The sequence below is a fragment of the Terrapene carolina genome, unplaced genomic scaffold (genome assembly GCF_002925995.2).
Source record: "Terrapene carolina triunguis isolate 2854851 unplaced genomic scaffold, T_m_triunguis-2.0 Scaffold49, whole genome shotgun sequence".
Taxonomy (NCBI): Eukaryota; Metazoa; Chordata; order Testudines; family Emydidae; genus Terrapene; species Terrapene triunguis.
In genome coordinates this window covers 2698698-2762757 of record NW_020664400.1, presented here as the reverse complement: position 1 = coordinate 2762757, position 64060 = coordinate 2698698, and the positions used below count along the sequence as shown (strand labels likewise).

The 64060-nt window shown below is 54.7% G+C and overlaps 2 protein-coding genes across 2 annotated transcripts; both read left to right on the top strand.

The window, feature by feature from the left end:
* Positions 1 to 3562: 3562 nt before the first annotated feature.
* LOC113407605 (28S ribosomal protein S24-A, mitochondrial-like) lies at positions 3563 to 7396 on the top strand. The gene is made up of 4 exons (XM_026656473.1): positions 3563 to 3621; positions 5216 to 5296; positions 6314 to 6425; positions 6876 to 7396. The coding sequence occupies exons 1-4, from the start codon at positions 3589 to 3591 to the stop codon at positions 7157 to 7159; spliced, it is 510 nt and encodes a 169-aa protein (XP_026512258.1). The 5' UTR covers positions 3563 to 3588; the 3' UTR covers positions 7160 to 7396.
* Positions 7397 to 26866: 19470 nt separating this feature from the next.
* LOC112104841 (sodium-dependent phosphate transporter 1) lies at positions 26867 to 50619 on the top strand. The gene is made up of 11 exons (XM_024197403.3): positions 26867 to 26946; positions 31069 to 31683; positions 31819 to 31959; positions 32709 to 32794; positions 36287 to 36383; positions 38612 to 38731; positions 41373 to 41627; positions 41869 to 42430; positions 42718 to 42903; positions 43927 to 44011; positions 49657 to 50619. The coding sequence occupies exons 2-11, from the start codon at positions 31323 to 31325 to the stop codon at positions 49816 to 49818; spliced, it is 2055 nt and encodes a 684-aa protein (XP_024053171.1). The 5' UTR covers positions 26867 to 26946; positions 31069 to 31322; the 3' UTR covers positions 49819 to 50619.
* The last annotated feature ends 13441 nt before the right edge of the window (positions 50620 to 64060 follow it).

Below are 64060 nucleotides of genomic sequence, written 5' to 3'. Positions count from 1 at the left end.
ACCCCAGTAAAAGAAAAAAGGTTCTCGTGATCCCAAAGGACCAAGCCCCAGACCCAGGTCAATATACAAGTCAGATCTTACCCACCAATCACGCTGTTGCCAATCCTTTAGAACAGGGGTGGGCAAACTTTTTGGGCCGAGGGCCACATCTGGGTGGGGAAATTGTATGCAGCGCTGGGGCAGGGGATTGGGGTGAGGGAGGGAGTGTGGGGTGTAGGAGGGGGTGCGGTATGCAGGAAGGGGCTCAGGGCAAGAGATTGGGGCAGAGGAGGGGTGCAGGGTGTATGAGAGGGCTCAGGGCAGGGGGTTGGGGTGCAGGAGGGGTGTGGGGTCTACGAGGGGGCTCAGGGCAGGGGGTTGGGGTGCAGGGGGCATGAGGGGGCTCAGGGTAGGGGGTTGGGGTGCAGGAGGGGTGTGGGGTGTAGGAGGGGGCTCAGGGCAGGGGTTTGGGGGTGGGGTACAGGAGGGGTTTGAGCTCCGGCCTGGCGCTGCTTACCTAAAGCGGCTCCGGTAGGGTGAGCAGACAGCAAGTGTGAAAAATCGGGACAAGGGTGGGGGGTAATAGGAGCCTATATAAGAAAAAGACCCAAAACCAGGACTGTCCCTATTAAAATCGGGACATCTGGTCACCCTAGGCTCCGGGGTGGTGGGCCCCTCGGGGAGGTAGGGCAGAGGGCTCCGTGTGTGCTGCCCTTGCCACGCCTCCAGGTACCTCCCCCGAAGCTCCCATTGGGCGCGGTTCCCTGTTCCCGGCCAATGGGAGCTGTGGGGGGCAATGACTGGAGGTAAGGGCAATGCATGGAGCCCTCTACCTCCCCCTACCCCGGGGCCACAGGGACGTGGGCCAGATCCCTCAGGGCTTTGGGTCTGGTCCGTGGGCTGTAGTTTGCCCACCCCTGCTTTAGAATCTAAAATCTAAAGGTTTATTCATAAAAGAAGAAATATAGATGAGAGCTAGAATTGGTGAAATGGAATCAATTCCATACAGTAATGGCCAAGTTCTTGGTTCAGGCTTGTAGCAGTGATAGAATAAACTGCAGGTTCAAATCAAGTCTCTGGAACATCCCCAGCTGGGATGGGTCATTCAGTCCTTTGTTCAGAGCTTCCGTTTGTAGCAAGGTTCCTCCAGAGGTATGAAGCAGCACTGAAGACAAGATGGAGGAGATGCAGCCGCCTTTTATAGTCTCTTGCCATGTGGTCTCTGCTTTCTTTGTCCCAAACACAAGCTATCCAGCACGTGGCATAGAAAAACCTTAGAGTTCTGTCCATAGGCTTGCCCCTTGCTGAGTCACGTGGTGTATCTGTCCTCTCAATGGGTCAGTTGTATAGCTGATGGTCCTTAATGGGCCATCAAGCAGGCTAGACAGAGCTGACACCAACTTGTTGGGGGTGTCACCCAAGAAGCATAGCACAAGTTTGAAATAGACAGGATAGAGCCAATACTTATAACTTTAAATACAAAAATGATACATGCATACAGACAGCATAATCATAACCAAAGTATAACCTTGTCTTAGACACCTTATTTGACCCCCTTTATACAAGATTTGGTGCCACTACAGGACCTTGGTTGCAACAATGATGTATACGGTCCCAGTTCATATTAATAACGTCACAGGGGCACCCATGCCCGAGGCCCCTGAGAGGGCAGGGACTTAACCATGTGCAACATGCCCAGATGATGCTGCCCCCCCTGCTCTAACCCCTAGACCCCACTCCCATCCCAGAGCTGGGGATAGAACCCAGGAGTCCTGACTCCTAACCCTACCCCTCCACACACATAGGCAGAGCTGGCTCACTTGTAAATCAGAGACGGCAGGATTCCCCTCCCCCTCCCCCTGCAGAGGTATCGGCTCTACAGTGCCCTATGCCCTGCCCCCCTTTCTACCTCTGCCCGGCCTGCTCCTGCCATTAAGCTGGACCCTCCAGCCCCAGGTTTCGCAGGTGTGCCTCTGTGCTCCAGGGCAGGCCACCTGGGTGGGCACAGGGCCCTGGGCCATTCACACGCTGATCACACAGAGGCAGCACTACCTGCCCATGGGCTCCTCTGCCCTGCTCTCGGGGGTCCTGCCATGTGGGGGGCAGGGTAGGGGTCAGGCCCCATGGCCCAGCCAGCCCTCTCTGCTGCAGGGGGTGGCATAGCAGGAGATGGGCCCTGTGCCCTGACCATGGGGGTTGCCCTGTTTGCAGAGGCAGTGGGGAAATCCTGCCTCTGACTCTGGATCTAGCTGCCCCCCACAGCAACCCCTCTCCCTGCCCTGCTCTCACTGCAGGCCACTCTTACCCATGGTGAGCTGGGGCCCCAGGGTGTGGGTGGGGCGTCCCCATCCCTAGCCAAAGTGGGACTCACACAAAGCATAGAGCCTGGCTCCAACCCCTTGCAGAACCAACCAGCCACACACCGTGGCCCTGACCCACAGTCCCCACGGAAATCTCGGGGCCCCACAAGGGCACGGTCCTTAACGAGTTTGGCAAAGCCTGGAGCCTGTTTCTCAGCCCTGTGAGTGGGTCGGACCTGTAACAGTGCTCCCTGGTGCAGGGCCCAGCAGTGACCCACTCCGACCCCACTGCAAATGGAGCGGAGGCTGGTCCAGCCCCTGCATGGGGCTATAGAGGGCACCTGCCCTCAGCTGGTTATGTTCGCCCACCCAGGCTGACAGACACGCCCACTCCCATCTGCGACCAAGACAGGCTTTCTGCACCCATCACCCTGGTATCAGGGCCTGGGTACAGAGCTGAACATAGCAATCCATGCACTGATCACCTCCAGGCTCAACAACTGCTCTCAGGAACCAGCCCCGAGAAATCCCTGGTGCCACCCCACTGGGCACGCTCTGCCCTGCTAGTCCCGGGGCCCGTGGGACAGGTCCTGCGTACCCGAGACGAGTCTCCCTGTGAACTCCTGCTGCAGCCACATGGCACTGGGACGACGACATTGGGCTGGACTCCGGAACTCACTCCCAGAGGAGATCAGAGCCCCTGGGTCTGAGCACATGCCCTGCTAACCGCAGCCTGCATGGCCCTGCTTTGGGGATCTGCTCCCAGCTCTTCCCTGGCAGGCGGGCAAGGGGCAGAGCGAGGGGGCAAGATGGTGTAAAACAGCCCCCAAAGCTGTGAACCTGCAGGCAAGGGATGCTGGGACACATACCCCCAACGTGCCACGACGGGGTCCAGATCTCGGTCGGGGTCTGGGCAGCACCGGGCACAAGGGGCCCTGATCTCGGTGGGGGCGACTGGGTGCTCCTGTAACACACAAAATACCCACTTGTGTGTGTAAACTCTTGGGAGCCCCACGTGCCAGCACCGGGGGAGGGTTGAGCAGGTCACAGGGGACCCCCCGGGGCTGACGCTCCAGCGCCCCCAGAGCCTGCTGCTGAGGAGCCCCCGCCCAGGGGAGCAATGCGGGGGGCAGAGACCAGCCGGCCCCACCCTGCACCCCACGCCCCTCCCCCGCCCGGCAGCAGGCGGCCTTGGGGGCGGGGTTACCCCTTCGGCTCCGTCCCCGGCCCCGCCCCCTTCCCGGTGCAGTTTGGTTCGGTTTGGCTCCCCCCTCCCCCTCTCAGTGGGCGGAGCTTGGCACGTTCCAAGATGGCGGCGCCCTTGTGGGGAAGGGGCCTGACGGTGAGGTGCCGCCGCGGCCTGAGCCCCCCTGGGGGCGGGGCCTAGTGCGGGAACTTGTCCCCCCCGGCGCACGTGGGGCCGGGGGTCGCTGGGCCAGGCAGACGTACCGCGACGGGCCGGAGCCGAGGCTAGTGGCTGATTCAGCTGGGCAGCGCCCAGCGCGTGGGGATGTGCACGGCGCTGTACGTTGTACCAAGGGCTGTGCAAGCACAGAGAGGGCAGGGTGTGTGTGAAACAACGGGGCGGGGGGGTGCCCCGGCTGGGTGGGACCAAGAGAGGGGGACGCAGCTGCCCCCCCCCCCCGGTGTCGCTCCCCTCCCCTGCCCACAGGCATTAAACCCCTTTCCCCGGAGAGCTGGCAATCCAAGTACCCGCCGAGGAGCCAGCTCCGGCTCCTGTCAGAGCCCTGCGGACGTGCCGACAGCTGCAGCTTGCCCAGTATGCCGACCCTGGCAACTCAACTCCGGGACATTTAATCAATATCCACTGGCCCAGCACCGAAATGGCCCGCTGGGTGTCCCTGGAGCCGGGCTTGCAGGAGGAATGCGCAGGATCCAGAGGTGCCCGCAGCTTTGGAGCCGGCCAGCGGGGCGTTACAGTAATAGCCTGACTCTGGGCGCGTCTCCCTCCAGTGGTTCTAGCACAGGGGTGTGTGAACTTTTTGGCCTGAGGGCTACATCTGGATATGGAAATTGTATGGCTGGCCATGAATGCTCACAAAATTGGGGGTTGGAGTGTGGGAGGGGATGAGGGCTCCGGCTGGGGGTGCAGACTCTGGGATGGGGCCAGAAATGAGGAGCCCAGGGTGCGGGAGGGGACTCCGGCCTGGGCAGGGGGTTAGGGTGCGGAAGGGGTGTGTGGCTCCGGTTAAGGGTGCAGGGTCTGGGGTGGGGCTGAGGATGAGGGGTTGGAGGTGCAGGAGGGTGCTCCAGGCTGGGACTGAGGGGTTCAGAGGGTGGGAGGGGGTTGGGGCGCGGGAAGGGCTTCAGGGGTGCAGGCTCCAGGTGGCGCTTACCTCAAGCAGCTCCCGGAAGCAGCGGCATGTCCCCCCTCCGGCTCCTACGCAGAGCCGTAGCCAGGTGGGTCTGCGCACTGCCCCATCCGCAGGTGTCACCCCTGCAGCTCCCGTTGGCTGTGGTTCCTGGCCAATGGGAGCTCTGGAGGCGGCGCTTGGGGCAGGGGCAGCGTGTGGAGCCCCCTGGCTGCCCCTACGTGTGGGAGTTGAAGTGGGGACATGCCGCTGCTTCCAGGAGCCGCGCGGAGCCACAGCATGCACAGAGCGGGGCAAGCCCCTGACCCCACTACCCGGCTGGAGCGCCGGAGCGGGGCAAGCCCTGGACCCTGCTCCCTGGCGGGAGCTTGGGGGCCAAATTAAAATGTCTGAAGGGCCGGATGCAGCCCCCGGGCCGTAATTTGACCACCCCTGTTCTAGCAGCTGGCTCCCGGCTCCCACGAATGTGACTCCTGCAGCTCAGTCCAGGGGTTTGTGTCTCTGGTGCTGCAGCTCCTTCGTTCAATCCCCAGCATGCAACCAGGGGTCTGTTATACTCGCCGCCTCCCCTGCTCCCTGACGCCCTGTGCTTTGCTTTGCTAGGCCGCTCCATGGACCCGGGGCGCTTTCTCGTGGCTCCTTTCCTGCAGCCGGGCTATTCAGACCACAGCTGTGTGTCACAAGGTAAGTGCACAGCGGGCTGCTGCTGCGAGGGTCTGTCCGTGTGGATCCCAGCACTGGCATACATGGCTCGTGCACTTGTGAGATGCAGGTGCCAGCAGTGGGATCCCATGGACAGCCCCTCAAAGAATCCCAGGAGCTGTAAGGTAAGTAACAGCCGTCCCTCCCTCTGAACCTGCAAAATCAAAGCTGGAGAGGGGCCTGTGAAACAGGGCCTCACCCACCCAGCAAAGCCATTCCCCAGCAGGGTCAGAGGCATAGAGTTCTGGGCGAGGCCTTGGAAACCCCCCATGTACCCCAGCAGCCTATGCCAGGAGCCTTTGCTCTCTCCTGTGGAGTCCACCCCAGCTCTGTGTCCCCCGAACAGTCCTGTGTGGCAGGTGTGGTTAGGGCAGGGAGGCAGGACTCCTGGGTTCTACAGGCAGGTTTGCCACTGACTCACTGGATGACCAGGGGTGGGTCCTTTCTCCTCCATGCCTCAGTTTCCCCTAGGACATGAGGTGATTCTGCCCTGTCCAGAGGTGGCAGGGGACTGGAGGCTCAGCGAGTCGATGTCGAAGAGCGGCTCCTGGGCTTAGTTCTGTAGTCTGCACCTCGCAGCGCCTGTTCTTCGCTGCGTCTGCACCTTCAGCGCCCCTGAGGTACCTGCTGAGAGTGTGAGTCACTCTGAGGCATCAGACTGGGCAGGACCCAGAGGCGCCCCTAGCAGGGAAATGAACACTCAGGCTAAAGCTTCCTGCAGGCTGCCTCTCACACAGGCTGCATGCCGTTCTGCTGCCACACGTAGCCAGTCCCGAGGAAGGGGGCATGTGGATAGTGGGATCAGCCTGCTAGCACCAGGGGGTCAGTGCTCTGGGCCCTAGGTACTGCCAAACGCTCTGAAATACCTGCTGCCCCGGCCCTTCTGGGCCATTAACGCCTATAGAGCAGGGGAAGATGTGTGCCCCGCTCCTGGCCCTGCCGAGCGGGGGTAGCCCCCATGTTGTTTTTCACCCCCCACCCATGGGTGTTATCTTACAGAACCGGGCGGCCCGAGTGCGAGTCGGGAAAGGAGACAAGCCGGTGACGTACGAACAGGCCCACCCGCCCCACTACATCGCCCATCGCAAGGGTTGGCTCTCCCTGCACACCAGTGAGTGACCCGCCAGCCGCTGCCCTGGGAGTACCTGGGCTTCCCCGTCTCTCAGCACCTGCCCCGTCCCCCACAGCGCCTCCTGCTGGGAGAGGCCGGGGAGGGAGTAGCTGGGAGTGCCTCCTCCCAGCCAGTGCCCTGCCCTACCCCCCACAGCGCCCCCTGTTGTGTGGTCCCTCTGACTTAACAAAAGAGGGTGGGGGGTCTTCAACCTGGGCATGGGCCGTTCTCCCCGCCGCCCCCCTGAGCTCTTCTCCAGGTGTGGGGGAGGGGAGTGGAGCGGAGGGAGATGTGTGTTCCCTGGCTGGATCCTGATGCGGTGCCCTGGCTGGACACCCACGCAGCTCCCTGCTCTGTCTGGTGCTGCTCATACTGTCTCTTAAAGGTGCCCTGTGGGCATGCGTGCCTGGCGCCATCCCCTCACCCCCTGCTGCCCTGTCTGCCCTGCAGGTAACCTGGACGGGGAGAGTGGGGCAGCTGAGCGCACCGTGGAGGACGTCTTCATCCGCAAGTTCATCTACGGCACCTTCCACGGCTGCCTGGCCAATGAGATCGTGCTGAAGCGCCGCGCCAACGTGCTGGTCATCTGCGCCGTCTTCCTGCAGCGCCTGCCACCCTACAAGTTCTACTTCCTGGTGGGCTACACCGAGACGCTGCTCTCCTTCTTCTACAAGTGTCCCGTCCGGCTGGAAGTGCAGACCGTGCCCGAGAGGGTCATCTACAAGTACCTGTAGCCCTGCAGCGGGGCACCCCGCCTCTCCCCTGGGCCAGCCCAAGCAGTGGGGCTCCCGTGCCCGAGTCAGGCCACCTGCTGGCCCATTGTGGGGCAGGAGAGTGGCTCCGCATGGGCCCGAGGAGGCCATGGACCCGCGGGTGGTGGCTGTGGGGCGCTCTGGGGCGGGTGTTACCGTGGCTCTGGACGTAGCAGTGGCCCGGCCCGGCAATGGGGAATAAAAGGACTCTGGCCCCTGCGTCCATCTCTGGAGTCACCGTAGCCCAGTTTCCTCCCAGCTTGGTCCTGGGGCGGTCAGAGTGTGGGCCTGGGAGCATGGGCAGCGGGTCGCATAGGTTTAGGCTGTGCCTCTCCAAACAGCCAGGCATGGCCCCACCCCATGCCGTGACCTCTCCCTGCACGTGACTCCAGTCCTCCAGCTCCAGCCCCGCAGCGCTCCAGCTGGGAGGCTGGGGCCGCCCGCCTTCCCAGCACTCCGGGGCTGGGGCCGCGCACCGCCCGCCTTCCCATGCTCCGGGGCTGGGGCCGCGCGCCGCCCTCCCTCATGGCGCTCCTTTAGGGCTGGGGGGCTAGCTATGGGACTGGGCCGGTGGCCACGGTGGGGGGCCCTCTGGGCTCTGGCAGGTAGCAGAAGGGGTGTGACCTCGGGTGGAAGGGACGGGGCTGGGGGCTAGCCTCCCCCAGCCGCGGTTCATGCGCCGCCCGTGCCTGGGAGCCAGCAGCTTCGCATCCCCCCGTGTCTCCCCCCCCGGGACATGGCAACGTCCATGAGGGCTCTCTCCTGCCCCCTTCCCACCCGAGGACCCCCCCATCCCTGTGGGACCTACACACAGACACAGATCTGGGAAAGCCAGCGTGGCGGGATTGGGGCCTGTGTCACGGAGTCGCCGGGGCGATGCTCTGGAACTGCTCCCTACGAAGCCAGGCAGGACTCTGGGGGAGCCTCCTCTCTCTGAGCAGACTGTGCCCGGGGCAAGTAGCTTCCACCTTCCTGGGTCTGACCCCGGAGCATTCAGCATCCCTGCCCCTCCGTGTGCTTCCTGCAGCCAGTCTGCCCGGGCGGGGTCCTGGGGCAGCCAGAGGGCCCTGCACCCCAACTCCGCAGTCAGACGTGACTCTCAGCCAGCGTAAAACAGAAGGTTTATTAGTCGACAGGAACACAGCGTAGAACAGAACTTGTTAGCACAGAAATCAGTGATTTTCGGCCAAGTCCATCGGGCGGGGGGGGGCGCAAAGCCAGGGCTCCCCCTGTGCCCCAAGCCAGCCGAGACTGACTCCTTCCAGCTGCTCCTCCTCCGGCCTTTGTCTCACTTCCCAGGCCAAGAGTCACCTGGTCACATCCCCCTCCTGGGTCTCAGGTTGCGAAGAGGTGGCCATAGCATCCATGCAGGCAGTTAGAGCAACCCCCACAGAAGTCACACACGCTTATTCCCATCACCTAGACCGGGGTGGCCAACCTGAGCCTGAGAAGGAGACAGTATTTACCAATGTACATTGCCAAAGAGCCACAATAATACATCAGCAGCCCCCAGCAGCTTCCCCTCCCCCACTCCCAGTGCCTCCCGATCAGCGCCTCCCCCTCCCTCCCCGCACCTCCCGCTCAGCTGTTTCATGGCTTGCAGGAGGCTCTGGGGGGGAGGGAGAGGAGTGAGGGCACAGCAGGCTCAGGGAGGGGGCAGGGAGGGGTGGAGTGGGGACAGGGCCTGTGGCAGAGCCAGGGATTGAGCAGGGAGCACCCCCCGACACATTGGAAAGTTGGCGCCTGTAGCTCCAGCCCCAGAGTCGGTGCCTATACAAGGAGCCGCATATTAACTTCTGACACAGGTTGGCCACCTCTGACCTAAACATTGGTGCAATACAAAGGGAAACTGAGGCACACACAGCATTCATGCAAAACTGTAAGATTCACATACAACATAACAAGGGAAAATCTCCACTTTGTCACACCCTGCATTGGCGTCTGCTCTGTAAAACGGGGTAGGGGGTGGGAACCCCTTCTGGTGATAGCGGCGCCTGGCCCCAAGCGCTGGTGTCCCTGGCTGGGGCACTGGGCAGCCAGGCCTGGTAGTGGGGCTGAGGGAAGGGGTACAGACCCCTAGTTGGGCAGGGGTAAGGGAGAGAAACCAGCAGGAATGAGGGGTCCATCTGGAGCATGGCGGGGGCAAGGTCTGACCTGCCCAAAGGGTGCCAGGGGGCTCGGGGAGGTGGGTAAGTCAATGGGAGGGGAACCTGGTGCCGATCAATGCCCAGCGGAGGGAGGAATGGGCCCTGCTCAGATCTCAGTGGGCTGAAAAGGGGCAGGGCTGTGGCAGTGCCATGGAGATCTTGGTGTGGGGTGCTGCTGGACCCAGGGCATGAGGCACTGGACAGGACCTCAGCACTGAAGAGACATGGCTGCCAGGGTGAGTGGGCAATGAGCACATGGATTGGCCACTGCCCCCAGCTCTGGCAGGCTCCACAGATGTTGCTGCAGCATTTCCTGGTGCCCACACCAAAGGGCGCAGTCACACGGGGCTCTGGCCCAGAGGCGTGTTCTGCAGGAGTCTCTCGGGGCTGTACCGCGCCATCCACCTGCCCATCCTCTAGGGGCCAGCAGCTCAGCAATGGAGAAGAAAATATCCAGGGTTCCCTTGGCACCTGGGAGATGCAGCCTGCTCTGGGGTGGAGCTGGCAGCTGGCCCCCAGCCACAGGGAGGCAGGCTGCACCATGATCAGCCTTGAGCGGTGGAGGAATGGTGTTCACACGCCAGCTCTTGTGTGACGGTCCCAGTGGGGGCGTCCCACTGCCGAGCGGGCACCACAAACCACAATGGTGCCAATTCACAGCCCATGCACAGGGCCCAGGGGCCCAATCCTGGGAGGGGCCGAGCCCCTGCGATCCCATGGTCCTGCTGCTCTCAGGATTGGGCCCTTTGGCATCTTGGGGCGTGAGACCAACTCAACTGGGAGTTAGCCAATGGCCAGTGCAGGAGAACCCCCCCGCCAACCTGCCTCCCCCGGAACCCACCACGCGATGCCACACGGCTCCCCCTGCCAGGCCAGTGAGCGCCACAGCTCCAAGAGCTCCCAGTGGAGGAAGCCTAGAGATGGGTGGGGGGATCCCCTGGGTCTCTCCGCCCTGAGCCTGTCCCAGCCTGGAGCTGGGCCCTGCCAAGGCACTGAGTGCTGTCAGGGGCCTCAGCCTGGGAGGAGAGTGGACAGCTCACTAGGAGCCAGGACTCGGGTTCTATCCCAGCCCTGCAAAGGGAGTGGTGGCTAGTGGTTAGAGCAGGGGTGGAGCTGGCAGCCAGGACTCCTGGGTTCTAGTTGGCTCATCCACTGACTTCCACAGAACCCTTCCCTTCTTTCCCAAGACGGGGCGAGGCCCGTGTCTCATGAAGAGGATGTGGAGGCAGCGTGGCCTGCGCATGATGGATCACGGGGCATGCATGGCACGCGCTGGGCTGGGTTGCAGGGCTCTCCGGGCCTGCTGGTGTGGGATGGACTCTGAACCATTGAAAATAACAAGAATGCTGTTTCCTGCTGCTCCAGCCAGCTGAACGCTGGGGCACTGGCCCCACTGCGCAGGGGGAGACCAAGTCACGGGGGGGCAGGCTCACATGGCAAGTCAGTGGATGAGCCAGTGAGAATCCAGGAGTCCTGACTCCCAGCCCAGGGATTAGGAACCAGGATTGCCAGGTTCTTTGCCTAGCTCTGGGTGGGGAGTGGGCTCTGGTGGTTGGGGGGGGTCGGGGTTTGGCGGTCAGGATTCCTGGGTTCTAAACTCCGGTTTGCCCAGGGTCTCCCTGCCCCCGCTCCCATCCCTGGCATGGGCCAGAGCTGTGTAGCTGCATCCCGGGTGGCAGGTGCATGCCCTGACCCCGCTCTGGGCTCCTGCCAGCTCCGAGCATGTGAGGCAAACCGGAGTGAGGCAGAATCACCCATCCTGGCTGAGCTATTTACTGCACCGTTCCCATGGGCGCCCGAAGGGGGGCAGAGGGCGAAGGATGAGCTGTGGGAAACTGACTTTCCTGGCAGGGCAGGGCTGGGTTGTTCCCAGGCTTGTGCCCTCATGCCAAGCCAGCTTGGGCCTGCCAGTGTGCGGCTGAGAAACCTGAACAGAGGGTGCGGCAGCCGGCTGGGTGGGGAAGTAGGGGCTGTTCTCCCCCCGAGTTAGCGCTGACCCCTGGCAGCAGGGAGCAGTCTCAGGACACAGCAGGGCTCCTCCCTGCCCCTCTGACACCAACCCCAACTGTGCCCCATAGACTGTAATTTGCTCAGCATCATTCTCACTGCTGGGGAACCTGAGGTAGGGAGAGGGGATGTGATCTCACTGCTGGAGAAACTGGTGGGGAGTAACATGACCTTGCTTCTGGGGAAACTGAGGCAGGGAGTGAGGCTGTAACCTTGCTGCTGGGGAAACTGAGGCAAGGAGCAGCAAACTGACTTGCCCAGGGCAAAGAACCCAGGAGTCCTGCTTCCCAGCTAATCACTGGAGCCCCTTTCCCCTTCCAAAGCCAGGACTCCCGGTTCCCGGTACAGTGCTCGGGTGGCAGGCGGGTGTATGCAGTGTGGGAGAAGGCAGGTGCCCCAGGGCAGGGTACGGCACTGGCTCGGGCCTGCTCTGTGGCAAGATCCTGTGGCAGGTGCCAGGGCTGGTCCCCGTGTGTCGGGGCTGGGCTGTGAATCTCCAAGTGCACGTGAAACGGCAAAGCCTCCCCCAGGCCTGAGCACTGTGTGGGGCCAGGTGCCAGCTGGGTGCTGCCAAGCAGGAAAGCGTCCAGGGCTCTGTGCTCCGCCGGGCACGCATTCCTGCCCCATTGCCTGGGCCTCTGTGCTCCACAGCTGGGCACCCTGGGCAGTGCCGGGAGGGGCATCTGGGCACCCCGCACACAGCGCCGCTAGTGCCCCTCAATCCCGACCTGCAGTATTCTAGTCCGGTCGATGGCCCGAGAGAGGGGAGCAGAGAGAGTCGTGGCCTCAGTGGTACCCACTGCCCTACTGCTGCCCCCAGCATGTCCTCTGCCCTAGCGCTGCCCCTGCAGTAGCCCCCTGCACCCTTGGGACCTCACCCTTGTCGTGTTGGCTGTTCACATGCAGCAGCTCATGCCCACGTTCCCTGGCTGCCCCTCTCTGGTGCCGGGGGGACGGAGGGGGAGCAATGGACCTTGCCCCTCCGCTGGCATCAGGGAGCAGCCCGGCCATCTGGCTCCGTGGAGCTCAGTCCCTGACCCCTAGCCCAGCCTGGGGCAGGAGGAAGTGGAGCTGTGGCCAGGACACCAGGGTCCCTGGAGAGCATCTGTGTGGGGGAGGCACCAGGGCCCTGGCACCCTGAGCTGCTCGGCTGGGTGGGACTGTCCCTGATGGGGGGGGGGCTCCCCAGTCTAGCTCTGCCTCCTCCCTCAGTTGAGAGCCCTGGTTGCCTGCGAGGACAGTGCCAGGGTCCCAGTCCTAGGAGGCAGAGCTGTGCCCCCAGCCTTGCGGCAGTCAGGGGGAGCCAGGTGCCAGCCCCCAGGCCATGGGCAGAGGCAGCTCTGGGCCTTGCCATCAGCCCCGAGTCCCCCTGTGCCAGAGCCAAGGAACACCCAGCCCTCAAGCCTGCCCCTCTCAGCTAGTCCCTTCTCCCTCTGTACCTTGACAGGCCCCGCCCAACCCCAAGTCCCTCCGAAGCCCATGTCTCCTGTGAGGCTTATTCGCTCCAAGATCAACATCTAGCCCTGGGCATCGCTCCCACCTCTGGGCTCCCTTGGTCCGTGCGCTGGGGGCTGCCTGGGGCAGGGACTCTCCTCACTGAGCCGGCTGCCATCATCTCAGCAGACCCTGATCTCGGTCGGGGTCTGGGCAGCGCCCGGCACAGATATCATGTAACTAATAACCTTCCAGGCCCGGTACTTCCTGCTGAGAGAAAACCGGACATGGCTTTGCCTGGTATCAGCCCGGGGACACCATCCAGAAAGGCGCGCTGCTCCTCCACCCCACCACTAGTGTGCCCTTGGAGACCCCGTCAGTGAGGGCCTGCAATGCTGGAGTGTCTGGTATTCTGGGGATGCGTGAGTAGCACCCCAGGGTGCTCTGGGACAGCGAGGGTGATGGGGTGCTAAGCAAACAGGTCGCTGCCCACCCTGGGGAGACCTGGCTCGCCAGCTCCTCCACCCGCTCCTGGCTGGCTCGGTGCCGGGGCTGTGGCCTAGTTCAGAGCTCTGTGACGAGGTCTGGGGCTGGCGTCATGGTGGGCGTTAATGAATTCAGCGTTGCGTGGAGGAGCTGATCGCTGTGTTAAAGAAAAGCACCTCCAGCGGGTTTGAAATTGCAGCGGGGGGGGGGGGGGGGGGGCCTAAACTTCTGCTGCCCTTCCTGACAGCAAGATCAGTCGTGCTGGGACCCCCGCACGCACCCCTCGGTGTGAAACATGCCCTCCCCTCGCTGGGGCAGGCAGGGTTAGCTGTGGCCCCCAGAGCTCCTGGGTCCTGGGCCTCCCCCTCCAGCCATGTCACTCCGCTAGGCAGGGGGCCTTCATGCCCTGGGCAGCTCTGCACCCCGGGGAGGGGACCCACCCTGCCCCCAGCTGCTTCTGGGACTGGGTTCACTGGGCAGGGGCTGTCTGCTCTGCATCGCCAAGAGTTCAGCTCCCAGCATGGTTGGCACACTGAGCATCCAGCCCCTGCTCTGGGCAGTGCCCGGCACGACGGGGCCCTGATCTCAGGTGGGGCGTGGGCAGCGCCTGGCACGACGGGGCCCTGATCTCAGTCGGGGCCTGGGTAGCGCCCACACATCAGGGGATGTCACAGCACAGGAGAATGCCCGCACTATATCCCCACCACCCAGCCCTTCCCCCTCCCCAGGTGCGGATCCGTGGCTCTTTGGGATGTGGATTGGGGAGGGTGACACCTCTTCTTGTGTGCGGGGGACGGGGAGGATCTGTGAGCAGCCTGCTCCTCCGGGGGTTTCTGAGGGGCAGATTCGTGCACCTGCCAGGGTAGACCAGCATGTCCACCAGTGGGTGTCTGGGCAGTCAGACGCAACAGGTGACTCCAGCCTGCTCGGCTCAAGGGAGTTGCCCAGGCTAGTGCCTCACCCCCCCCCAACGTTGGCACCGGTCGCTCTTTGCCTGGTACCTGGGCACGTCCCCATCCCGCCTGGGGCAGGTGTGATCATGCTGCACCCACATGACTCACATGTCTCCTGTGTGATCGGCCCAGCACAGCCGCTTGGGCGCTAACCTGGAGCAAACACGCCCGCCCTGCCAGCCATTGACCTGTGGGGCGGTGCGCGCCAGCTGTTGGGCAGTGCCCAGCTTGGGCCCATTCACCCACTGCCATCAGACAAGACGGCCAGATCCCAGCCCCGTCCGGGTACCATGGAGGGGCCCCCCAGGGAGCTCAGACCGCTTCCTCGAGTAAGTCCCCACAGCCCCATCTGGGAAGCTGGGGGGGAGGGGGCTGTGTTCATTGTCACACATGGTTCAAAACCTCCCCTTCCTGCCCCCCTCCCACACATCTCTTGGCCTTGAGTTTGAATTTGGATTTTGTTCCTGCAAAGGAGCCCAGGGAAGCTGCTGCTGCAAGTCTGACGCCCCGAACCCGCAGGGCCGAGCTAGCGCCAGATTCAAGGAATCCAGCCCCCCGCTGGCACCCGACTGCACTCGGTTCGTTGCGGGACGTGGCCCTAATCCTGGGTACTGAGCCCTTCAAAGATCCCTGCCCGCAGGCTCCATGTCTAGTTGGCAGCTGGTATCAAGCAGAGTGCCCCAAGGGTCGGTCCTGGGGCCGGTTTTGTTCAATATCTTCATTAATGATCTGGAGGATGGCGTGGACTGCACCCTCAGCAAGTTTGCAGATGACACTAAACTGGGAGGCGTGGTAGATACGCTGGAGGGTAGGGATAGGGTCCAAAGGGACCTAGACAAATTAGAGGATTGGGCCAAAAGAAATCTGATGAGGTTCAACAAGGACAAGTGCAGAGTCCTGCACTTAGGACGGAAGAATCCCATGCACTGCTACAGACTAGGGACCGAATGGCTAGGCAGCAGTGCTGCTGAAAAGGACCTAGGGGTTACAGTGGACAAGAGGCTGGATATGAGTCGACAGTGTCCCCTTGCTGCCAAGAAGGCTAATGGCATTTTGGGCTGTATATGTAGGGGCATTGCCAGCAGATTGAGGGACATGATCATTCCCCTTTATTCAACATTGGTGAGGCCTCATCTGGAGTACTGTGTCCAGTTTTGGGCCCCACACTACAAGAAGGATGTGGAAAAATTGGAAAGAGTCCAGCAGAGGGCAACAAAAATGTTTAGGGGTCTGGAGCACATGACTTATGAGGAGAGGCTGAGGGAACTGGGATTGTTTAGTCTGCAGAAGAGAAGAATGAGGGGGGATTTGATAGCTGCTTTCAACTACCTGAAAGGGGGTTCCAAAGAGGATGGATCTAGACTGTTCTCAGTGGTAGCAGATGACAGAACAAGGAGTAATGGTCTCAAGTTGCAGTGGGGAAGGTTTAGGTTGGATATTAGGAAAAGCTTTTTCACTAGGAGGGTGGTGAAGCACTAGGATGGGTTCCCTAGGGACGTGGTGGAATCTCCTTCCTTAGAGATTTTTAAGGCCCGGCTTGACAAAGCCCTGGCTGGGATGATTTAGTTGGGGTTGGTCCTGCTTTGAGCAGGGGGTTGGACTAGATGACCTCCTGAGGTCCCTTCCAACCCTAATCTATGATTCTATGATTCTATGAAAAGCACGCAGGCTGGAGGACCAGGCATGGCAGCCACGCCCCAGTGCCATGGCTTTGCTGGGTGGCTACTCAGAGCTGGGAACACAGCGAGCTTGCTGTGCCCATGCCAGTCTGGGAGCCATGGTTCCCCCCATGCCCAGGACCAGCCATCTCCACCCATCCGCTCAGCTCCGAGCGCTTCAGTAGCATGGTCCTGCTGCTGCCTCAGGGGCTATGGGGGCCTCGGAGCCCAGCGTCTGTAGGGCCCGTTGGTGGGTAAGTGGCCGGGGAGGTTGCCACATGGGGGGTGAATCACAGTGAGTAGTAGGCGCAGGGTTCCCAGCAGGGAAGTGACTCAGGCTCGGGGGGGCAGGAAAGGTCAGTGAGTTGAGCTGTGCTCCTCTGGGATTGGGGGTGCAGCCAGGATGGTGTGGCGGGGAGTGAGGGGGGCAGGAGGCTGCAAGCAACCAGAGGATCTGGCTGGGCTGCAGCTCTGGGCCAGCGTGTGGGAGAGCAGCCGGCCCCACAGCTCTGGCAGGGCCAAGCCGGGTCTCAGTGACTGGATTGGGATCATGGTGCTGTTCCAGGATAGTCTGGATCGGGCCCATCACAGGATCGGGCCCACACTGGGCTCGGGGGCTCAGATGTGTGTTTGACAAGCCCCGTTCTGGGACCCTAGATGGGCCAAGCATCTGTCCCCATCTCTGGAAGGGGAGTGGGGTCTAGTGGTTAGAGCCAGGACTCATGGCTCCTATTCCTGATTTTGCCACTGACCTTGGACAAGCCCCTTCCCTGCTCCATGCCTCAGTTTCCCCAGGTTAACAATGGTGATTGTTACGGGGTTCACTATACCTCTGTCCTGTTCTAGTTTCTCTGAGGCCCCCCCAGCCGGAGTTCTCCCTCTGCCTTCACCTGCTCTGAGGTTGGATCATGTGATTCTCCAACTTTGAGGCCAGACGCAGGTGCAGGGCTCTGGGCAGGGCCGGCTCCAGGCACCAGCCCACCAAGCTTGTGCTTGGGGCGGCACCTGGAGGGGGGCGGCGCAGCGCTCCGGCCGCCGGGGAGAGCGGGGCCACGGCCGGGCTCGCCGCCCTCCCCCCGGCGGGGGGAGGGCAGCCGGAGGCTTTTTTGCCTGGGGCGGCAAAAAAGCCAGAGCCGGCCCTGGCTCTGGGTACCAACCGCCGGTGCCCTGCAAGTCCCACTGGGACCCCGGGACCAGGGAGGCAGTGGCAACCAGCCTCTCCCCCTCCCCCTGGCATTTTGACTGAACAAATGGAACAAAGCAGCAGAGAAAAAGAGTTTTCTAAACACACACATACACGCCGTTCCCCCCCGGGCTGCCTGGACAATCAGACCTCCAGCTGTCAGCTCTGCTGGGCTTAGCCTGGGTCATGCCACGAGGCTGTGTGTGTCCAGAGCCCGGCTGGTGGCTAGCAGGCTGGCTCTTCGTGCCGGAGATCCAGATCCAGGCCCAGGGGTGACACATGGGGCTGTGCTGGGGGGCCATGCAGAGCCCCACCTGGGGCAATAAAACCAAGGTCACTGCCACATGGAAATGGTGCAATCAGCTGGTGGGCTGGGTTCCAGCTCCTTCCTGTCCCCCTCCCACAGCTCACGGGCGTTTCTTGCCTGCTGCTTCGCTCCCCTGTGTTTTGATTGCCCATTGCGTCACTGGTATTGCAGTGTGCGCGGCCCAGGGACTAGCATTGATCAGTTTTACCCTTTGGAAGGCAACTTCCGCTCTTGCGCTGGGGCGGTGTGTGTGGGGTGGGGGTGTGGTGATCCGGGCCCGACCCAGCTGTGCCCACGTGATGCTTTTGCCAAGTGGTGGCAGCAGCTGCCAGGCCGGGTTCAAAGAGGTGGGGAGCCTTCGGAAAATGTAACCACCAGCACCAGCCTGAGCCCTGGGGACGATCTACATGCCCCTTGGTGCCCTGAATGAACAGTATGGAGGGCTTGGAATGCAACAGCAGCCCAGCGGCTTCAGCGTAGACCCTCACTGCAGTGCTGGGCGGTGGGAAGTGTTCCTCTCGTGGCCAGCTGGGAATAGATCAGCACTGTCTCCCTCCTGTAACCTCCAGTCCGCCGGGCTGTCCTGGCGATAGATTTCACCTCCACCTTTGGGGTTGCGAGTGGCTAAGGAGGCAAAGTGGCCTAGGGGCAGCCCCGCCGTCCTCTTCTGCTCCCGCTCTCCGCTGGCCCAGAGCAAAAAGCTTCCAACTCCTCAGCCAACTGCCTGCGTGGATCGGTCTCCTCTAACCCTGCGCCTCCAAGCTAAGCTAGATGGGAAGGGGAGATGCCATTTCTGATTCAACAGTGTAGTCTCCTCGTCAGCCTGGGCCTGGGGGCCTCTCCAGCCTGTCTGCATTTAAAAGTTATTCTGGGATGGCAGGTCAGGGGGTGATGATCACTGGCATAGCTACACCTAGGGTAAGCACAGGCAGAAAGAAGCCTTGTACCCATACGGCTTATTCCCCATCCCGTCCTGCAATAGCGCCACTTGCATAACACATTACACTCCTCGTTCCTCTGGCAAGCAGCGCCAGGGATGGGCATTTGGGGTTTGTTTTAGTTAAAAAAAAAAACCCCAAATCAACAGCTTCTGAAGAGACCTAAATGTAGCAACGTCTCCAAAAACATCACAAGGTGCAGTGCGAAGCCAGGGTCTTGTTAAATACCAACTAGCTCTTCCTGATGTGGCGCATCAATGGTTTGCCTCCCTTTGGCTGTGAAAGGAAGGTTTTTGTTGCACCTCAGTGCGCAGGAAATGAATGCACTGAAGCGGGATATCTGCTGTTGTGCGCAGTGCTGTTGCAGCCGTGTGGGTCCCAGGATATTAGCGAGACAGGGTGAGCGAGGTCGTATCTGCTATTGGACCAACTTCAGCTGGGGAGAGAGAGGAATTTGCGAGCTGAGCTGTCCTGAAGACAAGCTCTGCAGCTCCAAGGCTGGTCTCTCTCCCCAGCAGCAGCTGCTGGTCCAATAAAAGATCTGGCCTCCCCCACCCCATCTCTGAAACAGGGTGCTGCTCTCTGCTTAAATCCCAACAAGGGACATTTTGTCAACAAACGTTCTACTGGGAATGTCAAAACCCTTATAGCCCTGATGCTTCCTTTCGTTTTTCCAGGGTAAAAACAGTGACAAGGATGCAGTTTGACTTTAAATCTGCTCCACCAAAATAAGGTTTTCCACTCTCACATGCTCTCATGGGTCAACTTCTGGGAAACCGCCTCATTTCCTGGGAACTTCAGAGAAAGAAGCACAAAGAAACTGGTTAAAAAAACCAAACCCAAATCCACTTCCAAGCGGGAGAGTATTAAAACTACTTTGCACCATACCATATAGGCGTTTGTGGCTGGAGCGAGCCAGCAAGTCCTTTGACCGGCTATACCTAAATCCCATTGCTATGAAACCGGTTAACATCCACTCGCTCCTGGAGGGCAAGCAATTTATCTGCACAGCGGCACAGATGGGAGCCATCCCAGAGCCTCGGAAGACATCTTGGTCTGGTTCTCCCAGCCTGACCCACCCTGTGCAAACTGGTTTGGGACCTGCCCAAGGCTCTGGCATTGTCTCTTAATGACCCTTAAGTGGAACCAACTATTAGAAAGGGCCCCCTCCTTTTACGCTGGGCTACCACCCAGATGCCCCCCTGGGGGGAAATAGCCCGTCTTGGTGCATCGAGTTCAGACAGGAATTATTTCAGGCTGGGATCTGGCCTGTGCAGTGCAGGCGGCGAAGGAGATGATCACAAATCTCTGCCAGCACTGGCAGTGCAATGCCCAGGAGGGCAGGGTGGCAGTCCCCTGGGCTGGGTGTTTGATCATCTCCCCGCCCAGCCCCATCTCCAAGGCCAGGTGGGTCATGAGTGCTGGGCGTTTGCAGGGTGTTATCTGAGCCGTCACGCCGAAAGATTTATTCCTCCCGCGCCCGCTGGGGCCAGGTGGTGCCAGGACTGCGTGTGCAATCCAAGTGGCAAAGATCATTCGGGCACATGCTGATGGCACTGCCAGGTTCTGCTCAGGGCCTAGCAACAGACAGTCAGGAGCCAGTGGGCTGGGCCCCCCATGGGGCACCTCCCCCCAGCAGTTCAGAGCCAGGGAGCCCTTGACTTTGCACATCTGGAGAGTGCCCCAGCCAGCCCAGAAATGCAGCTGCCTCTGGGGTGAGGCACAGCAGTCGTTCACCAGGCACACAGGAGGGGAAAGAGGGGCCTGTATGGAACTGATCCTGCAGGGGGCATTTAGGGAGGCGAAATGGAGGCATGGGAGATGGGCTCTCCGGCCCAAACAGGCAGCGAGACAGCCTGGCTGAGACAGATCAGGGGGAGATGCCATGGCCTGGGCGGCTCAGATCTCATCCAAACTCACCGCCTGCAGCACAGGCCCCCATGCGGTGGCCTGGTGTCGGGGCCAGCACTGACTGCCTGGGCACAGCGCCCCCACCCCACGCCCAGCAGACTGCCCAGCTAGGGCTGTGGGGCTCCCATGTCCTTACCAGGAAGGCCTGTCCACAGGGTGTGGGTTAAACCGGGACAGAGAGACAGGAGGGAACTCCCCACAGCCATTCAGTGCACCAGTGGCCACGCTGGGGACAGAACCCAGGAGTCCTGGCTCCCAGCCCCCCCACTCTAACCCCTAACCCCACTTCCCTCCCAGAGCTGGGGACAGAACCCAGGAGTCCTGGCTCCCAGCCTCCCCAGCTCTAGCTCACAAGGCTCCCCTCCCCAAGTCAGGAAAGAAACCTAAGAGTCCTGTCTCTCAGCCCCCCACTCTGTCTGGTGAACCGTGCTTCCTGTAAGTAAATGATCAACCCCCGCCCCCTGCGCCCCGCACCCTGCGAGGGGAGGGAAGGGGCCGGGGCAAGGATCCTGGGTCTGAGCGGAAGGAGAGGTGGATGCTTGAGCAATCCCTGCCCCACACCCTTGTCCCAGGTGACCCAGGTGTCCCCGACCACCCCAGCTGCTCTCCTAGGCCTCGCCCAGGTGAAGTGCCCTCCCCAGCCCAAGCTGGGAGCTGCCCCCCCACCAGTCGGCCTGGGGTGGAGGGTAAAGGGGCAGATGGGTGAGGACAGGGATCCTGGGGGATTAGGGAAGGGTCCCGCCTCCTCGATGGGCTGCAGCCGTGGGACAGGCTGAGCCAGTCTGGGGGCAAGGGGTGCAGGGGATGGTGCAGGGCTCTGCCCCACGCTGCCTCCTGCCAGTGCCCCCAACCTCCCCCTCTGCCCATGCCCCTGTGCCCCTGTCCCCTGCCAGTGCCCTCCCCCACCCCATAATTCTGCCAGTGCCCACCCCCACCCCTTCCTTGCCAGTGTCCTCATCCCCCTCCCCCCTCCTCTGCCAGTGCCCATCCCCATCCCCTTCTGGGGGACAGTGCCCTTGGCCCCATACCAGGCAGACCCTTGGAGTGCCTGGGCAACCCGCCCAGCTGCCTGGGCATTGCTGTCTCCACGTCTTGCCTAATAACTCTTTGCAGATTCCCGCACTCTGCCAGGGACGCCGTGCTCGGAGGGTAAAATCTGAGGACAAATGCTTCCTGATGCATTTGTGCTCAGCACCTGCCCCTGGGCATCTCATCCAGCCGTGCCCCGAAAGAGCTCTCTCACACACAGGGGTTTTAAGAAGCCCAATGCAAAGCTGAGTTAATAATATTCCTGATGCACAGAACAGCCTTCCCTTCCCCCCACATGGGCTTCTCTCAGGATCCCCTGCTCTGTGGGAGCTCCTGGCTGCCCCTCAGCGGGATGGGGGGCTGAGATCAGTGGGTGCCCTGAGCTGGGACAGGCTGCTGCTGATGGCACTGCTGATGGCCGGGGGTCCTCCCAGGTTGCATGGAGCCTTGAGGGGGGGATGTGGTTGGTCAGAGATGGGTGCTCCCAAGGCAGTGACTTGCCAAGAGAGGGAAGGCGGGGGTGGCAGCTGGGCGTCACGTCGGCCTCCAGATTGACCACAGCACCTGGCCTGCCAAAGCCACCGTCTGGCAGGCCACAAGGGCGGGAAACCAGGATCTCGCCCCCGCTCACTGGCCGAACAGCCATCTGATCTCATTGCTCCAGCCCACACTCCCTGAGTCAGGGCCTGGCTCTGGGCCCTGCTCTGTGAGGGGGGCTGGAGCGGGGTCAGTCACACCTCCCAGCCTCCTCCAGCCGGGGCTGTGCTGGCGTGGCCTACTCTGCTCCTCCAAGCTGCTGGGAGGGTGGGCAGTGCCGGGCAGCCCCTCCTCCACATCACCAGGCAGTGCTCTCTGTGCCCCTTGCACGGTGGGGTCCTGTGGTGGTGGATGGGGCAGGGCTGTCCTCAGTCCTCTTAGCAATCCCTGGCAAGCTTCATTTCAACCCACCAGATGGAAAAGGAGCTGGGAAAGGCTCTGTAAACACGGCTCCCTTTGAAAACAAAAGCTGTAATTCTCCTGTCCACGGTGACTCACAGTGCTGGGTTTGCATTAAAGCACCAAATCCTCCACACAAAACGGGGATTTGCCTCTTTAAAACAAGGCTGATGGGACTTAAAAGCCGGGTCTGGGTCAGCTACTGAAAAGGAGGCACAGCCTGCGTGTGTGTGCGTGTGTGTGTGTGTGTGTGAGTGTGAGTGTGAGTGACACACAGGCAGAGTGGGCGTTGGCTCCAAGCCAAGCAGAAACTGACGAATGGTTTAATTTATAAATATCTGGCTACATGTTATTTGCAAGAAGCGCCCTGCAAAGCCCTGACCCCTCTGGGGTGGTCGCTAAATATTGTAATTAACACAGATTGGCCTCTTCCAAAAACACCCTTGAAATAAGCCAACCTGGAGACAGCATAAACGGGAAGTGGGGAGAAAATCCACTCCCGGGCAGGTTCTGGCACCACAGGTCAGCCTGTCTCGAGCTTTACAAACATATTAAAGATAATTAGACACAACAGTGGCGTCTATAAACAAGCCCATGGTCTGGAAAGACTTTCCCCCTTGGTGGGGAGCTCGATCCATTCAGAAAAAGGCCCTATGGTTGTCAGCGCAGACGAGAACACAGAGCTCTGGGAAATGGAGATTGCAAAGAGCTCATTTGCCATCCAAACCATCTTTCAGCATGGGAGATGGCCAGAGCAGGTTTTCGACTTTATCTTTGGGTCTTATCAAAGCCATTAAACAGCTAATAGCCCCGATTGCAACATAACCAGCAAAGCCCAGCAGCTGGGCCAGTGATTGCCACAAATCCGGCTTTTCAGGTGGGCAGTTTTGGGGGCGTTTGGTTGGGGAAGTCGGGACAAAGGCTAATCACTTGCGATATACACTCTTGTCAGACATTAATAGATGGTCTCTGTGTCACCCAGAGGAGAAAGCAGCAATGAAAGTAACCAAACCATTAGTGACTTATTAGTCAAGCAGCAGGATCTTATTATACTAGGTGGAGGGTTATACAAAGGAGTTTGAAGTTCACCTCCCAGAGTATAATGCCAGCCACCTCTTAAACCTGTCTACATGGTGTTTCAGTACAATTCAAACTGATATTGTTACAGGGGTTACACCAACCTGATGGCAGCGGGGCCACTGGGATAGCGGGAGACAAGGCGTAAAGCATCCGCTGCAGAACATTGCTTACGCTGAGTTCTCCGGTTCATTCTGCCTGGCGGCTCTGTCTGCACAGCAGGGATCCCAGCCCACAGAGTTAAGGAATATGCCCTTTTTTGCGTCAACTGATCCTCTCTACAGGTGTCGTGAGCCCTACAGACAGGATCCAGTTACAGGATCAGGGCCAGAAACCTTAGCTGCCCTCTGTTATACTAGTCACAAAGTGGAGACTTAGGAGTAGACGAAGAATTCAGTGGGCTGACCGATGCAGCAGATTGAAAGGAATTGCAAACCGGCTTGCAAATTAAGCACATCCAGGAAGGATGGTCCAGTGGTTGGGGCACTAGTCTATGACTTGGATTCAATTCCATGCTCCGCCACAGACTTCCTGTGTGACCACGGGCAAGTCACTTAGATATCTGTGCCGCAGTTCCCCATCTGTACAATGGGGACAAGAGTCCTGCCCTACAGGGGTGTGTGAGAACATATACATGGAAGAAGAGCTGTAAGATACTGATGCTATATAAGAGCAGGACATTATTATTATTTCCCACTAACGTTTGTCCAAGTGCATTCATTCCCTCTTTGGGATCACTTTTCGGGACGTTTCTAGCCAAGGAACATCTTGGAAACTCTGAATTTTTAACAACTATTTCTGGATATTTGCAATGAGCCAGTTTCCAATGTGTAATCACAAGCTTTTGCACCAGTAAATGGTTCCTAAGAGCGATGTTCAACCAATCAGGAAAGAGAAACAAAGCACCTGTCCAACAAAAACAGCTTGGTCGTTGTCTGCGGAATGGTCTCGGGAACCAGCTCACCAATGAGCTGCAGCCCAAAGATCGCTCATAGAAATGATACAGCAAATCACTGGTTCACACTAGCTCCTGGGGGGGGCCATCGTAGATGAGAACTCCATTGTACTGGGTGCTGTACAAACATGGCACAAAAAGAGAGGCTGGGACTGTTCTTAATGTGGTCTTTGAATGCTGAGTGGGGAGTGTTGGCCTGGGAAGGTTGCAGGGGAGTTTGGCTGCATTGGGGGATGGGAGACTGGCCTTGAGGGAAGATACCTGAGCATGTAACGTGAGAACCCAGGAAGGGGTTAGAGGCCAGGTGACACCTTGGCCCGGGAAACTGAACAAAGGCTGGGAGAGGAGACGCTGGGGAGAGGGAGAGTTTCAGGAGCTGCTGTTGTAATGGAGGGGAGCCCAGACAGGGCTCTGACCCCCCAATGGGGCTGTGGTGCCCCTGGGACCTCAAGATGGACCTAATTGGGGGGGCGGTCCTGTTGTCTGTGCCTGCAAGACCTGTCTTGGACTGTGTTCCTGTCGTCTAAATAAACCTTCTGCTTTACTGGCTGGCTGAGAGTCATGGTGAATTGCAGGAAGCGGGAGGTGCAGGGCCTTGTGTCCCCCCACACTTCGTGACACCCTCCCCCAAGGATCTTACAATCTAAGGCCCTGATCCTGCAGACGCCTAGGGGACTACTCACTCGTGGGAAAATGACAGGTTTCAGAGTAGCAGCCGTGTTAGTCTGTATCCGCAAAAAGAACAGGAGTACTTGTGGCACCTTAGAGACTAACAAATTTATTAGAGCATAAGCTTTCGTGCATCCGAAGAAGTGGGCTGTAGCCCATGAAAGCTTATGCTCTAATAAATTTATTAGACTCTAAGGTGCCACAAGTACTCCTGTTCTTTTTTCATGGGAAAATGAAGCAAATGCTTCAGGATCAGGGCCGAATAGGACAATGGATACAAAAAAGAGGCACAAGGTCTAACTGAAAGGCAGTCATCGCAGAGGGGGGCAGGGGCCCTGACCAGGAGCAGATTGTGCGCAGGATGCCTATGTAGTAAGGAATAACTGCGAGAAAGTCGTGATCTAATCGCAGACAGAAATTCATCCATTATTCATTAACCACTAACGGGCCAGGCCGGGTAACTTCCCAGTCAAGAGCGACACTGGGCCAACGTGTCAGCAGCTGTATCTCTTTGCATCAAAGAGCTGCCTGGAGCCTGTCATTCCCAGAATGCACTACTCCATCCTGAGCTCTAAAGCAGTGGTTCTCAACCTTTTTGGGCTCAGGACCCATTAGTAAATGTTTATGGCCAGTCACAACCCAGGGGTGGAGGCCCTGGGGCGGTTTTGGTTGGATCCTCACCTTCTGTGCTGTGAGAATGGCTGGGCTTGGCTCTCCGCTCCGAGCTGTGCAGCCTCTGGGGTTGCAGCGCTGCTCAGCCCCGCCCCCCTGACTGGACCAAATTTGTGTGACTGGAGTTGTGACCTGGCTCATGGGGTTGTAGTGTCACTCACTTAAATTTGGGTTACCCAGGCTCCCATCATCATGACAGCTGGGCCAAACATGAGTGGCGCTGGGATCCCAGAGGTTGCAGTGCCTGGAGGATATAGGCAAGCCCAGCCTGTCCTTTGGGACAGGAGCTGCCACGCAACCCTTTTAAAAGTTCTGGCGACCCAATTTTGGGTCCCGACCCACGGGTGGAGAAACCCTGCTCTAAAGCACTACTTTGTTCTGTAGACTGCTTGGATCAAGATGCAGCACCACTGGCAACCTATGTTCCTGCACCTGCATTTGGATCAAGACAGACCAGGTGTCTGGGGCGCTAAGCATTGTGGCCTGCACAGGGGCCCCCATCCAATTGTCAAGGGGAGCTTTGGTATTGTAAGAACGTCACAGTGAGACCTGTCCTGCTGTATGATCCTGTGCTAATTCGGCATTGCATGGCCCTACCTGATCTGTGTTAGAGCCACCCATGGAAGCTCACAGCCCGGCCCTCCGCTGCCAATCCCACCCACATCATGTTTTGGGCACCCCACAGTGCATGGGCAGGACCGTGGGGCTCGTGGTACGAAGGGCAGTGCCAAGCCCCAGATTGATCTGTTCCTGTTTCTGGCTGGCAGAGGGCGTGGTGTCCTTTGAGTCAGCTGATGATGTTTACTGGGAATGCAAGTCATGATCCCCCTAAAACCAGAACAAACAAGCGCAGGGACCATATAGGAGCCCAGGGTCGGCCTCAGTCCCTCTTAGCAGGGTGGGAGAACAAGCATCCCATGGGGAACAGGTGAGGGAAATAACCCGAGGAGTCTTTCCCAGCTCCCCGGGGGAGGGGCGGGAGGGAGGAAACCCAGGAGCTGAGTGCCCTGATGGCGCTGGGAGCAGACCCTGCATTGGGGCAGGCTCAGCCTGCTGGTGGGAGGCAGCGTTAGTGCCAAACCCCCGTTCCCGATCGCCCGGCCAGGGCCCCTCGTTAGGATCCAGAGTGAACAGCCCGTGGCCGGGGTCGACTGGAGCGGGAGCCGCGCCCATCCCAGCAAGGGGCGTGGCCATGACCCGGGGGTGGCGAATGGCCGCGCGGCAGCGAGAAAGGGGGCCGTGTTCTCCCTGCGTCACGCGCCGGATGCGTGCTCGGCCGGGGGGCGGGGCCGGCGGGTCACGTGGGCCGGCTCAGGCTATAAAGCACGGCCCGGCGCCGGCGGCAAGCTGCGTGTGCTGGGAGCTGGTCGGGACAGTGGAGCCGCCTAGAACCAGATCGACACCGCGGTGAGCGCCGCGCTCGGGCTGGGGGAATGGCGGAGCGCTGCCCGCCGGCAGGAGCCGGGGCTGGGGCGCGGCTCGCGGCACAGGGCGGGGGGAGGACAGGGCTCTGCGCGCGCCGCGCCCCCTCCCCCCACGTGCGCCCGGCTGCCCGCGCGGCCCTGGACCCGCCTGAGGCGAGGCGCGCGCGGGAGCAGCCGTTTCCTGCTGCGCGGGAAGGAAAGGCTGGCGCGCGGGGTCGCGCGGGAGGGGTGCCCCCGGGCGGGGGATCTGGGGAGCGGGTGATGCGTGGGGGGGGCAGTGGGGCGGGGCGCAAGGGGCTGTGCGGCGTCTGGGGTGACGCCCCATGTGTAAGGGACCTGGTGGGTGTTGGGGGGCAGCAGGGGCCCCAGCTCCTCCAGGGCGTGGGGTGCCTGGTGGGTGGGGGCACAGCCTGTGTGGGGGCGAGCGGTGGTGAGGCTGGGTACTGGAGAGGTGGTGCAAGGTGCTCTGGGCACAGCCCCCTCTCGCCTGGGCTAGCTGGCAGCATGGTGGCACTGACTCCTGTCCCAGTGGAGGGTGACAGCAGGGCATGCTCGATTTGTCATTTGCAGGATGCCCACCTGTGTGCTGGCACCGAGTGCCTGCTGGCACGGCCTGGCTGAGCTCAGGGTTCAGAGGAACGTGTGGCTGCCCTTTCAGAGCCCCTTGGGAGGGGAGGGCTCTCAAAGCAAAGTTTGAATTCACAGGGAGGTGATGGAAGTGCCGTGTGGCTACAGCGGGGTAGGCTAGCTAGGCAGGGCTCTTCTGCCCCTTGGGGCTAATTCACCTGGCCTGACTGTAGTGCAAAATGGAGGGTGAACGTTGAGTTTGCTAGGATTTTATATTGAGGTAGCTGAGATAAGGCTCGGGTAGTTCTTAATTATCTGTAGCTAGTTTGAGGCCCCCATGTACCTCCCACCTGGGGCTTACCTTGATATAGCCAATTGACATAAAAACAAGTGACTTGTTCCCTTGAGATTTTGACACTAAGGCCAGGTCTACACTAGGAAACTGGATTGATCTAGTTCCACACCCCTGAGTAAAGCTGTTAGGTCAGTTTAACTCCCTGTGTAGACGGTGCTGGTCAATGGGTTCTCCCGTCAACCTAGCTAATGCCTCTGAGAGTTAGGGTTCTGGCTACAGCATACGTAACCTGCATGTCAGTGTAGGTAGTGTCTTCACTGAAGTGCTGCTGCAGCATTTTAAGTGTAGACAAACCCAAAGATGGCTAACTTGATGTAAAAACACTCCATTTTTTGCTGTGAAGACTTAGCCTTAATGGGTGCCTAAAACAGTGAGGGGCTGAGTATCCACAGAGCCTGTAGATTTCCAGGTGCATGGTGGCTATTTGGTGCCTCTAGTGATAATTTTTTTTATATGAAGATATACCTATCTCATAGAACTGGAAGGGACCCTGAAAGGTCATTGAGTCAAGTCCAGCCCCCTGCCTTCACTAGCAGGACCAAGTACTGATTTTGCCCCTGATCCCTAAGTGACCCCCTCAAGGATTGAACTCACAACCCTGGGTTTAGCAGGCCACTGCTCAAACCACTGAGCTATCCCTCCCCCCACTTAAGGCTCACTTAGATGCCCCAATGTGGACTTTGTAATTTCCTCAGGGGGCAGATGGTGGGCATAATCCCTCTTGAGGTTACATCTTGGAATCTGAGTGCTAGCTGGGTCCCCCACTTGCTCACTTTGAGGTACTGCAGCCACATAGAAAACCCAATTTTCTGCCTCCATGCAGCAGATGCTGTTTCCCCAGTGTGCTTTGTAGGCTTGCCTTTTCAGGCAGATTGTTCTGCCTTTCCTCTCTCCAGTCTAGTAGGGGGATGATCCTTGGCAGTGTTTCAGGGAGTTTCAGTTTAAGTGGGCCTGTTGCTCAGATGGAAGGTGTTGCTGCTTCCATTCCAACTCATGGTCAAGGTATCTGCAGCCCTTCCTCCTACTTTGCAGCAGAGGTGGTAATGGTGTGTGAGGAGGTCTGGGGCTGGTGCAGTGCAAGATCTGATGTTAAATTGGCTGGATATTAATCTCCTGCCTCTTCTCAGTGTTGTGGTGAAGCATGGCTGCAACACAGATAGGGTAGAGGGAGAAATAACAGATGTAGGACCTTCTGACATATCTGTGATGGGCTCCTTCCTTCCCAAATGCTCTTGGGGAAAGGCAAGAATCTTAATGAACAGTGTCTTTCCTGCTCTGATTCTTGAGGGGTGGGGAGAGGGCTTGCTCCCTCTTCTGATGGCCCTTTTCAGGGACAGCCAGAGCCAGTGCTGTCACCGTAGGGACAGGCAGCAAACAAACCAAGAGAGTGAGTAATTTCTGCAGCAGCAATAGCCAGGCTAAGCACAAAAGACTGCAGCTTAGGACACAAGGTACTAAGGGGAATTCAGCTGACCTGCCAACATGCCTTACTCAAGTCATTGTTCAGGTACAGGATTTGCAGACTGACTGGGGCTTTTTCTTATTTTGGTGCTTGTCCACACTAGATAGAGGTGCTGTTAGCTATCAGATTTTAACATGTTAAAATCCTGGTGTAGATGGGATAAGTTGCAGGTTTAACATGTTAGCTGGCCGGGGTGAGCCATGGTGTTAATTGTCTTGCAGCAGGGCTTCAAAGGGAAGCCACTTCCACTCTCCTGCTCCACTGCAGCTTGCATCTGCGACCTAGCAACAGCTCACTTAATCCAGGAATCTTTGCTGGAAGGCAGAGATAGCGATCTTGGGGTTTTGTTACACCCAACATTATAGTATCTGATAACCTGCCATTTAATAGTGGCAATAGTGAAGTCCCTTAAGGGCTTCATGGAGTCTGGCACTTCTCTCTTTTTGGGGCCAAAACTCTGCTTGGGTAGAGGTTGTTGTTTTTTGGTAGGATTTTAAGGATTGAAAGGGCTCTGTGCTGAGTGTCTCTTATGTTGGAAAGAGCTGAAATTGGTAGACCCAGTGCCTGACGTGCCTACCTTCCAGCAGATAATGTTTTCCGCCTCGTGTTTTTGGCTGCACTTCTCCCACCTTCTTGTATATGCACACCCTATCTGTGGCCCCATAAAGTTGCGGGACCTCATCAACCTCCTAGCGGTGGCCAAAGTGGCAATCTTGAACACCAGAGAGGAGATGTTGGCTGAGTGGGTTCTCTCTGACTGTGGAGCCTGTTTCCAGTCCTCTCTCCACTCACATATCCAGGCAGAATTCCTCTGGGCAGCGACTGCTGGCTCCCTTGACACCTTTGAGGTTCAGTGGGTGTTGTCCAGGGTTCTCTGCTCGGTGTCCCCCTCAGGTTCCCTACTTTTGACCCTGACCTTGTTTTTTTCTGTTGTCCCACATAATCCTGGGCCCTGTGGATCCTCCCCATAGGCTGGGGAAGAGTCCTTTAGTTCCTTCCTGGAACCCAACAAGAGCAGATAATGTTTGTAGCCTGTTCAGGAAATACTTGGCCTGGAGTGTGCCTTTCAGGCTAGTAGGGATGGTGGCTAAGTTTGTCTTAATAGATTTAAGGTAGGGTTCTGTGGTACTGCCTGCTTGCTTTTAGGTCCCTGCTCCACACGGCAGCATGGCGCGCGTGTTGGAATCGGCCCCATTCTTCTAGTCCAGAGCTTGTATCTCTCTCCAAGGAAAAATAATTGATCTGGTACTTGCTGTGGGTCTCATGCCCTCTTATTTTACCACGTTCAGCAACTAGACTCCACTGAAGTGCTCTCTAAAATCACTGGCTCAAATCCTCTTCTCTATAGGCTGGAGAGCAGCTCCATTCCAAATCCTGATGGCATTGTCCATGTGGTGGTACTCTTTTAAGCATGCCTGCAGGGGGAGCTGGCATTCAGCTTGGATGGTGGGAGGGTAGAAATCACAAGGGATCTTGTGTCCCCATCTGCATGGTGGAACATAGGCAGAAGGCCAGGAATACAGCACTAATGGAGCAGCAGGTAGTCACTTATGTTTCCTAATGGGTACCCAGTGTGGCCTCTAGCTGCTAAACAGGGATGTAAGCTTAAAAAATGGCCTTGCTCTAACTATTTGGGGGAAGTCTCACTATGCTATAGCCTTGTGCTCACTTAGCCAGCATCCATGGACCATGGGGACTCAGTTCTCTCTCTCTCATTTCAGGATGAAGAACTTGTGTTCTCTATTTTCTGCACCATGGAATTTTATTCAGCTCGTTTAATTCTCCAGAGCCACAGGAACTTTAGAAAAGAGATTCCCATACACACCGTATAGCAGTAACTCTCTGGTTCTGAACATATCTTCGTTTAGTTTATTTAATTTGTAACATTATTTATTATAATATTTTCATACCTCATATTTTGTTTATGTATCAAAGTTGCAAATTCCTGTTAATTTGAAACCACTAAATTAATAACATGGAATCCACAATTGAATCAACAACGGCTCTGATGGATCTGCTAACCAGTACGATAGGAAGTAAGGCATCTGGTCCCATGGTAGCTTTCCTCTGGATGCTGATATTGGGCTTCATCATTGCCTTTGTGTTGGCGTTTTCTGTGGGTGCCAATGATGTGGCAAACTCGTTCGGAACTGCAGTGGGGTCGGGTGTGGTGACTCTGCGGCAAGCATGTATCCTGGCATCCATCTTTGAAACGGTGGGCTCTGTTCTGCTGGGTGCTAAAGTGAGTGAGACCATCCGGAAGGGGTTGATTGACGTGGAGATGTACAACTCTACACAAGAGCTACTCATGGCCGGCTCAATCAGCGCTATGTTTGGTGAGTAACATTCTAGCTGCAGCAGCAAAGTGATTAAGTACACATGGATTAGTTATCTTGTTGGAGTGTCTGTCCCCAAATCTGCCATATATTGTAATGGTGACTAGTCACTGAGACACAACTTTGTTGTTTTAGGGTCAGCTGTGTGGCAGCTAGCAGCTTCATTCTTGAGGCTTCCCATTTCTGGTACCCATTGTATTGTTGGAGCAACAATTGGCTTTTCGCTGGTGGCCAAAGGACAGAAAGGCGTCCAGTGGTCAGAGCTGCTTAAAATTGGTAAGTAAAGTACAACCCACTAGCTTTTTCAGATGGTGAGGTGTGGCATTAATAAAACCTATCATAGAACATTAGGGTTGGAAGAGACCTCAGGAGGTCCTCTAGTCCAATCCCCTGCTCAAAGCAGGACCAACCCCAACTAAATCATCCCAGCCAGGGCTTTGTCAAGCCGGGGCCTTAAAAACCTCTAAGGATGGAGATTCCACCACCTCCCTAGGTAACCCATTCCAGTGCTTCACCACCCTCCTAGTGAAATAGTGTTTCCTAATATCCAACCTAGACCTCCCCCACTGCAACTTGAGACCATTGCTGCTTGTTCTGTCTATGGCAGGGGTCGGCAACCTTTCAGAAGTGGTGTGCCGAGTCTTCATTTATTCATGCTAATTTAAGGTTTTGCATGCCAGTAATACATTTTAACGTTTTTAGAAGATCTTGCTATAAGTCTATAATATATAACTAAACTATTGTTGTATGTAAAGTAAATAAGGTTTTTAAAATGTTTAAGAAGCTTCATTTAAATAAATTAAAATGCAGAGCTCACCTGACTGGTGGCCAGGACCCGGGCAGTGTGAGTGCCACTGAAAATCAGCTTGCGTGCCGCCTTCGGCACACATGCCATAGGTTGCCTACCCCGGTCTATGGCCTTGTCCCCAACATTGGATTAGTAAGAAAAATATAACTGGGTTTTACTGCCCAGAGCCACCTTCTAGTAGCCAGGATATTAATCGCCTCTTTATCTTCTGTCCTAGTGTTGTCCTGGTTCATCTCTCCCCTGCTTTCTGGCATCATGTCTGCTATCCTGTTCTTCCTTGTCCGTATGTTCATTCTTCGTAAGGTAAGGGTGCCAGATCTCCACAATCTGCATCTGCTGTGTGAAAACTGTTCTGCAACTGAAATTGTATGAGCAGATAATAGGAATAACCATTCCCGGTCAGGACAGTCTTAAATGCTTATTACTGAGAACTTCGTGATCTTTAATGTTTTGATCCATGCATCTCCCAGACTAGCACCCTAGCTGCTGGGCTGCCCTTCATAATTACTGGGTACCTACTTGCCACAGGCTGATATGAACTTTTTTTGTGGGGAAGGGAGCATAGAGATCCAGTGCAATGTTCTGAGAAGCCCTGTCCCCAGCAGTGGGCATGGAAGAGGTTGCTGGGATAGTAACCTGGCAAGTGTCTCCAGGCCTTCTTTGAATGCTCCATCTTTCATATCTGTCTCTGGCTAGTGGTTATCTCAACACTCTGGAGACTTGAAGACAGGAGGAGCTTTCTCTTCTTGCCCTCCTATCCAAAGCTGCTAGTTCAGGGGTTAATATTCCACACCTATCTCATGTTCAACCAGATGGAGAACAGAAGCAGGCATAGCTTCCCCAGCAGCAGCATGAAACTGATAAGACGCTGGCTACTTGTGCTGCTGTCCAATGCCTTGTGGGCTGCAAATCAAACCGACCAGTGTATCTTGGCTTTGTGTTGCAGCTTGTTACCTAGTAGCAGTAGAGTTAATTCTGGCTGCAGACTGGAAAGCATCACTGCAACTAGAAGGGCTAGAAACTTCTCTTTAATAAAACATAAAGTCTGTAGACACTGGCTTATGCATCAGACTTCCAAGGGCAGGCTAGCTGAGTAGACCAAATAGATTTTGAAATACCTTATCCTCAGACCCATTTCATGTTAATACCATTCTGCCTGCCTCTTGTTTATACTATCCAAGTCTCTCTCTCCCCCCAGCTTGTACTATGCAGTGGTGTTGTAGCTGTTAGGATTGTAAAGAGAGCTCTTTAGCCTTTCCAAGGCAGGAAGGAATCTTGCACCTTGATTGCCACTTGGCACTCAATGGAACAGTTTGTGGAAGTGCCAATTAGAGCTAGTTGTAACTTGAATGACCTGCCTTAGCATTAAAATGCCTGGGAGAGCTCTGCCCTTGTGATGGAAACTCTGCTTCTATGCATGACTGAACTGGCAGCTTGCCTACACAGGGAAACTTAGGGCTTGTCTACACTGGCACTTTACAGCACCGAAACTTTCTCGCTCAGGGGTGTGAAAAAACACACCCCTGAGCGCTGCAAGTTGCAGTGCTGTAAAGTGCCATGTAGACCGTGCACCAGCGCTGGGAGCTATTCTCCTTGTGGAGGTAGGGTTTTTTAAGAGCATTGGGAGAGCTCTCTCCCAGCACTGTGCTGTGACTACACAAGACACGTTAAAGCACGTGGCAGCGCTTTAACGTAGCCAGTGAAGACGTGCCCTTAGCAGCAGAACTGTACTGATACAGATATCTGCAATAGCTCCCCAGGTACTTGAATGTGTCTACATAGGCAGTTGTATTGGAATAACTACAGCAATATAGTCTTGCTAATTTCTTGATGTAGGCAAGCCCTCATGGATCTTGGGCTCATGTCTTAAATTAAACCTGCAGACCAGAGGTTCCCAAAACAACTGTCTTGAGATTCCACCAACCTAAAACCAGTTGCTTGAACTTCAGGATGGGCTTTGTCTGGGACGTTTGACTGTATTGGGCTGAACTCTACTCAACCAGACAAATGCTTTCTGTTGTGAGATTCCTTGGTTTGGAACTCTTTACAAATACTGTTCTAGTAAGTGGAACAAAAGTAGCAGTTGGAAATGGGAGCATGAAATGAAACTCGTTTGAATGATTTAACACAAGCCACTCTCTATACTCCTGCTGTTCAGTATGCTGAGTAGATCAGTAATCTGAATGTGAATTAACACTAAGCATGCTTGTAGTGTACAGACTAGATTGCTGGTCAAACAGATGCTGTAATTATATAGAGTCTAGTGTCCAGGATTCAACTTGTGTGTAAACGGCTTACAAATATAAAACTAGCTCTGGAGTTACCAAGTATATTTTGAGGATGTTATTGAGTAGGTTAAAATGAACTTCAGATCTCAAATCTAACTCCTGTGGATTCTGCTTTGAAAAATGCAGTAGTTCATTTAGCACAGCTGGCAGATTAATATTGTATAACTGGCCTTTCAAAGTTGTACTCACTACTTAACACTTATTCAGATGCTTTTGTAATAGGACAAAGCAAACATGCGCTTCAATACATTAAATTTCACTGAACATTGAGCATCAGAACACTTGGGTTTGGCTCCTGGTCAACAAGTCTCAAACAATGCCATTGCCTGGATGAGGTGTTGCTTTCAGTACATAGGAATGCATTTGTGAGTAATCTCTCTGAATCAGTCAAATGACTTTAACAACAATTGGCCTGACTCACCTGGGGAAATGGAGGAAAAAGCCCTTTTGACAAATGAGATTTTTTCCAAAAGAGAATTCCTTTAGTGGATTGAAGCAAAGACTTTTAGAAAGTGCTGTTGAAAACTGAGTTTTTAGAGAGCATCTGTTCTGATGGGTAGGCTATTGAATACCTGAGAGCAAAATCCAGAGCCTTACAGAATACAGAGAGCAAACAAAGTCTTGGAGCATAGCTACTTTGATGTCTAAGGCCTTGGCTACACTCGGGACTTCTCAGCGCTGCCGCGGCAGCGCTGTGAAGCGCGAGTGTAGTCGCGCCGCCAACGCTGCGAGAGCTCTCTCGCAGCACTGTATGTACTCCACCTCTCCGAGGGGAATAGCCTGCAGCGCTGCAAGCGAGCGTGCAGCGCTGCAGGCTCTGATTACACTAGCGCTTTACAGCGCTGTACTCGCGGGGGTGTTTTCACACCCCTGAGCGCAGCAAGTTGCAGCGCTGTACAGCGCCAGTGTAGCCAAGGCCTAAAACTTAAAAGTAAAATGCTCTTAAGTGAAGAGTTCTCAAGCATCAGATTCCATCCACTCTGTGGGATGGGCTGTTCAAAAGGCAACATTGCTGTTTCAGGGAATGTGCATTTCTGCTTTGAAACAACAATGGCATCAGGGGAGATGCCCATTTCTGTCTTCAACATGGAAAGTGCTCTGTTCACAAGTAAGGAGAGAGACTAATTGGCAACCCTAAAACCCCACTGCATCTTGTGATGCACAAGTTCTAAGGGTTCTTCAGGCCCAATTCTCTCCTTGCTGACTCCTATGCAACCCCACTGTGGACAGAGCTTTCACAGCTGTAATATATAAGCCTCTAATTGGCATTTAGCAAACAATTCTGTTTGCACAAGAGACTCTATCTCCCTCTTCTGGAGCTGCCTCTGCTGGGCTAGTAGGAGGGAAGTAGTAAACTTTTAAGTCTAAGTGCTCAAAACAGAACTTTGTAAGAAGTTATTTTTCTACACTCTTCCATGTAGATGTGTACTTTAAGTATCTGCTTTGCTGTTGGGTTCAGAGTCTGGGATCTGGATTTGTATAGCATCAAAACTAATCTGTTTTACAGGCAGATCCAGTTCCCAATGGGTTGCGAGCTTTGCCAGTCTTCTATGCCTGTACAATTGGGATCAACCTCTTTTCCATCATGTACAGTGGTGCACCTTGTAAGTACATGTCAAATACTTCAGTGCTAATTTTATAATTCTTTACAAAAACCTCCATTAAATGCATGATTTACCCCTTTTGCTTTACAGGGCTGAAATCTCCTAGAAGGCTGCCGGCCTGTGCCGGCTACAGAAGGCTGCAGGCTAGCGTGCGCTGAGTTCTAACCTAGATAGTTACCCAACCAAAGAGGCCTGCTCAAACTCTAAATCACTACAGAGCTTTCTCCTTAGTCTTCACAGGAACAGCAGATAACATGACTTCCCCTTTCCTCTCTCCTACTTATGCTAGAGCTCAGTAACCCAGCTGCTGAAGAGTCTCCTTAAGCTTTTCCTATTCTCCAGTAAGGCTAGTCAGCACTGGAGTCTTGTATTGGATTTGCTCAGTTTGGCCTTTCCAGCATGAGAGCTTGCTTGCTTTTCATCCCTAAGAATATATTAACTGCCCCGAAACTTCCTGACCAAGAAGAACTGGCATGTCCTAGCCGGCACAAGTACTCCGAAGAGGAATTCATGCTTCGGAGTTGAAATCTTTTGGGAGCTCAAGATCAAAATGTTTAACTTTCTGTTGTGGTGGGGGGAGAAACACAACTGATGAATGGAACAGGCAGCTGCCATCATAATCCAATGTAGCTTGGCACAGAAGGGCCTGGAGACCTGCAGAGTTAAAAGGCAAGCTGTAGAAAATATCAGCTAACTTAACAATCAATTTCAAAACTCTGTATACTGAGCTACCTTAATCAGGGCCTGCAACCCTGGACTGTGATGGCAGCTTCAGCTGGTGCTTTCTGCTGTGATGTATTATAAAACAGGTCATCAAGGAACCAGAGCTAGGTAGAGGCTGACAGTGGCAGGTATTCAGTGTCATATTAGACACTTTAGATCTATTTCAGTATTTAGTAGTGAATAGTCTGGTGTGTAGCTATGAAGTAATGATTCAGCTTTCCCTTCATACATTGGTCCCTTCAAATGCACTTTGGTCCTGAAATTCTAACAGATGTTGCAGCACTAATGGAGTTCAGCCAAAGTGGTGTTTATGCCTGTGAATGACATTGTCTTGTGAAGTAGGAATCTTAACCAGTTAAAGCATAGACAGCATCGCACCATGTGATCCAGTTTATAAGTTTGCACATTACTAGCCAGATTCATGTTAAATTTACATTCTGTAGACGAGGTTTGGTTAAACTTTGTTCCACTTTAGCTGGGGTTTTTGCCAGACTCTGTATTTGTTGTAAGCTGCTATTAGTGTTGCATGTTAACTAAGCCATATGAAATAGATGTGTGACATTGTGCACTTGACCTCTGCAGTTCCTTTATCTGCCCTCTATGTACTGGGAGTGTTTATAGTTCCTGGCTGCAGCAGAAAATGCAGAAGCATTTTGATGGCCATTTATCAAACACTTGATACCTTAGCTTAAGGTTATAGTAAACTATAAGTGAGTGAGCTTCTATGGAAAAAAAATCCAGCCACTCATTTGTAAATGCTTGTGTAACTAGGTCAGTTAACACCTTAAAGCCTCTCCTGTTTCAAGAGATGTTGAATTGCTTCTAATTTTAAAAATAAGTGCTCTGGAGTGAGATGCAGAAGCCATCATTGTTGCACCATGTGGCTGGAAAAGTCCTATCCCATCACAAATCTAAAATGCCACATCACTATAAATCTGTTGGAGATCTCTCGTGGGTACAACTCTTCTCCCCCTGGCTATTAGCAGACTGGCATGCCAGGGGGAATAGCGCTGTCTGCTGCAGCAGCAGACTTGCTGCAATGTCAAAGTAAAAAAGCAAGTCAGGACATAAGCCTCTGTGTATACTATATTGACAACTAAACTGAGGGAAGGATGGTAGAGCATGTCTAGTCAGTTGCTGCTTGGTCACCAGCATGTACAATGCTCTCAGTAATCCAGTTTTCCCTGGGGAGGGGAGAGGTCAGGAGAGTCTCCGAACATGTGAAAGAGATTAGCTGGGGAGAGATTGTAACCTGTTGGGGGCTCCCATGTGGGTTAAGTTCTAATTTTTGCAGGGTTAGTATTGGATTTTCTATTACATATTCACATCTCCTATTCAGATTTTCTGCTAATATAGCAAAGCTGGTGCAGGGCACTGCAGACTCCTGGGAGGCAGCAGTGAATGTCATGTGCCAAGCATCCCTTGAGCCAGTTGTGAAGAGGATAGCCATACATTGAAGGGGCTCTTGCCCTGGGGTTTTCAAGATTCATTGTTTTATTTCCTAGTGCTGGGCTTTGACAAACTTCCTATCTGGGGTATCCTTCTAACTTCGGCGGGGAGTGCTGTTGTCTGTGCTCTCATCGTCTGGTTCTTTGTGTGTCCAAGAATGAAGAAGAAAATAGAACGTAAGTAATACTTTAGAATGACATAAAATCACATGTTCTGCTTAATGAGTTACTTAAATATCCTGTTTTGGCTCATCTTGCTTGTGGGTGGGTGGGGGGGTGTCTTACAAATCTCCCCTTTTAACAGTCTGTTTTATTAAAGGATCCTAAAGGGGGGTTAGCACTCAGATCTCACTCAGCTTCCTCTGAAAATCTCATGAGTCACTTAAGTACTGTATTTGTAATCAAGCTTTTGCTGGTTACTGTAAAACTAAACTTGCTTATAACAAGGGGTGGCTTCTAAGAGGGCCCCTTAAGTATGCTTCTAGCTGAGTAGCCATCCACTGGTAAGAAAGTACTGTTGGGAGGCTGCAGCAACTTCTGTACCTACTTATCTGTTGCAGATCAAGCTGCATGGAGTAGGTGTTAGGCACACAGCACAGAACAATTACCTGGAGTGGATATACTCCTAAACAGCACTATTTCATCATTAATCTTAAAGGGTGCCCAGGGTAGAGAATGCAGGAGGCAGTGTGCCTAATTGTGGCATATAACCTTTAATACCATATTGTACCTAATGAGCAATCTGACCTTGCTGATGCAGATTAGTTTTAAGTAGGTGATCTCATAAAATCCCTGCCCTATAGCAAAGAATACCTGTTGAAAGGCACTCAAATAGCATTCCCCAGCTTTACCTTCTTAATGTTCTGAGGGGCTCCTCTATAAATTACACGTGAGACTTGGGAGAGACATCCTAAGCAATAAGTAAGAGAAAATAGCTATTCACAAGTACCCTTGTCAGGTTTGCATAAGTGGTGAGAGACTAATAGCTTGTTAAATACTTTCTGGTTGCCTTTGAAATTTGTCTGTCTAGAGACAGCTCATCCTTCCAGCTGTTAAAGGAGTTTATACTCTTGCCAGGAATTCAATTTTTTCCCCCTCACTAATGTAACTTAGCAAATCTGTTTGCAGCTGTTGGGGTTTCAGCATAGCCGATTCCTAAGCAGAACCCCGGTGACACACATACTGGAGTAGTTTGAGCAGCCCCACACAGCACTGCAGCAGAACTAGGGAACTACAGAGGTTTCCTGCTATTAGTATCTGACCTGACCAGCCAGACTTAAAAAGTTCTGACCAAGTGCTTGCAGTGAGCTAATGAGTTCTGAAATCAATGGTCTCTGCTTTAATATAGTACAGATTGGGAAGCTTTTAACTGACTCCTAGTGTTCTTGCTCTGAAGATTTCAAGCATTTGTTAGCTTTGCCCTCCCTTCTGTAAGGTAGAAGTTTTTCCATTTTATGGCCTGGGGAAACAGGCAGATGTTAAAGCCAATTTTCAGACCTGGCTATACGGTTAGGCTCTTTAAATAACAGGCCATGCTTTCTCAGAGAAGAGCTGAGAACCCACAGCTCCTTCGGGAGTCATTGGAGACCTATGTTCAGATCCTCTGGAAAATGCTACTTGTATTTAGGTGCTTGCTTAGGCAGCCAAAAATGAATTTAGGTCAAGGTCGTGCAGTCAGAGGCAGGATCACTCCAGAGTCCCAGTTCTGCCCTAACTAGTAGACTGTTTCTGTTCATGTTTGAAAGCTAAAGTTCCACCATCAAGGCTCTAGATTAGAGCTGAGTGAATAATACACTTTTTGGTTTGGGGGCCAAACAGAACCTCATTTTCAATTTGAAACTAGCCAGTTTTTCTCCCTGGAATGGGAACCAAAATTTTTTATGGGGTTTTGTTTGGCCCAGACAAATTCTGATGTGTTTGGTTATTTAGGTGGCTTTCACTTTTTGGGGTTTTTGTAGCTAAATTTCAAAACAAATCACCATTTTGAAAGTCAAAGCATACAACATGAAACACTTTGTTTTGCAATGGCCAGAATGAACCATTTCAGCATTAGCGAGAGTGGATGAGGTAATCTTTTTTTATTGCAGTGTTTCTCAACCTTTTTGATACCAGGGACCGGCTTGCTGCCTTCCTAAACAGTCAGGGAGATCTCAGGAACGGGCATTGGTCCACAGATGGGTTGTTGAGAAACACTATTTTATTAGGCCAACTTCTGTTGGTGGGGGGGGGAAAAGGAAGTTGGTCCAATAAAAGTACCTCACCCACCTTGTCTCTAATATACTAAACCAACACAGCTACAACACTATTACTTCCCCATTACTTTTTTAGCAGACTTATTGTTTGCTGAAATTTTTTTGCTGCCTCTACTCTAGATGTTTAAAGTTGTGTGAGAGCTTTAAAGCCGAGCTTGGTGCATTTTTCCAAAACACTCCTTGCAGTGGAAACCCTAGTGTTGTCATGGCTCATCACCATGTGAAAAAGGTATCTTCCTGCCCAGTGCAGTCTCTGTATTGTCACATGCTTTAACCCAGTGAAAGGCACAGATGAGTCACCTGTATACTCCTATGGCTCATGCATCACAAAGTGCAAATTGCAGCACTTCACTAATGATACCCTGGTGAGAGATTTGCTGCTTAACACTGCTCCCAAGAAGAGTGGCTCTGTCTGTAGTTAAAATCTGGGTTCTGACAGGTGCCAGCTTTGCTCAGGTCTCAGTGGATGCAGAGTAGGCTGGAATCGGGTGTTAATGGCTGAATGGGCTTTAAATGGCAGTAGCCTTTGGGAAAGGGGTCTACTAAGTCATTGCTTCTTTCCACAGGAGAGGTCAAGTCAAGCCCTTCTGGGAGCCCCTTGATGGAGAAAAAAAACAGTCAGAAGGAAGACCAAGATGAGTATAAAGTGCCACTGGACAACGGCGTGGGTGACAAGAGCTCTGTCACTGATGTGTCTGCTGTGCACCACAGGGCAGCCGTGGAGGAGAGAACAGTCTCCTTCAATCTGGGAGACGTGGAGGAAGCCCCAGAGCGGGAGAGGCTCCCTAGTGTTGACCTGAAGGAAACCAACATTGATAGTGGTGAGTTGGGGTTAGCACCTGCCTTGACTCAAGGCCTTATGGCTGGAGGTTGAGATGGCCCTGGCAAATCCAGATGAAGTGGGAGTCCCTTAAGCATGCCATGTGGAGGCATATTCCACCAGCAAATAGATCAGGGCAGAGTGGCACAAGCATGAGATCTGTAGTGTTTTTAGTTTGGCTCCTGTTTGAGGCATGTGCCTCACTCCTGGGCATGTGGGTTAAACTCAAGTTCCATTTGCAGGAGCTGTGCGGTTACCCAGTGGCAACCTTGTTCAGTTCAACCAAGCTGTCAGCAATCAGATCAATTCCAATGGCCACTACCAGTACCACACCGTGCACAAGGATTCGGGCCTGTACAAAGAGCTGCTGCACAAGCTTCACCTGGCCAAAGTGGGCGATTGCATGGGGGACTCTGGCGACAAGCCCCTGAGACGCAACAACAGCTACACGTCGTACACTATGGCCATCTGTGGCATGCCGCTGGATTCATTCCGTGCCAAAGAAGGTGAGCCCAAGGGGGAGGAGATGGAGAAGCTGACCTGGCCTGGAGCAGACACTAAGAAGAGGATCCGTATGGACAGCTACACTAGCTACTGCAATGCTGTGGCAGATACCCACCCGGCTGCTGATGTGGATATGGATGTAGGCAAGGTGGAGATAGGCAGTGGTGACAGGAAGTGCAGCACTGATTCTCTGGAGGAGTGGCATGACCAGGATAGACCAGAAGTGTCCCTGCTCTTCCAATTCCTGCAGATTCTCACCGCCTGCTTTGGTTCCTTTGCTCATGGCGGCAACGATGTCAGGTCAGTAGACTTAATCTACATGACAGGTTTTAGCTGGTTACTCTCAGTGCAAATGTTAATGCAGTATGTTCACTGCTTCTCTGGAGCATGTATGCCTAGCATGCTGGTGTGAAAGCTGCTTATTGTGAGGGCTCTTCTGGCAAATACGTGCTCCCCACTAACCTGGTCATCCAGAAAATGTAGCAAGTTAGGGTTTATAGCAAGATTGGAGTTCATCACTTCTCAAGTCAGCAGCATGGAAAGATTCATTAATTGTCTCTGACTGGAATGCATCTGTTTCCTTCCAGCAATGCCATTGGCCCCCTGGTGGCTCTGTACCTAGTCTATCAGACAGGTGATGTGGCTGCCAAAGTGGCAACTCCCATCTGGCTGCTGCTGTATGGAGGTGCTGGAATCTGCATTGGCCTGTGGGTCTGGGGGAGAAGAGTCATTCAGACCATGGGGAAGGATCTGACTCCCATCACACCATCTAGGTAAGATGCTTCATGGGGGGACACAGGAGGATGTTTATGGTATTTTCAGTATACTGTGTCCTCTGTACTCACCATTGTGTACATAACACATTATTACTCAGAGGCTGGGTGAGCATGTAATTATACAATGCGGAGTCTGCAGCCTACTGAAATTGAAAGGTTCATTAATTCTTTCCAGTTTGTTTGCTCACATTCCAAACTTCCTAGTGCTCTGAGGTACAATAGCTTTGATAGTCGTGACATGTGGTGGGTTATCTTCAGGAAGACCACTCCACAAATATCCCCTCTAATTGCCATTTCCATTGGTATGGTTCTAATATGTGCATTTGAACAGATGGCTTTGGGATCAGGTGCTTGTACTAAACACACATGCCCTCCTCTCTAGGTCAAAAGACAGAAGAGCTGAACCTTCCACTGTGCCTTATAGCTCCACCCTCTGGAGCTTGGGGGGTGGATTGCAAAGATCATCCACTGAATTCCCTGCCACCATCTCCAGGTGGCTGCCCTAAAGGGGACTGATCTCTGATATCCAGGTCCAAGATCATATCAGGGCATTACAGATCAAAGCAAATGCCTTGAGGAATTGAATGCAAATAACTACTGAGCTCAGTGAGTGGCAGTGTGAAATCTGCTTAGTCTTCATTGTGTAAAGGGGGAGTGCCCTAGAGTTATGGATATTTGACTTTTATCTAAACTTCCTGCAGAGATGCATGTATCCACTAGAAATGGAAGGAAAAATGAAGCTCTGATTAAAGATCTCTAACCTTGCTTCTGGCCTCCAGCTAGGAGCTGTCAAGAGGCCCCAGGTGCACTCTCCATACAAAGCAGAAGTGTGTACAAAATCTAATGCCTTAACAATTAAACTGGTTAATGAGGGAGACCTGGAACCCTGCATAGAACAGGAGCCATAAGCCAAAGTTCTGTATGTGCCATGCGCATGGACTGTCTGGTGTGCAGGAATCCCTTGCTGACATTGTGTGGTTCATACCAACCTCTGATATTACTATCTTTGTGTATACACAGTGGCTTCAGCATTGAACTGGCATCTGCTCTGACTGTGGTGATTGCATCAAATGTTGGTCTTCCTATCAGTACAACGCACTGCAAAGTAAGTGAAATGCTTGCCCGTATGTTAAATGGCTCCTGTGGTGACCTGCCTATTAGTTCTGCAGGAAGTGTCACTACTGTCTCAGGAGATGGAGTTAGTGGTGTAGGACCAGATGTGATGGTCTGGTCTACTGTATGAGAATCCAGTTGTCTCCAAGTACTGGTTCTTGCCTTTTTCCTCCTCCATCTCAGATCTGGTTCGTATTGACTTCTAGTAGAATAGCTTCCAAAATACACCAAGCATTGGTCTTGAGTTTGACAGGTCTACAATTTGCATGCAGATCTGTCCATTTGTGGATAATGAACATAGAGTAAACATAGGAAGTGGTGGAGGGAGAAGCTGAAGAGAAATGGGCATTGAGGAAAAGTACTGAACCACTTCTTTCTCCACAGAGGGCTGGTCACCTCCTCCCCATGCTGTGCTGCCCAGTGCAGTAGTCTGGGAGCTGACCTTGTTCATGAAGACAGGGGCAAAAAAAGCATTGAGTACGTTAGCTTTTTCCACATCCTCTGTCACTAGGTTGCCTCCCTCATTCAGTAAGGGGCCCACACTTTCCTTGACTTTCTTACTCTTAACATCTCTTGCTAGCTGCAACTCCAAGTGTGATTTGGCCTTCCTGATTTCACTCCTGCATACCTGAGCAATATTTTTATACTCCTCCCTGGTCATTTGTCTTCCACTTCTTGTAATGCTGCTTTTTTGTGTTTAAGATCAGCAAGGATTTCACTGTTAAGCCAAGCTGGTCGCCTGCCCTATTTACTCTTCTTTCTACACATCGGGATAGTTTGTTCCTGCAACCTCAATAAGGATTCTTTAAAATACAGCCAGCTCTCCTGGACTCCTTCCCCCTCATGTTGTTCTCCCAGGGGATCCTGCCCATCAGTTCCCTGAGGGAGTCAGTCTGCTTTTCTGAAGTCCAGGGTCTGTATTCTGCTGCTCTCCTTTCTTCCTATGTCAGGATCCTGAACTCTACCATATCAGGGTCACTGCCTCCCAGGTTCCCATCCACTTTTGCTTCCCCTACTAATTCTTCCCTGTTTGTGAGCAGCAGGTCAAGAAGCACTCTGCCCCTAGTTGGTTCCTCCAGCACTTGCACCAGGAAATTGTCCCCTACACTTTCCAAAAACGTCCTGGATTGTCTGTGCACCGCTGTATTGCTCTCCCAGCAGATATCAGGGTGATTAAAGTCTCCCATGAGAACCAGGGCCTGCGATCTAGTAACTTCTGCTAGTTGCCGGAAGAAAGCCTCGTCCACCTCATCCCCCTGGTCTGGTGGTCTATAGCAGACTCCCATCATGACCTCACCTTTGTTGCTCACACTTCTAAACTTAATCCAGGGACTTTCCGGTTTTTCTGCAGTTTCATACTGGAGCTCTGAGCAGCCATACTGATCGTGCATACAGTGCAACTCCCCCACCTCTTCTGCCCTGCCTGTCCTTCCTGAACAGTTTATATCCATCCATGACAGTGCTCCAGTCATGTGAGTTATCCCACCAAGTCTCTGTTATTCCAATCACATCATAGTTCCTTGACTGCCAGGACTTCCAGTTCTCCCTGCTTGTTTCCCAGGGTTCTTGCATTTGTGTATAGGCACTTAAGATAACTCGCTGATCGTCCTGCTTTCTCAGTATGAGGCAGGAGTCCTCCCCTCTTGCGCTCTCCTCCTCGTGCTTCCTCCTGGTATCCCATTTCCCCACTTACATCAGGACTTTGGTATCCTTCCCCGGTGAACCTAGTTTAAAGCCCTCCTCACTAGGTTAGCCAGCCTGCTTGTCCCTCTCTTCGTTAGGTGGAGCCCGTCTCTGCCTAGCACTCCTCCTTCTTGGAACACCATCCCATGGTCAAAGAATCCAAAGCCTTCTCTCTGACACCACCTGCGTAGCCATTCATTGACTTCCATGATTCAACGGTCTCTACCCAGGCCTTTTCCTTCCACAGGGAGGATGGACAAGAACACTTGTGCCTCAAACTCCTTTATCCTTCTTCCCAGACCCACATAGTCTGCAGTGATCCGCTCAAGGTCATTCCTGGCAGTATCCTTGGTGCCCACGTGGAGAAGCAGGAAGGGGTAGTGATCCAAGGTCTTGATGAGTCTTGGCAGTCTGTCACATTGTGAATCCTAGTTCCTGGCAAGCAGCAGACCTCTCGGTTTTCCTGGTCAGGGCGGCAGATGACTGTCCCCCTGAGGAGGGAGTCCCTGACCACCACCACCTGCCGCCTTCTCTTGTGAGCGGTGGTCATGGAAACGCCATCCCTAGGACAGTGCATCTCATGCCTTCCAATTGGTGGAGTCTCCTTCTGCTCCCTTCCCTCAGATGTATCATCTAGTCCACTCTCCTCATTAGTACCTGTGGGGAGAACATGAAAACGGTTGCTCACCTGTATCTGCATTGCTGGTACATGGACTCTCCCCCTCCTTCTGGAGGTCAGATGCTGCCAAATTTCTTCACCGTCCTTCTGTCCCCACTGCTCAGCCTGCTCTGATTCTTCAGAATGTTGTACCCATAGAAGCATATCCTGACGTCTGTCTAGGAAACCTTCATTTTCTCTTATGCAACGCAGGGTCGATACTTGTTTCTCCAGACCTCAAACCTTCTCTTCCAATATGGAGACCAGCTTGCACTTTGTACAAAGTTGCTTCTGTCCTGTGGAAAAAAGACAAACATGGCACATCCTGTGCAGGTAACAGCTGAACACTCACCATCCATATTACCTTCATTCAAAGAGCTTCCTCAGCTGTTGCAGCAATTACTCAGAGAAGCCTGCAAGATGAAAGCCTCAGTGCGCTCTCCCCAGGTGAACTCCCAGGTGAACTCCCTCTGTTAGCCTCTGCTGTTAGCTGCTCAGCTGGTTCATTGCTGACTGCCTTTTTAGAACAGTCAGGCCCACCTGGAACAAAGCACTCCCAATTCACTTTTCAAACAATCAAGCACATGGTCAAACTGACAAACTGTCCCTGCAACAGACATTCAGATACTCACCAACACAGCCACTCATTGCAGCACTTAGCGTACCTCCTCTCGGAGGCGGAGTTGGCAGATGTGATTGCAGAGCCATTGGCCATTATCTTTGAAAACTCATGGTGATCTGGGGAGGTCCCGGATGACTGGAAAAAGGCTAATGTAGTGCCCATCTTAAAAAAGGAAGGAGGAGGATCCAGGGAACTACAGGCCAGTCAGCCTAACCTCAGTCCCTGGAAAATCATGGAGCAGGTCCTCAAGGAATCAGTTCTGAAGCACTTGGAGAGGAAAGTGATCAGGAACAGTCAGCATGGATTCATCAAGGACAAGTCATGCCTGACTAACCTAATTGCCTTCTATGATAACTGTCTCCATGAATGAGGGGAAAGCAGTAGATGTGTTTGACTTTAGCAAAGCTTTTGATACGGTCTCCCACAGTATTCTTGCTGGCAAATTAAGGAAGTATGGGCTGGATGAATGGACTATAAGGTGGATAGAAAGCTGGCTAGATCATCGGGCTCAACGGGTAGTGATCAATGGCTCCATGTCACTGGCAGCCAGTATCAAGTAGAATGCCCCAAGGGTTGGTCCTGGGGCCGGTTTTGTTCAATATCTTCATTAATGATGTGGAGGATGGCGTTGACTGCGCACTCAGCAAGTTTGCAGATGACACTAAACTGGGAGGAGTGATAGATACGCTGGAGGGTAGGGATAGGGTCCAAAGGGACCTAGACAAATTAGAGGATTGGTCCAAAAGAAATCTGAGGTTCAACAAGGCCAAGTGCAGAGTCCTGCACTTAAGATGGAAGAATCCCATGCACTACTACAGACTAGGGACCGAATGGCTAGGCAGCAGTTCTGCAGAAAAGGACCTAGGGGTTACAGTGGATGAGAAGCTGGATATGAGTCAACAGTGTGCCCTTGTTGCCGAGAAGGCGAACGGCATTTTGGGCTGTATAAGTAGGAGCATTGCCAGCAGATCAAGGGACATGATCATTCTCCTCTATTTGGCATTGGTGAGGCCTCATCTGTGTCTAGTTTTGAGCCCCACACTACAAGGATGTGGAAAAATTGGAAAGAGTCCAGCAGAGGGCAACAAAAATGATTAGGGAGCTGGAGTACATGACTTATGAGGAGAGGCTGAGGGAACTGGGATTGTTTAGTCTGCAGAAGAAAAGAATGAGGGGGGATTTGATAGCTGCTTTCAACTGCCTGAAAGGAGGTTCCAAAGAGGATGGATCTAGACTGTTCTCAGTGGTAGCAGATGACAGAACAAGGAGTAATGGTCTCAAGTTGCAGTGGGGGAGGTTTAGGTTGGATATTAGGAAAACATTTTCACTAGGAGGGTGGTGAAGCACTGGAATGGGTTACCTAGGGAGGTGGTGGAATCTCCTTCCTTAGCGGTTTTTAAGGTCAGGCTTGACAAAGCCCTGGCTGGGATGATTTAGTTGGGGATTGGTCCAGCTTTGAGCAGGGGGTTGGACTAGATGACCTCCTGAGGTCCCTTCCAACCCTGATATTCTATGATACGTGGGCACTACTGTGGTAGAACAAAAAACAGTTGTCAAACAGACCCATTACAAAGCTGCCAAGCTCCCTGGGCCACTCAGGTCATGGGAAACTTCATTCCTATAAGCCTTGCACTTGTGCATCAGATGCCTGTAATCTCATTGTGAAACTCTCTGCTGGTCCATTGCTGCCTGGCCCCATGCTGTGCTGGCTGTGCACCACAGTTCCAACAGGGAGATTGCTCTCCATAATGTGCACAAGGCACTTGGCCACACTTCACCATGACTCAGGTTTTCTCTGGGCAGGTCTCATTGGATTCAGGCTTGTCTTGTATCTGAACCTAGTCAATGCTGCTCTCTTCTTAGTAAGGCCATATTGGAAACTGAGTTTGCCTGTGGAGGGGCAACATGTTGGGGATGCTGACAGATTGGAGAGGATACCTAAAGAGCTACAAGAATGACCTGAAGACTAGAAAACCTGCCTTAGATAGAGGGAGACTAAAAGCTCAATCTTATTTAGAGAAGGTTGAGGTGAGCTTTGAGAGCTGAGGGCATGCTTCTAGCAGATAAAGGCAGAATAAGATCAGTATCTGGAAGCTGAAGGTAGTACATTGGTTTTCAAACTTGGGGGTGCCCCCAGGCACCATGAGATTATTGGGTGTGCAAGGACCTGACTGGTTATGGATTTTTTTTAAGATTATCAAGTAGGTACTAATCTTATTCCCTGGGGATCCTATCTAACCCTAGTGTGCCTTGGTGCAGGGTGGGTGGGAGGAGGCTGGGTCCCCATTACCCAAGGGAACTGCACAACCTTTGGAGGAGAACTCACTCCCCTGTAGCTTCACTGGGAATCAACATGGCAGCTGTGCTGCACAGGTGTCCTGGCCCCATTGCAGAGACATCACACCTGGTTCATGTGCAGGTAGGGGGTGGAGCTGCCATGCATGAGTTCCCACTCTAGGCAGCTGGGATTTGGGTGGGGTGCACAAGCTGCCTCCCTGTATGTGCTGCTCAGTCTCTAAAAATTGCAATGTCTTTCTAAGATACTCTAGCTGACCAGAAGCTGTTGGGTTTGATGCTGGAAGCACTAGGTGGTGATCTCTGGCCTGCTATGCAGGAGGTGAGATCCTAGTGGTCTCCTAGTCTTTAAATCTGTCCCTTGGTGTATCTTCCATAGGTGGGCTCCGTGGTCTCAGTGGGCTGGCTCCGTTCCAGGAAGGCTGTGGACTGGCGTCTCTTCCGTAACATCTTCCTGGCATGGTTTGTCACTGTCCCGATTTCTGGCCTCATCAGTGCAGCTATCATGGCACTGTTCAAGTATGCCATCCTGGGAGTGTGAGACCAGCTTGGGTGAAATCCATATCATCTCGCTGCTCCGAGCAACTGGAACAATGCTAGGGTGACTCGCCTGGGGAGGAGATGGGAATATTGCATTTATGCTGTAACTGCTTTCATGCTAAATGACTCATCTCTAAATTAGCTGCAAAATAACCAGCGCCCCTGACCTCATTAAGGTCCTGTTTCCTGTTTGGGCTGTGAATTACTGTACATATTTCTATATTCTTTTGTATCCAGCTTACCTTCCATTATGTATGTTTGTCACTGAGGTCCTTTTTTAAATTTTGTTTTTCCTTGGCGCTAAGTCTTAGAACTGGCAGGCACAGTAAATTCTGGTGTGACCAGCTTGGAGGGGTGACTGTTCCACTGACATGTTTGCTCTAGGTTAACAGTAATGGGCACTATACCCAGACCACACTTATTTTTTTTTAAAAATAAAACTTTTAAACTAAACATACCTATTGGCTGACTCCTTGTGGAGCAATACCTATTACACACCATTTCCTGACTGCCCCGCCTCCTCTGCAGCTCACATGGTACCTGTGGGACATGTTGCCCCCTCCCCCAAGAGCTGTGAAAGATGCTGGGGGTGGTTCTTGCTAGGAAGCAAGTTGTAGTATGTCTTGCTTTGCTTCCATTTCAGTACTTACAGGTGCAAACAAGAGAAACCTGCAGTACCATGATGCTCTGGTCTTGTGTTGTCTTTTCATTTTGTGCAAATACACCTGAGCTCTGGGGGGGGGGAATTTTGTTTTGAATCTAGGATGGGCTAAACTCTTAACAGAGTTGATTTAAATGTTGAGATCATTGACTGCTCCCTCCCCATACTAGCCAAGAACCTAGCTCTCTCCAGTGACCCTGACACTACAGGACTCTGCTCCCCATTGCTACCTCTAACTGAATAAAAGCTTAATTTTTGAAACAAATCTTCTTTGGATTTTCCATCCAGTGAAGTGTTCACACCACTTGTGAAATTAGAATGTTCTTATCCCAGGATCTCAGCATGACTAGCTACAGCTGGAGGAACATGACCCCCTTCCAAAGCTACAGCAGCTGGCAGGATTTGAGTGCATTACCTGGTTAACCCAGCCCCTCCCTGATCTAATAAGCCAGGAGCAAGAGCATGTCCAAAGAAATTACAAGCAGCAGGAAAGGTGAACTAAAGTTGGGATAAGGGGAGGATCCTGTGTGGTCTAAACTCCACTCTGTTTACCTGAGGAAAGCAGTAGGTGCCTAACTGCAGTCATTAGAAGCTGCCCTTTGCTACTGCTAGAACAGCTCCATTGCGGTGACCAACCTCATTTTCTCAGCTGATGTACTGTTAAAGAGGCTTCTCAAGGCACACATGCTTGGTTTAAATCAACCCCTGATTTTGGCACACCCTCTAATCCAGTGCTCAGTCTGCTTGTCAATTGGGGATTAAAACCCAGCCTGAATGTTCATGTTGTTGCAGTGCACTTAGGTCAGGGCAATCCAAGCTGGTACTGTCACTGTAACAGCTAGGCCCATATCAAATACAGACGCTTCCCCACTTACGCAAGTGTTCTGTTCTGGAACATCGTGCGGAACTCAAATTTTGCATAAGTCGGAAATGTATCTCCAACCATTACATGCAAAAAACCCCACCCCTCCTATTTCTAGCTTACAGAACTTTTTCCGTAAGCTTGGATGTGCGTATGTTGGCTTTATGTAACTCAGGGAGTATCTGTACACTAGAGCTAGAGTGGGAATGTTCCTCCCTCCAGCAGAAAGTATAGCCACAGACCTGCTTTGGAGCCAGACTGAACCATACTGTTTGAACAGTTCCATTTTGCTACTGCTATAGTGGCAGAAGGCAGTATAGCATTCAGAGAGTGGGGCCCTTTGTGCTGCAGCTTCCTGTCTTAAAGCATACAGGAGCAGCCAGGGTAGACTGAGAAGGGGTTTGGAAGGAGTTAATACCTGGCACTTTCCCTCAGTACCTCCCAAAGGTGATTAGTGTCATCTCCATTTTACAGATTGAGAAACTGAGCTCCACATCAGAGCTGGAGTGAACTAGTCCCACTCAGCCCCATCTACTAGTTAGCACAGCCTCAGCCTGTTGCTGTGGAACAAGCTGTCCAGCCTAGCCAAAGAACTGGAGGAGTAATTTGAAGGTGCCCCACACAGGGAGACAGTGCTCTTGCTCTCAGGGTCTAGAGATGGGCATGGGCCTTCTGTTCTCAAAGCTCCCTCCTGTTTCACTGGAGTAGGAAAGGGTAGATGGGGGGCAGGGCAGGCGCAGTGGCAACTTTCTCAGCCTGTCATGGTAGGGTTGAGGGTTGGTTTCCCCTGTCCACTCCCGGACAGCTGACCCCTGTTTACAGCAGTGCTCTTACCAGGCAGGATGATGCTGCAGCAACACAGAACTGTTCCCCAAGTGCTTGGGTTCAGTAGGTAGTTGGGGGAGGGGATAAGGAAGTGGCTTCTGGTACTCCATTTGCTTCTTGCAGTCTTGGGGGATCTCCTAATGTAAAGTATCCTCCAGCAACCTACCTGTGCTTGTGTTAAAGACTACTGCAAACCCTCTTTCCTCTCTGCTGCTCTTAGCAGTAGAGCGCCAAGCACTTGCTCAGGGCTTGTCCTAGCCCAGGGGTCGGCAACCTTTCAGAAATGGTGTGCCGAGTCTTCATTTATTCACTCTAATTTAAGGTTTCACGTGCCAGTAATACATTTTAACGTTTTTAGAAGGTCTCTTTCTATAAGTCTATAAATAAGGGTTTTAAAATGTTTAAGAAGCTTCATTTAAAATTAAATTAAAATGCAGAGCCCCCCAGATCGGTGGCCAAGACCCAGGCAGTGAGAGTTCCACTGAAAATCAGCTCACGTGCTGCAGGTTGCCTATCCCTGTCCCAACCTTTTTTCACAGGGAGTGAAATGAAGGTGCAGAAAGTGGAAGTGGTTTGCCTGAGGCTGCAGAATCCTATGCTGTGCTCTGGCCCAACCTGCTACTCCTAGAAAAGAGAAAGGGCATAAAGTTGAGCTTTGCCCTTGGGGGCAGGTGCTGGGAGAAGGGGGATAGCACCCAGGGAAGAGGTGAGAAGCAGAACAGCTTGGTGCAGGGGCGGAGGGAACTAGTGTGGAAAGAGGAAGCTGCTGGAGGGCTTTGTGCAAGAGGGTGGGGTCCTTGACACTTCCTCTGAACTCCTCTGCCTGGGGCTAGGGTGGAAACTCTCACTGAACCAGTTCCAGAATAGCACACTGTCCCCTAGGATGTGCCTCTGCATTGTGGGTGCCTGAGTGGAGCTGCGTGGGGCCTGAGTGAGTGCCCAATCCCTTCTAGTGCTGTTGCTGTCTGGAACTTCTCTGAATCCAGCATGATGGGCACCCATGTTGCATGGTTGCTCTGGGAACACTGGCCCTCCTGGTGCTGTGACCTAGCAAACCCACTGCACCCAGCTAGCCAACCTCCCCAAACCATCCCCACTCTAGGACAGATGCTGGACTTGACATCCCAGCTTCTTCACTGGCCCAACCATCCCTCCCCAGGAAGGGTGGGGGTGGACAACCCAAAGGAAAGAAGTTACAAGGCCATGCTTCTTTCCCCCCTCCTCCCCCCCAATTTTAGACCAGGGTGGGGGCCTGTTGGCACAAGGACCTCTGAGCTGCAGTTCCATGGGGGGGAGGGGTGTTCTTCCCATAGTGGACCCCCAACCACTTTAAGGGTCACAGGTAACCACAACAGGTCATGCTGGGAGCCGGGAGCCTGGTGCATGGCTTGGGTATGTGCTGGGTCCAGTAGACTAGGAGTGGGGGAAAGGGTGCACATGCCACCTCTGCTCTGGGGGGCAGCTCTGGCCAGACCAGCCTCACGTTAGCATGAGGTGATCCAGGGCTTCACCTCCACCTGGGCGCATGAGCAATAGTGCTCACCCACATGCCTGTCCCTGTGTAGTTTAAGACCCACCTGTGCTGCTTAGCCCTTTAATTGCCTGGCCAGGGCTGGCCTGGCACACAGAGCCCTCGTGTTCATCCTAATCCCCAGTGTCTCCTGCTTTGCAGGCTGCAGGCTGTAATTAGAGCATTACATTAATTGATATACACCCCATGTCATGGGGGCAGCATAAATTAGCAGGAACCGTAAGTGTGGCAGATAACGGAGGCAGTGATTCTGAGTGAGACCCCGGGTGCTTTCCCAGGCCTGTATCAGTGTGCTGAGGGGCACACGCTCCCCCTGTTCTGTTGAGCAGTTCTAGGGTTAATAACGTGTTTGGATAAATCCTGCAGGTGTGGCTCTCCTGGCTGCGATGGGTGAGGGGGAAGGTTTGTGTGCCTCCATCACAGAAGCTATGCCCTTGTTCACAGATGCCACCTGCAGAGGGTGCTCTGTGCTGCCCTGCCATGGATGTGGCATCCCCACAGAAACCCAGTCTGTCGCTTCCGTGTCCCTCCAGCTTGCTGCGCCGCAGCACTAGCTCCAGCCTCGTCCTATGGATCCCATCCGCCAAGCAGGCTGAATTCCCTGCAGCAGGCACCGTTCTGACTCTCCACCTGCCCCAGCAGGGCCGGCTGGGGCCACAGCCTGGTGGATCTCAGACCCTTGTACCTCATCCTCAGTGAATTGGGTGGCATCTCCCCATGGTCTAGTGTAGTATTTACAGGCACCCCAGGCTGCTGTGTGGAAACTAAAAGGCACAATCCAAGCAACGCTTCCCCTCCAGCAGGCGTGCAGACCACAGCCAGGGGCCTAGAGGTTGCTGTAGAGCAAACCCTGGCAGCTAGTAGCAGAGGGCTGCGTGGGGACCTCTCCCGGGCTGGATCCTGCTGCTGTGGGGCAGGCCCTTTGGCAGGAGGGATTCCCGTACAGAGATGTCCCAGCCTGTGCTTGGATACAGCCTGAAAAGCTACGCTGGGGGAAGGAGCTGGTTCCTGCTCTGGTTTGTGATGAGCTCTGTAGAATAGGAGGAATGAGGGGTGGAAATGCAGGTGCCGCCCATCCAAGGTCAGCCCCCTCAGAGACGGGTTGGTGCCACCCTGACCCCAGTGCCTGTCTGCCATCACTCATCTGGCTTTGCAAAGAGGCATGAGACTTCTTCCTGGATTACAGATGGGGAAACTGAGGAAGTGGAAAAGCCAGGGCTAGAATCCAGCAATGGTGGCTGCTAGTCCTGTGCTTTAACCAATAGACCCTGCTGCTCCGATCTCCGGGGATCTGATAGCATGTCCTGTGTCACAAGGGAGTGGTTTGAACTGCTACCCCAGGCCCAGGGCTGGTAGCAGAGACGGAGAGGGGAGAGGTGGGTGATTCCTCAGCCTGCAGCAGCTCTGGGCTTTCCCACACACTGGCTGCTGGGATCTAGCATGTTGCTGTGCAGAGGGATTGCAACAATGTGAAGCATGGGACCCAGCCTAGAACAGTGGGGGGAAGGGGGGCAGGTAGCAGCCCTGATTTGTGCTGGCTCTCGGAAGGAACCCATGGCCCCTCCACCTGCTGCTTGGCTATGGGCACCTCCCACCAAGCTCCAGCCCAATGTCAGTGCAAGGTCACTGGCAGCTGTCGCAGTCAGGTGTCACCGACTCATTTAGATCAACTCACCTCTCGCCTGCTCCCGGCGCTGCTCTGCCAGACTACAGCACTGCAATCCCCAGTGCGCCAGATGCACCATCCTGCTGGTCAGCCACCGCCAGGCACTTTCCATGTGCGCGAAGGCGCTGGGCCCCCAGACTGATTTACCCACAGCATCTGCCATGCCCCAGCGGTGCTAGGAGACAGAGATTTATGTAAAAGGCAAGAAACTGGGTACTGCAGGCTGGGGGTGGCTGACAGTCTCCTGGGAGCTCACTGGACTCGGGGGCCATGTGGGGATGCTGCTTCTCAAGCAGAGCCGTGCAGTACCCCATCCCTGCCGTGCAGGAGGCAGCCCTGCACCCATGAAGGGTGTCCCAGAGAATTAGCTCCTGGGGTTCCACTCCAAACTGGGCCACTGGTTCACTGCATGATGTGTGTATCTGTGCCTTGGTTTCCCCCTCTATGCAACAGGAGTGGTATTTATTTCCAGCGGAGGGGGGGAATTCTCTGAGCCCCCCACACGGCAGATGTGCCCTTCATCCCCACCCCGGTTTTCAGAGGGCAGCTCGGATCCCTCTGGCTCAGTTGCAGGCTGGATCCTGGGTGTCTGCACGGTGGTTGGAGGAGGATGGAGCCCTGGTGGGATCGGCTGTGTCTGGCCCTGGAGCTAAAGCCCCATCTTCTGCCCTGTGAATCATCCCCAGGGTGAGAACCTGCAGCCAGGTCGGAGAATCCAGGGGACCAGTCACTGGGTCTGAGCCCTTCCCCTGGGAGTGAATCTGTTGGGGGAGGGGAGGGGCCGTGAGACCACAGCAGGGAGCATGCTGCGGGAGGAGTTCCCATGCATGTGAGGGGATGGGGAGAGGGCTGTGTGGGCCTAGCAGGCACAGCCGCACCCTGGCCTGGCCCGGCCCGCTGAGTTCTCATGTGCTTGTTTCCCATGGGGACAGGACGTCCCCAGGCTGCACTGCCAGGGGCCATGACTCACTGGGTGTTCCAGGTGACCTTTGGATGCAAATGGAAAGGCCCTAGGGCCCCCCGCTGAGTGGGAGCAGCCCCCGCAAAGAGAACGGATTAGTGTCACCCCCTGATCACACCCCTCGGCTACCTGAGACACACACAGGGAGGACACAGTCTCACATAGGATACACACACACATGGGATGCACACAGATGGGATACATGTGCGCACACACATACACAGGACATACAGAGATGGGTAACCCGTGTGTACACAGAGGATACACACACACAGATGGGATATGTGTGTGCACATGGGATACACATACAGATTGGATATATGTGTGCACACATGAGACAGGCACACAGAACACGCACCGGACACACGGGATATGCACACACACACAGATGGGATACACACGTGCACACATGCATGCATTCACACACGCAGGATGTGTATACACAACACCCCTGCCTCAGCTCAGAGCATTCTCGAGAGCACCCCATTCCCAGCCCCCATCCCAAATGGGCACGTGGAGCAGCCTGAGATTAGGCTCCAAGATTAGGCTGCCCTGCCCTGTTCCCCTGAGCTCTGCGGTTGGCTCCAGGGACGGGAAAGCCCTGCCCAGTGCTAGGAACATTCCCATCCACGATCCTCCCGGGTGCAAGCAACACTGCACTACTACTGCGGAACACCCCCGGGATCCAGTTGGCAGAGCTGGGCAGGATCATGGGTTCTGCTAATCTGTTGGCACTATTGAGGTCAACAGGTTTTGGGGCCAAAATCTATTGACATTGGCTTTGGGTGAGGTCAAATGGAGCCATTTCGGCACCAGGAAGGGCAAAAATCATTTCTGAAGCCAGCGCACGGGTTGGGAGAATTTCCCAGATGCTTCCATGATTCAAGGGGTGCTGGCCACACACAAGGGCTCTCTGGCCTGCACGTTCGCCTTTCGATATCAGCGGGAGAGCCAATTTGCCCGCACTTCCTGTCCTAGCCCTTGCCAGAAGCTGTGGTGTGGCATTGCTACGCGCTGGTAGACAACGGCAATGCTCCACCCCAGAGATGGCTGCATTTCAGCGAGAATTGAAAGGTTCATGCTGCAATATGAAATGGCTCAGGGTCTTGTGGGATTCAAATGGCTAATAAATATAAATTGTTAATAAGAGCAACACCTCATACGTGTGATTTAATTAGCAAGTGGTGTCATTATCCACACTGGAACAGAGGGCCGAATGGAATGGAGGCAATTGGTGGTTGTGCCAGGTGCTGCCCAGACCCCAACTGAAATCAGGGCCCCGTTGTGCCAGGCGCTGCACAGACACAATTTCTGTTCCAAAGAGCTCAAAGAAGACATGACAGTCGAAGGGTGGGAGGGGAAACAGAGGCAGAGAGGAAGTGACTTACTGAAGCTCACACATCAGCCTATCTGGGGAGAGAACCCAGCTCTCCTGCCTCCTGTGCGGCGCTCTCCCCACTAGACCCCGCTGGCCTTGGGCAAGCTGAATGCAGATGTTCCTATTGTCTCACAGGCCCCCGAGGATACACCATTTGGGAGAGTGGACAGCACCGGTTGCCCCTCCACACACACCGGGGATGGGCCAGGCGAGAGCAACAGTTGTAAGACAGAAAAAAAACACAAGATGTGCTTTAAAAACAAAAATATTCCATGAGCCAATCTCCTGATGTTTTTGGGTCTGACTCATGTTTTTTGCTCTCTTGAGGTTGGCAACAGCGGGACCTGCTCACGGGAGCCTGTGGTGCAGTGTTCGGCACCCACTGGAGCTCTCCGAGGGCCTCATGCCCAGATCTATGGCAGCGCCGGAGCCCAGGTGGGAGGGGACGCTGGCTGGTAGCACTAATGCCAGGGCATTGCCTGCCAGGGTGGGATGCAGTCTCCGAGCCAGCCGGAGATGGTGAAAGCGGCACCTGCGAGAGCTGAGCATCAGTGAGGAACCTAGGAAACCAAAACCCACAGACTGTACTTACCAGTGTTATGGGGGAAACTGAGGCATGGGGTGGGGGAAGGGACTGCCCTAAGGTCACACCATGAGAAGAGAACCCAGGAGGCCTGTGGCCTATTCTCGCATGCTGGCAGCTGGCAGCTTTCAGTCACGGCATGAAATCCCGGAAGAAGCAGCCCTTGCCCCGACACTTGGCTGGAAGACTTCGCCCCCAGAGCTTGGCAGCAGTGCAGGGTCCCAGTTGGCCCTGAGCCGTGGGCACCATGGGGTGATGGCAGCAATCAGCCCAGCCTTGCAGCCCCCAAGCCATGGGATGCCATGGGAAAGCCAGGCTGCTGCTCCCACAGAAATGCCAGCTATGGAAGGTGAAGGGCTTGGGAGGTAGGGGCCAGCAGGGCCCAGTTGAGCACGGGGGCCTCCAAGGTACCAGGGCAAGGGGACTTCTCTCTCTCCCCCCTCCCCGCCTGGCACAGAGCATGGGCAGGACCCTGACATCTGGTGTGGGCTCTGTTATATAAGCTGCCCCTTGGGCAGTGGGCGCAGGGCCTGGTCCTGGGAAGGGAGCTCAGTGCTTTCACTACTCAAGGGAGCCATGCCAAGGCAGGTTGGGGGGCATTGGACTCTTCACCCGGGAACCAGAGGCCCCAGCGGAAGCTCATTCAGAGCCCTGGCTGGCAGCAACATGGATGCCACAGGGGCTGAATACAAATGGGCTGTCCCTGCTGGCTGGGCACACGATCACCAGGAGGCAGCAGCTTTCACAGGATCGCCAACGCAAGGACCACAGGCAGCAGGGGTCTGCTCAGGGAGGGGCATGGGGGTTAGAGCAGCAGGACTGGGCATCAGGCCTCCTCTGATATCAACACAGAGCAGCGTGAGCATTAAAACCAACCCTACCAAAACACACACACCCCTGCTGCCCACGCACTATCCCCTGTGAGAGAACAAACCACACGTGATAGGTGCTTAATGCATGACTGCAAGGAGCCCAGATACCATGGTGATGGGGTGGGATAAGAACTTCTTATAAGAATTCCTACCTACCACGTTTCATCCGTAGATCTAGAGCGCTTTACCAAGGAACTGAGTATCATTCCCCTGGAGCGTCAGGACTGGTAGCACTGCCTGGAGTTAGCATTGCCTGACACGTCCTAGGATAAGACCTTGTCTTCAGTTGCTTGTCACTTGACCCTAATTGAACCGGTCTGGGCTGGTCTCAGCCTCCAGCTGCATTTTTTGGAAAAGCTTTAGCTAGAAAGGCTCAGCTGTTTCCAAGCAGGAGATCAGGGGTCTTGGCTGGCCCACGCTAGGGCCACAGCAGCGACTGGAGGGCTTGAGTTAAACCCTCCCCCAGCTGCTGCAGGGGAGGTGGGAAGGGGGCAAACAGTGGATGAGGCTGGGTTGGGACAGCTCTGTGCTCTGGGTGATGGTGGGGGGAGCAGGAAACAGCTGAGGCAACTATAACAACCAGCAACTGCATTGGCAAGGACCACACGGCAACCAAGTACCAGGGCTAGGCATGACCGACAGGATCAGAGCAGGGAGGGATGCGGGTGGCTGGGGAATCTAGCTCCATACACCCCATCTAGGTTTGCTTTCTTTTTTTCTTTCTCATGCTCATCATTAGGGGACCGAGGACTCTAGGATCTTTTCCCTGCACTCTAATATAATGATGATTAATAATAGCTAATAATCATCCTTCACTCTCTTTAGCTCCTTCCAGGTCGGGATCCCAAAGTACTTTTCAAATATCAGCAAACACTACCCTCGCCACCTCCTGCTCCTGTCTTCCCGCGGCTGTCAGGATTATCCACACGGGACAGCTGGGTAAACTGAGGCACAGCGCCAGGGCATGACTTGCCCTGAAGTCACGTGCTGGGTCTTCTGATTGCCAGCGCTACACTGACCACGCCCTGCAATAAGAATCCCAAGGGCAGAGTGTCACGGAGTGGGGGGGGACACAAGGCCCTGCCCCCCCGGCTTCCTGCGATTCACCATGACTCTCAGCCAGCCAGTAAAACAGAAGGTTTATTTAGAGACAGGAGCACAGTCCAAGACAGGTCTTGCAGGTACAGACAACAGGACCCCCTCAGTCAGGTCCCTCTTGGTGGGGGGGGGGGGGGCAGGGAGGCCAGAGCCCCATCTAGGCTCCCCTCCATTTTCCCAGCCAGCTCCAAACTGAAACTCCCTCCGGCCGACTCACTCAGCCTCCCCCCGGCTCCTCCCCCGAGCCTTTGTCCAGTTTCCCGGGCAGAGGTGTCACCTGGCCTCCAACCCCCTTCCTCGGTTCTCATGTTACGTGTTCAGGTATCTTCCCTCAAGGAAAGCCTCCCATCCCCCAATGCAGACAGTCCCAGCAACACTCCCCTGCAACATTCCCAGGTCAATACTCCCCACTCAGTATTCAAAGAACACATTAAGAACAGTCCCACTTGGTCACACAGAGCTTTCGGTGGAGATAGGTTCGGGCTGGGGCCGTTCGGAAGCTTGTCTCTAGCAGTGAGCAGGGAAAGGCCCTGTCTGATCCCTGGGCTCCGTGCCCGTACCCTGGATGATGCTCCGATGAGGGACAGATCCTGTCCCAACCCACACGGCTGCCCATGGCCCCAGCCAGCCGACCGTTGGGTGTTTAACAGGCATTCCTGGGCTGTTTCTCCCACCCAGACTCTTGCCAGCCCATTTTGGAGGGTGTTGCCCAGAACCGTGCAGCTGATAACACCGGCATGCGGCTCAGCCTGTGTCAGGACGGAGAACTCCAGAGCATCAGAGAAAAATAGCCCCCCCCAAGGCTGCCATCTGCCCCCCGCCTCACCCAGGAGCGCCGCCAGCTTTTCTGCCGCCCTAGGCGGCAGAAGGTCCCGCCCCGAAATGCCGCCCCCCACAGAGGCAGTGGAAGGTCCCGCCGCCGAAATACTGCCGCGGTCGCCGCCCCCCAAATTGTAGCACCCTAGGCGACTGCCTAGGTCGCCTAATGGGTTGCGCCGTCCCTGGCCTCACCCCCACCGATCTGGGCTTGGGGTGTAAGGTGGGGGGGGGGGCCTGGAACCCCTGCTTCCCCCTGCAGCCTGTTCCTGGGGGAGAGAAAAGGCAGCAGCAGGCTGTGCTGACGCCATCCTTATCAGGGCAGAGCAGCAAGGGATAGGCCCCCACTGTCCGCACAGGGCCTTTCTACAGGGCCTTATCAGTCAGGCCAGGCGAGGGCTGGCCAGCAGCTGGGGCGGGCTGGCAGGTCTTGCTCCACGGGCCAGGGCTCCCTGCCAGGGAGGACAGAGCCCGAGGCAGGCTGTGCTCCGGTCGCCAGGGCCAGCCTTAGGGAAAATGGCACCCTGGGCGAACTTGCATTTTGGTGCCCCTGGCCGCCATGGGTGTGGCACCCTCCCTTCCCCCCCAACCCCTTCACTGTGCCCCCTTCGTCCCTGCCTGCTCCCACTCCCCTAATCCCTACACCCGCTTCGCTCCCAACCTCTGCCCCCCTCCTGCACCATAATCCCTACACTGTGCCACTTCACCCCTAATCCCTGCACCTCCCTCCTGAGCCCCAACCCCTGCACTGTGCCCCCTCATCCCAACACCTGCCCCCTCCTGAGCCCCAACCCCTGCACTGTGTCACCCCGCGCAGCCCTAGGGAGTTGTGAGGGGGGAGGAAGAAGCCACGTCAGGGCTTCCTGCATTCAGGTCACTTTCCCTGCGGGCTGTTTAAGGGGAGGGCAGGAGAGCAGCAGCTTCTGCACGGGCCAGGTGGGGAAGTGACCTAGATCCAGGGAGCCCTGGGGTGTGTGAAGGAGGAGGAGTGTGTGACAGTGTGTGTGTCTGAGTGAGTGTAGGAGCACTCAGGGGCAGGAGCCTGAGCTAGGCTTGTGCAGACAGAAGCAGCCGCCAGCAGCTCCGAGGAGCAGCACAGACGGACTCCCCCAGTCCCGTCACCCCAGCTCAGTGGGAATCGGGGACACCATGCAGCGCCATCAGCCCCCCCGCCCCCGCAGAGCAGACAGGAGGAGGCTCCCAGTCCGGGGTGGCCAGGGGCGACTCCAGGGATGAACGGGGGGAGGGGAGACAGGAACAGCAGCGGCTGAGCACGTGGAGCAGGGCGGGGGGACACCCGGGGGGGGCACCCCAGCTCCTGTTTGCCCACCTACCCCTTGCAGCTCGGGTCTCTCCCCCTCCCAGCTGGCTCTGGGCAGCAGGTCAGGTGGGAATCCAACCTCCTTGGGCGGGAGCCTGTACACCCATCCCAGAGGCCGGCCCTGCTACGTCTCCCCGCACCCACCCCACTGCCCCAGGTTTTCCTGAGCCTTCATTGGCAGAGCGCTGAGACCCTGGGCACCTGTCCAGGCTCTGGGCAGTCCCTCCAGTCCCAGATCTGCCCTGGAACTGAGGCCTGTGAGAGGGCTGCATGCCTCCTTACTCATAGCAGGCCTTGGGGTTCTGGTCTACAAGGGTGGGGCGGGGGCCAGGGAGCCCCCTTTAAATCCAGCAGACTGATCGGGCACTTCATGTCCCGCCCGCCGGGAGCTTTCTTTCCTTCTGCAGTAGCCGGGGGTGCGGTCCTGGCCGCCCCCACTCAAAGCGGGTTCTCCGTGGCGGTACCGGGGTATTTCCGGGGTCGAGGGTCCTCAGCTCACGCTCACCCCCTTGCTGCCTTAGCTGCTTCCCCGCCATTCCTGGTTGGGGGGGGGGAGGGTGAGGCACCCTGCAGCCTGCTTAGAGGGAGGGGCCCCAGGGAGTTCCCATGCAGTGTCTGGCCAGCCAGGAGGGCACAGCCGCTGGCTGGCACCTGGGGTCGGTGAAGGCCAGAGGTGAAAATAAGCCGGTACAGCAAGAGACAGTACGCCGTGCCAGACTGGACCGGCTTCTCCGGCGGTGATTTAAAGGGCCCAGGGCTCCAGCCGATGCAGGGAACCTTGGGCCCTTTAAATCACCACCGGAGCTACGGCAGCTGGGCTCGGGCGGGGATTTAAAGGTCCCGGAGCACCGGCCCCTGCAGGGAGCCCCAGGCCCTTTAAAGCGCTCCGGCGGTGATTTAAAGGGCCCGGAGCTCCCCACAGTGGCAGGAGCACCGGGCCCTTTAAATCACTGCCGGAGCCCTGCTGCTGCTACCCCAGCCCTAGCCCGAGCCCTGCTGCCCCAGGGTAGCAGCGGCAGGGCTCCCGTGGTGATTTAAAGGGCCCGGAGCTCTGTGGCAGCCACAGTCCCGGGCCCTTTAATTCACCCCTGAGCCCCGGGGCTCCCAGCTGCCTCTGGGGTGATTGAAAGGCCCCACCTCTTCCGGTTGAGGCCATGCCCCACTCAGGACTCCGGCGTACTGGTAAGTCCTTTAAGTTACTTTCACCCTGGTGAAGGCTGCTCTCCATGAGGCCCTGCTGAGCAGGCACAGACCACCTGTGTGGTCACATGGCTACTACACAGGTGGACTAGTGGCTATAGTGGGGGATTGAAGTCAGGACTCCTGGGCTCTGTTCCTGGGGAAGCTTGCAGCGCCATGATAGAATCACTGTGCCACTGCTCCTGGGGAAGCTCACAGCGCTGCACTGAACTGCAGTCTTCTCGAACAGAAGGTCCTGCAGCCGAGGCCCAGCCACCCCACTTCTTTGCCTACCAGTCCCCCTATTAGTGACTTGTCTGGTAGGGAAGCAGGGCCCTGGCACATAGTCAGCATCCTGCATCCTTGCTGGCTGGCTCTGTGCGAGGGGCAGCTCTGGCATTCAAGAACAGGCCGGCATGATGGGGAGAGACAGACGTTAGCCTGACCTACGGGGGCCGGAGCCCAGCTGAGCTCATCTGTGTTGCAACAA

Excerpts from the sequence above, each read along its gene's own strand:
- LOC113407605 (XM_026656473.1), top strand. The coding sequence starts at position 3,589 with ATGGCGGCGCCCTTGTGGGGAAGGGGCCTGACG. Across the intron at positions 5,297-6,313 it reads CCACAGCTGTGTGTCACAAG|AACCGGGCGGCCCGAGTGCG; the intron begins GTAAGTGCACAG and ends GTTATCTTACAG. Across the intron at positions 6,426-6,875 it reads TTGGCTCTCCCTGCACACCA|GTAACCTGGACGGGGAGAGT; the intron begins GTGAGTGACCCG and ends TCTGCCCTGCAG.
- LOC112104841 (XM_024197403.3), top strand. The coding sequence starts at position 31,323 with ATGGAATCCACAATTGAATCAACAACGGCTCTGATGGATCTGCTAACC. Across the intron at positions 36,384-38,611 it reads CATGTACAGTGGTGCACCTT|TGCTGGGCTTTGACAAACTT; the intron begins GTAAGTACATGT and ends TTTATTTCCTAG. Across the intron at positions 42,431-42,717 it reads CATGGCGGCAACGATGTCAG|CAATGCCATTGGCCCCCTGG; the intron begins GTCAGTAGACTT and ends GTTTCCTTCCAG.